At 34.7% G+C, this 66,304-nt stretch overlaps 1 protein-coding gene and 1 long non-coding RNA gene across 6 annotated transcripts; both read right to left on the reverse strand.

The window, feature by feature from the left end:
- Positions 1-442: 442 nt before the first annotated feature.
- On the reverse strand, positions 443-8,129 carry LOC113713500 (uncharacterized). Of its 5 annotated transcripts, XR_003453550.2 has the most exons (5): positions 7,937-8,129; positions 5,347-5,422; positions 4,917-5,018; positions 3,061-3,122; positions 443-907 (listed from the first exon to the last, which is right to left on the reverse strand). It is a non-coding gene; the product is annotated as an uncharacterized lncRNA (long non-coding RNA). The 5 variants fall into 5 exon arrangements; XR_011822681.1 differs by having other exon boundaries at positions 3,061-5,018; XR_003453549.2 differs by having other exon boundaries at positions 524-3,122.
- Positions 8,130-11,005: 2,876 nt separating this feature from the next.
- On the reverse strand, positions 11,006-35,538 carry LOC140015976 (uncharacterized). The gene is made up of 7 exons (XM_072068814.1): positions 35,248-35,538; positions 33,671-35,133; positions 33,019-33,223; positions 32,758-32,880; positions 31,770-32,008; positions 11,319-11,439; positions 11,006-11,224 (listed from the first exon to the last, which is right to left on the reverse strand). Exons 1-7 carry the CDS (start codon positions 35,536-35,538, stop codon positions 11,006-11,008), a joined length of 2,661 nt encoding a protein of 886 aa, XP_071924915.1.
- Positions 35,539-66,304: the final 30,766 nt, after the last annotated feature.

The raw sequence follows: 66,304 nt of genomic DNA on the forward strand, positions 1-66,304 counted from the left end.
GCACATATCACTTTTTCCAAAAGATAGTATGTTCAAATCCCATCGATGTGAGAGCTGTGTTAGTGGACGATCTATAAAAATCTCTATAAGTGATCTATTATCATGGATTACTTAATTTCCTATAAGCACACACGCCGTGCGAAACTAGCATGGCATTCAAGAGTTTTACAAATGCAATACAAGTTTTTCTTAGTCTCCGATACAACTAGCATGACAAGTTGCTCATTATTATACTATAACTAGTCCATCATATGTTACATCACACATTCTTATTCTAGTAAGACTAGGGAATTACTTTCCGTGCGAGGCGTGGGAGTGATAGACTTGTTGAGAAGGCAAATTTGTCTGTTGATTGTGTAGTGAATATTTTCTATTGAATCATATCTTTAGGCTAACATTTTATACCGAATAATAACTATAGCAATGCGATGCGATGCGAAGACACACTAAAAGCCATAAATCAATATATCATGATGTATGCTCCATAGAGAGTCATAGATTACAAATACACAGAACTCGATACTTAACCTAATATAGGATACTTGGTATATTGATGCAGAAAAATGAAAATAAACATCGTCAGTGAGTTGATTAACCAAAGTCCAAGTTAAATGGACTTGCCTACAATAAACCAAATACACAATTTGAACACTTAAAATAAGACATAAATAGGGAATATAACTTGAACTAACTACAGAGGCCGTAAACCTCAAAAGATTGATATTCGAAGTTATATATATACTTTTATATAATAAAAGTCTATTGCTAATTTGTGGTAGCAATTAAGCCGCTGCTAGGATGTCCAAAATAAGAGCGATTAAGCAGTTGCTGTGAGATCGAAGTAAGAGAGTCATGCTGCTTATCTCGACAAAGAAGTTGGAAACTTGGGAAGGCCACTGAGCAAGGTCTTTTATAGGAGCCCCGAAAGTAAGAAATTATTTTATTCTCATTAGTAAACATCTTGAAACAAAAAAAAAAACACATCAACAATAAAGTCCACTAAAGGAATAGTTCCTTCATCAAGTACTAAGTACAATTTTTTTTTTCCTTTTTATGAAGTACCAATTAGAACTTATTGTAGCATAAGAGAACAAATGGCTGGCTTCCATGTTATGTTGTAAAATTTGAAGCTTCAATTCTCTAAACTAAACTACTAAAACTCAAGATATGCAAACAGAAGGACTATCATTAGCATATATTGTTGTCTTCTATATGTGCTTAAAACGAAACCAAAACAGCAAAGGATAGCAATAAAGACCAATTTAGGCTCTGTCTTCTTTAAAAATGTAAATCAGCATAACTAAAGATTTTGCTAATTTTTTACTACATGTTGACATCATCTCTCTTCTGATCTACCATAGTGCAGATTATCCTAACGTGAATGTTGAAGATCCTGCAATTTTTCAAAACTGATATTTGCACGTACTAAAATGCTATCAAAATCCTCCAACCCAGCCAACAAAGCATAGTTGATATTTGAAGTTGACCAGAAGTTGTAGTGTCAAAGCCTAAAGTGCCTCAGAGATGTTCATGCGATACCCATTGAAGCACAACATTATAGAATCAGGTAATTAAAGAGAAGTCCATGTCCATGTGTAGAACTAGAGAAACTAATATAATAAAAACAATTGCAAAATGATTGAAGAGTGAGATATGTTAAAGTTATTATTCCCCCAGTTAGGATCCATCCATTGAATAATTCCCTTCCAAAGAAGCAAGGTATTGAACTTAGTAGTGCTTATCTGTGCCAAAAATTAATCAGTGTATGACCAACACCAACTTTCTAAAACCAAAATTGAATCAGAAACCAAATTATATTAAACAATCCATGATTGACTGCAGATTCTACTTATTGAGCCCAAAACAAGTGGAAAATTATAACCAAAATAGTAGGAGCTAGGAAAATATTCTTTAACTGGTCTTTGGTCGTAACCACGATAGTCACTAATAAGACAAATGCAGTAAAAGTCAAAAATTATGTTTCATAACAGATAATTGCTGCATAAAATTTCTTGGTTCCTTTTGGATTAATGAAATAGATGTTTCTAGGTCTATCAACGTATTGTTTCCAATGGCATTCATCCACCAATAAATCAACATACCACAAGACTGAAACAAAAGCAATCAAGTAATTAAAAAATACAGAGAAGGTACAAGCAATGATCAATCAGGCTCAGGTTTGTAAAAAGAGGAGACAAAATGGAGGGAGGCACCACCGTGGCTGCAAATTCCTAGTTACATATGCAAATGCGTCCCATCTCATCCCACATGCAATCTAGGTTGTCGAGCCAAGAAATGGGCTCCAATTGACCTCTATGCATTTCCCCATCAATAACTCAAGAAAAGATTTTCATTGTCATTGCCTAGAAATATACACAAACCTCAATGCCCAAAAGCAAAAAGGCATCAGTAAATATGATTATACAACAAAGCAGCAGTAGAAAGAAAGAATTAAGTTGGTGATGAAGCAAGTATTGCTATCTCAGCAGATTTTTCAGAAATAATCTCCAATCCAAACGAGCCTTATTTGATAACATTTCCAGTTTTTTTATTTCTACAAAGGGTTGTTAATTTCTTTCTTTTTTAAAAAAATAGTTGAAATCATAGGAATGAAAACAGAGAGCAGCAATACTTTGAAATCAAAGAATGTTTTCTAGCAGTCGGCTTTAGAAGGCAATGTATTTGACTTGTTATTATGAAACCAGTGCTTGAATCCTCTCAAGTATTCATTTACCTATATGAATGTACATCAGAATAACAATAGCAAGTACCAGAATAAGAAAACACACAAAACTATTTGAAAAGGTAAAATTGAACTGAATACCCCTCTCTTAGCTCTATCGCTCTTAGTCAAATGACACAAATGTCTAGTTTAAATGATATCGCAGATTGAGGCTTCTTAGGGGCTGACAAGTATGGCCACTAAAAAAATCAAAATGCCAACCCAAAAACGTGTTTACTAAAATTCAAACTAATATAGAAAACATTAGCATCTAAATGAAATGAGGTGAATACTACAAGCTTAGAACATGAGTTTAGGAGTTGAAGCAGCCTACATACCATATTCATGAGGAGGAGCATCATAATCATAGCTAGTGGCAATAAATGGTCCACCGGCAATCCTGCAAAGTTTGTTCCTCCGTGATATTGCCATAAAAACAAGAAACTAAGAAGACAATCACAACTTCAGTTATTTTGTAGGAATTTGAGCAAGAATAATTTTTAAAGCACTAAACTTTACATGTAATAGCTAATACCAAAAGCCATTTTTACAATAAATTTTGCAATAGAAAATGCCAAGTTTTTAGCCGAAAGGTAAGGTACCACACCTTTGAATTTAGTAAACCTACAAAAGAACAGACCAAAATAGAGTCGCATTCCTATTTAAAACTCCAAGATTTATGTGTAACTCCTTACAAAAAAGCAATAACTCACCAGCTAGTCTAGGCTTCTGTCCACATCTTAGCTTTATAAGCCTTATTTGGGGAGTAGCAATCACAGTAGAAGCCATTGAATGTATTTATTCGGGCAGAAGTACAATAGACATACTATAAGGATATTTATTATTCACTGCTTCTTGAACATACTATAAGGACGTATAAAAGTACAAGCTACACTTGTGCTGACATGATACAACATGAAAAATCTTATTTTATACATATCGTACTATTTAAATAAATAATCCCCATTAATTTTGGATTTCACATCATCTGCATCCTAAATGAAACATAAACTGAACTCAATGCTAAGCATATAAACTCATAGGAAATGTCTAATATGTCCTTGCACAGTTCTACTGCGCACCTTCAACATCCTTAAAATGAAAAGACCATCCTCAAGATGCATAACAAACAAAGAAAAACCAGCACAAAAATAGGAAGTTAGATATAAGAGACTCTTCCAGTTTAGCATAATTTAACGCAGAATTAATCATATGCAATAAAGCTCATTAAGGGAGAAATAAATTAAAACCAGATATTTCTTCTTCTTTTTTTTCCTTAAAAGAGCTAGTATATGGACATAAGTTCGAGAAGGCAAACTTACAGGTTTGTGAATATGCATATCTGATTAATGAGCATCGCTTTTGACAGAATTACCATTGCAGTTTATAAAAAGTTAGAGGATACCTTTTTAACTGCAACAAATTTTCCAAAATAACAATACTAAAAAGAAAAGTAGAACAAGGACAGTTTACTTGAACAATAAATCTTCTTTTTTGTCTTTTACAAAAAAATAAAAAGGAAGGTGGGAAGGAGAGGTAGAGGGGGAAACATACAGAGCACTTGCTTCAATTCGAGGAAGGTGTGGTCAAAGGAAAATTGAATTGGTAGAATTCAAACAGTAGTATGATGTGATAGAATGCATAATTGAAAATCTCAAATACATAAAAATAAAATACTCATAAAAAGTTGTAAAAAAGAATTCAACTTCCTTAGTCTCACATGGTGAGATTTTCTATATACTCTAACATAGTAAAAGAGTGCGAAAAATATAGTGAAAAAAAATTAAAAAAAAAAGAAAAAAGAAATGATGTTCAAATCATTAAACTCCAAAATTTTAAGAAAAACTAAGACTAATATCTACCAAAAGTAGTCCAACTTAATAGCTACAATTTAAGTATTCACGAAGTTGAAATATCCAAACAAAAGAAAGCCAAAGGTTTGCCTCTAAATTTCTTGGTAAAGGTGTTTGATTACTATACCATCAATACTAGAAATTTAGGATTCTAAGCATTAGAAACAAAGAAAACCTGATAGTAGCAAAACCAACAAAATAAATACCTATTCTGCAGGTACAACTTTTCATGGTATGACAATAAAGTAAAAATTTCTTTAGAAACAAGAAACACATATGACCTTGCAAATTTTTCTTGTAGGAGTATATGCTTAAGACGGATATCAAGGTGATGCGTGTACCTTATCAGAAGTAGATGTAAAAGCTTGAAGCAAGCTACTTCCTTCTCCCAAGCTCATTGGGTTCCTGTTTATCTCCTCTTCCATCTCCTGTTTCTTTGCTTCCTTCACGTCCAAAATATCAATAAGGAAAAATATAATTCTTTTTTTTTCCAAAATCAAGAACATAATCACAAAATCAAGCCCTTTTTGAAAAAAACCAATAAAAAATTAAAAGCCTTTTTCTGCAAGAGGAGAACCCATTGAAAAATTGGAACTTTTTTGTTCAAAAAAGAAACCAACAACAAAATAAAAAATTTGAAAAAATGGAGACCCATAGGCATTAGAAACCACAAAGAAATGAGAAACAAAAATTACACATTACAATCACAGGGGTAGACAAAATTTGTAAGCTAAAAAATAATAGGGAGATTAAAAGGGGTGAGTATCGCACCTCCAAAGGTTGAGGGGAGAAAGGAACCAGATTTCTCGGTCTTTTTTTGTATGTCTCCTACCCTTTTCCTATCTTCCTAGATCCATGCAAGTTGAAATCAAAGAAGGGAGGAAGAAGACTATATAAATTTGCAAGTTCAAAAACATGCTGGCATACACCAAAAATTTGCAAAGAAGCAGAGCTATAGATTGCAACATAAAGAGTGTGACAGCCCCACCTCACCCTAAGGTGAACCAAAGGGTTCGGCGGACCGCCTGCCCAACTCTCGCTAGAACTATGGAGTCGATTCACACAAACCCAACATAGTACGCCCGGAAACTACTAAGGTGAGAACATGCCTACCAAACTATAAAATCATAGTCTCAACGGAATACATTTAATAGACAAGGTTAAACACTTATACATATATTTACATTGAATTCTTGAACAAATTAACAAACAGTGCGATCCGAGGTACTCTTATTACACAAAATACAATTAGGGTTTCGTTTTCAAAAGAGTTTAACAACATGACACATATACTAGCTTGGCCCTTTTCTTCCAAAATTGTGATTTTCAAGTTTGTCCCCTGTAAGGAAAATAAAAGCAACAGAAAGGGGTGAGTTTACGCTCAATAAGGTACCAAACATATAGGGGTAAAATCATGGCCTTTCACGTTTAATCAATCAGATACATATACCAGATATAAAGGAAAGCATTTGGACACAGTGATTCAAAGGGAAATGATACAAGTGGCTCTCAGGAGCCAGATTTCCATTTGTAGTACTTGATCCGAACCCGTTGACTCTCCGTCAACGTAAATAGACCCAACATATTCGTAGACCCCACTTTACACCAATTTTCGTTCACCAAACATACCCTTACCGGACCCGAACTCCATTCAGGAACAGTAATGGTAATACTCGAGTATACCGGAATCAAGAGTCTCAATACCCAAAGATCCCAAAACAGACTACCGTGGTTCGTTATCTAATCGACCAAATCCTTGCCGGCCCGACTTGAGTAACTAGCTATAGGTGTTGAGTTCAGAGGTCACAGAAAGGTCGTTGGATACCAGCCTCCAAACGACGTTCGAACAGATTCAAATACAGTTAACAGATTATACACAGTAAATAGGCATATGGACAGACAAGAGAACGAGTGTGATAAAGTACACCCTCATCTCAAACAGAATAAACAGATAGTGCAGTCATTTAAATCGCAGATTGCAGAGGCAGAAACCAGGTTAAACAACAAATGAGGGGAGTGGTACACTCACCGGTTCAAGTACAGATACTTCAAAAGTTTTCACTTCAAACTGGCTTTAATCGCCAAGAAATTCTAAAATCATCAAAGTAAAACAATTGAAGGTTTCACATCCAAAATCGAGTAAACGGAATGTACGAGTAAGGCTCGACTACATGTCGTACGTCTTTCCAGGTTAAGTACTAGCACAAAAGAATAAAATATGACTTTTGAGCAAAAGATAACAGTTGATCTTAGGGTTACAAACAACCCCAAAACCCTTCATTTGTACTAAGATCAACTCAATTGAAGGAATCGAGTAGCCCTAAAATTTTGGGTAGCATGCCCTCTGTATTTATCTATTTTCCCAACCACTTATGGCTTCATTATTTCCCTCAATCAATCCCAAAGTCATACGCAATATAAATTCATCACAACAGCCATTCAATAGGCTCAAAGTCATTCAAGTACAAAATTTAACTAGGAAAATGACCGGAAATGAGCTTTAAGCTAGGAAACCAAAAAGGCAGATTCACCGCTACTTAGCGTATCGGACCTAACCGAAACCACGCTTATTGGATTGAAGTACAAGTTATACCGTTTCGAAACTAAGACAGAGGGCTATAACTTTGATGATGACCACTCAGTCTAGTTCTCATCCTAACTAGGTCAAAGGTACCAAAACAACCCCAGATTTTCCAGTTCGAAACTCACTGTGAAATTCCACTAGCAGTCCTGATTCATTCAAGCATATCTCAGCACACACAACTCCGATTCAGGTAATTCTAAAGCCATTTGAAAGATAAGATACAAGGCTATAATTCTTAGGAAGACATTGACAACCAAATCAGTAGTATTCCCTGTCAAACTAACCAATTACAGAAGCTGATTATCAGTTTTGGACAAAAACAGGGCAGCAAGGATATTTTGGTTTTTTCACAGGCTACGTTACTCCGATTGGGCTGAAATTTTGCAGGCAACTACAAAACATCATTCTCTACAACTTTTATGTTTTGTGATAAGCCTAATTCGGCCTCTAACATCACAAACTGGAACCGGGCAGAACTGAAGTTTGAATTTCCAGAAATCTGAAATTTGGGCTATTAGTGCATACCACTACTTTTCTTGCTTCATCCTTTCATTGTTTTCCTCTTAACCAACATACCAAGTGTAACTCTAACTAAAATCATGAATCAAAACTTTAACAATTAATCACACACATGGTAGGCCACTTAACCAACCCAACTACCACTTCACTAATTCAAGAGATTTAGCCATAGAAAGCATCCATACAACTTCTAGTTTACCCTCAAACCTTTAAATACTTAATATAACACCATAAAAGCAAGGATTAAAGATCACATACCTCTTTTACAAGTTGATTAAGTCACCCAAAACAACCACCAACCAAAAGCTTCAAGGCTTGAAGATCACACACTAGAGTTGGATGGATTTCACTCACTAACTCACTCCTTCACTTTTGATTTTTTTTCCTAAGATTAAACTAAGAGTAAAAAGCAAGAAAATGGAGTTTCTTCTTCTCCTTTGCTGCTCCAAGATGGCCGGCGAGCTTATGAAGGAAATGGAGCAAAAAAAATGGTTTTAATTCATCAAATTCTTTGGTCAAATAAGTTACATGGTTGGTGTCTTGCCACTTGGCACCATCTTGGCCATTCTCTCACTAATCTTTGCCAAATCATGTTCCTATCCTCCAATTCTTTCCCTTATCTTACTAACACCTAGTAAATTAATTCCTGTAAACAAAACTTAAGCTAATTGGCCGAATTTTATCGAACTTACCGCACTAGTGGATCCCACATCCGATATACACTCTTAAAATCTTATAAACTAACTTATACTCGGAAAAAATGATTTCAAAACCATCTTTACTCGTAAAAATTATTTTTGCAATTTTTCGAATAAATAAAATGTGGAAAAGTGTGCAATTAAAAGAAAATAAAACCTAGCAATTAAGAAAATTACGGGTCTCACAAAGAGCCTCCAATCGTTTAGAAAAAGCTTAACAAAACTAAATTTCACAAAAAAAAAAAACCAACCTAGAAATCAAATCAGAAGACCAAATGATGAATACGTAAACACAAAATAGAAGAACAAAGAGCTACTGAGAAGAAAACTAAGGATTAAAAGTGTGAATGGTAAAATTACGTCTTTCAAAAGAGCAAATAGAAAATATCTAGATTGTTGAATTATCGAGGTAATATTTCGTTTGCATCGTAAATACATTTTCTAATTCACCTTTTTATATTTTCATTTACTTTTTTATCTTACATACATCACATCACAAAAAGTACTATAATAATTATTTTAAATAATATTTCAAATAATACTCTATCCAAATACAAATGATAAATAGTCTAGCCAAAGAGCATCTCAAAGGACAAAGGTGTAATTAAAGCTTGAACAACACTATTCCTTGATTGAACTTTTCCATCTTATCTAATTAATACATGTATAAACACAAGGAACAACCTCATATACTTCCCTCGTTCAGATGATGCATATAAAGCCCACAATAATCATTCTAGCCAAGAAACATGCAGCTGCCTCTAGTACGCAACGCCACACAAGTAGCAGCCACCGAACTAAAAAGACCAAAACACCCCCGGCAGGAGCTGATAAAAGCTGATGAAAAAGGTGTGAACAGTACCCAAAAACATCTTCTTATAATACTAGGTGGTCTTTCCCGCGCGAAGCGCAGGGAGTGCCTGGGGGCTGTTCGGTTTTGTTGGACATATTACACAAAAAATTGATCATAAATTGAATGGTATGTAAAAGTGAATATTTGAAAGAATTGGGGGCGAAAATCGAAAAGTTAATATGGTGAAAATTTTTATATGATATTATTATTTTTAATGGTACTATTTAATTTTACATAAGAGTTTTAGAAAATAATGGTTTAAAATTGGTGTGATAGTTATTGTTCAAACTTGGGAGGGAATAAAGTAAGTTTTGAAAATGGACTCATGGATTCAATGAACTAAGCAAAAATTGATAGGTTGGAATGTAAAGTTAATATATATATGTATATATGTATGTATGCATGTTTATTTATTTGTGTTGTTAATTGTAAAATGTAGGAATAAATATGTACTGCACTTCACAACTGTAAAAAAATTAAAGTAGTTATTTCAGTTTAAGAAATTATTATTGATGTGGTGGCCTGGTGAGAATTTGTAAGATAAAAGAAGGAACATGGTAGCTACTATGAAATGAGGAGGAAGCTTAAAATGTTAGCTTAAAATATTGTGTTAGCCAAGAATCGGGAATGAATGGTCAAGGGAATGAATTTGTTTGAAGACGTAGTTATCATTATTGTGTGTTAGAAATTTTTGTATAGATATTTGCGAAGCTACAGCTTTTTCTTGCTATATTGTTTTTTGCTAAAGGTGTATTGTCAATGGTTGTTTGTCTTTTTTTTTTTGTAATCTTGGAATCTTTGTTCACATATGTATAGTAGTCTCTTGTTTTTAATTGAGTAGACTTTTTTACAAATTAGACTAGTCAGATGTAATGTGTTTGTGAGAGTTGAAAGTTTTTTATAAGTTTAACCTTGTAAGCAAAGAGTTAGTTTGCTTCTACTTGTGTGGTAAGTTTTGTGTTTGTTTGGTGTTTTGTGAAAATCGAGCATAATCGTGTTCACTTGCCTATTGTGCGGGATCATTATCCAGATTTGGTGAATCAGATGAATCAAATGGCACTTGATAGGGGATGTGTTTCTAACAATGAAAACCTGGAGAATGTTATTATTGATTGTAGGATTCGTGAAGCTGCTTATGTTGTAGTTAGTGGTAAGGAATGAAATATATGAGCTTTTCAAGCGTTTGTATAGGTTTTCTGAGTGGACACCAATTCTTGAACTTGCATTATGTGTTCATGGGAATCTGCCATTTCTGAGGTTGATTGCTAAATGGATGCAAGATGAAGTGCGAGATGAGGAAGAGGCAATTCGCAGTGCTCTGGAGTTTGAAGCTGAGCAACATGAGCAGGGATTTTAATGGTAAGTAGAACACATTAGATATATATATTACAAAGAGTTGGTCTTTGGTAGATTCCACTCCAACCAATTTTAGTTTAGACTGGTTGGCAGTTTATCTACCCTCAAAAGAGCTAGATAGGTACATAAAGTGGTTTTCTTAGTTGTCTTTCACAAAAGTTATTATACATATGTCTAGCGGTGTAGATGGAGTCGATACTACACATGCATTCCATTGATACCAACAGCAGAAATTCTTGTGAGAAGCTTACTGAGATTACTCTTCATCACTTGATTTTGCAGTGCGTTGTTTCTTTGGTGGACTTTCAGTTAGCTTCAGTGAAGTCAGCAAGCAGTCATCCACTCTTGTTTTTGGTTGCTTGGTGTGATTGAGGTTTTTCCAGTGTCTCGTTCATTTTCAATGTGAATTGCTTCTCACTCTTATTCTGTAGCTGTCCCTTCTTTATCCTTTTGTTGAGTACTGGTCCCTGCTGCTCCTGTTAGTCTGTCGCCTTTGTCGTTCAGGCAAATTTTGTGAGCTACTATAGCTGTGTATTTTTGAGTTGCAGAAGCTTCATATCTATAGGGTGCCTTTTTTATGGAGCTGCTAATGGTGTTCTCGCTGATGCATTCTTCTATAGCTTTATAAGGAATATTGTTCTGCATTTGTGTAATATATGTTATTTGGATGGTTTATTGTGTAATAATAAAATAGACTTTGTTTATAAGGGAAGGCGATAGTTATCATGGTTACCTCTGCCTCTTGTTGTTGGATTTCTGAAATTTTATAAGGGAACAACTGTTGAGCATCTTTTCCATATAGATCAAGTGTGATCTTACGGCTCCAGTCCGCAAAGTCAACAGTTATCCTTAGTCTGATGCACATAAGAATAATTTGACCAAATAAATGATAAATTGTTAACAAAGGCATAATTGTTATGCGTGTTACCTTGCTGTAACATAGACATGACGTTGACAGAAGAGACATGTAATTTTATGCTCAGGAGTGGTGCGAATAGATTTGTGGCAGAAAGGGCAAGCATAATACCAGAGTTTTTGACTTCTGTCAAGAAGTTTGGTTGTCCCTTGTACCCAAAATGCTTTCTTTTGTATCAAAGAAGACAGTAGTATTCTATTTAGCTTTTGCAGAAATTTTATTTGGATATTTTTATTGTTTCACTAGCTGCATGTATAAATATTTATGAGTTGGTCTTTACCTGTGGGACAGTTACAATCATGGTTCGAAGTCTCGGCCGAGACCGAGACGACTCGGCCGAGTCGTCACCGTCTCGGCCCCTACCGATACGATACCGTGACGAAACGATACCGAAATACTTGACTCGCCGAGAAATCGGCCGAGTCGTCACCGCGACGGAGTGACTCGACCGAGTCACACCGAATCACTCCTAGTTATCCCGAGTCAAGACGAAAAATCAGCCGAGTCACACCGCGACGGATTGACTTGGCCGTTTCTTTTGCTATTTTTTAATTATTTTTATTTAGCATACTTTTTTATATTATTAACAATTTTTAGAATATTAAATACTTTAAAATTTGCGTCTCACCGAGACCGCGACCGATATGCCGAGACCGATGTGGAACGTTCGGGGCCGCGACCACGACCGCGACCGTGACTTTGAACCATGGTTACAATGGCACCGATATGGGTTATATCTTCTGCGTCCTGTGGTGGAAGAAGTGTCAGTGGGTTCTGATATGTTCTTTCAGTAATCATCCTTGTGATTGCTTCATTATTTTCAGCTGCCCTGTTGTTGTAGTTTAAGTCTTGCTGTCATTATCGTAATTCGCAACTGAAATGTATTTTCTTAATTTATTTAGTACTTACCATTGCCTCAGAGGTGGACCTTTTTCTACTGGTCGGTTGATTAGGATGCAGGAAGCAAATTTTGTTGAAAGAGTCAATAGATAAGAGCATCAATTTTGTTTGCCTAATGAATGTTGTGATGTGAGCATTAGGTATATGGTAATTGTAGATTGAGTATTGAAACTACAATTCTTAGCCTGATTTACCTTCTTGTCGGTAAGAAGTAGTTTCAGATATCTTCTCCCTTTCTTTGATGTCTGAGTTTTTTGCTTGTCAATCACTTGTATATATAGTTGCTGCCCAATTCTTAATTCCAGGAAGTAGCTCGTCAAACATTATGAAGTTCATTGATGAGAATTATTTGGCAATTCTGGTATCAAAAGAGAAATTAGTGAATATAAGCATGTGATGAGTTAAAATTGGAATTCAATGCGTCATGAGTTAATTGCAGTTAATGATAAGCAAATGCTATTGTCAAAAAATAGAAATAAACAAATATGAGGATGTCATCAGTTCAAACTAAGATTCAGGAGCATGTGATGTGACAGGTATCATGAGTTAAGTGTAGATAATAATAAACAAATGCAGTTGGGAAAGTAATAGTATCAAAGCATTGATTAAATATTAAAGCTGTGCTAGTTCCAAAATCTCACTATAAACTATGTTAGCTGTAATATCATCTGAGGTGAGATCAGAAAGAGATGGCTTGATCAAGATTTTCACAGAATTGCTGTTTCTAGCTCTAGAAAGGGCGACATAGAGTTGGCCATGGGGGTTTACGAAGGTATATGCCAACATAATCTAAGGTCTGACCCTGAGCTTTATTTATTGTCATGGCAAAGCATAAACGAACTGGAAATTGCATTCTTTCAAAAGGCATTGGACAGTTAGGGTCACTGTCTGATTTGAAACTTATTCTATGCAAAAAGACTTCCTTTCCTACAAATTCACCACAGCTGATCACTGCTTCTATTATATTTGGTCGTAAAGACCTGCATATGAGCCTTGTGCCGCTACAGAAGCCTTCTGGAGGGTCTATGTTTCTGAGTAACATAATTGGAGTGTTTGGCTTTAGTAGTAAATTCATTTTATTGTTATATCTTTTATTTAAAAAAAAAAAAAAGAAGAAGAAGAAGAAGTTGTTGTTTAAATAAATTGAATTCATTTTGTTTGTTTGATTGTTTTGTGGGAAAGTGAAGAATTAAAAAGAAAGAAAATGGAAATGAAAATGCAATTTTGTTTAAAAAAAAAAATTTTTTTACCCCAACAACACACGAACTACATTTTCCTCCTCGTACAAGAAGCAAGACACAGTACAAGATGCAGCTGGCCATTTGGAGCTGATTTTGGATTCGTTTTCTTCCTTTTCTTTTTCCCTAAACATTGCCAGTACAAAGCCACCTCACCAATCAAATTCTCATCCAGAAATCTCTGGAAGAAAGGCCATCAAATGGCCAAAAAGAGGCCAGCAAAACAGATTCCTTTTGTACCATTTGAGAGGCAGTTTTAGGGGTTCTTAGCATGATTTAAATAGAAAAGAGGCAACCATTAGGATAAGAACAAGAGGGGAGGTGGTGGAAATAGAGAAAAAGAGAGAGAACAGAGGGAGAAAAAGAAGAAAAAGGAGCAGAAAATTTCCAGGAAAAACTTGAGCCAGCGTTGAGCACCTGGTCTGCTTCATGAGCAAAATCGGATCCCAAAGTTAGTCTTTTAGAGGATTTCTTCATTTATGCACCATATACGGTAATAGAGGGACAACTTTTATTCACAAAACTTTCGGAGAAAACATCTCTAAGACTGTTGAATTCGGGCTTGAAATCACTACTTCTTCAGTCCTTGAAACCCGTTCCAGGAAGCTTCAATCTTCAAATTCTTGAGCTTGGATCCGTTTCTTTGAGGTTCAAAGCGTTGTTTCGTCCTTTTAAAGTGCCAAAGGTGATGTAGTTCATCTTTTCCCGTTTCATCTATACTTAGATTTGCATCAAACTTGTTAAAAATTCTTGCTGAACTTGTTTCCTATTTTCCTTCTTTTTTCTGCAGTTTTTCTACTTGTTTCGTAGCATTAGATCAGATTTCCTTATTAATGTTGCATTGAACTTTGCCTATGGATCTTGGGTCGTATGGGTTTGTGTTTTTTGATCCGAATTCTTGATTTTTCGCTTGGCAAAGTTGCTACGTTTGATGAACTAAAAAGAGAAGAAGTTGCAGAAGATGCTTCGAATGGCTTGCATGAATCTTTAGAACAATTTCAGTTTGGCCCCCTAACTTTTACATAATTACACTAAGACGCAAAAGTTTGTGAAAATGAAGCAAATCTGCCCTTTTCAAGTTTTGATCTTCTTTTATATATTTTATACATGTTTTTGAGCATATTATTTCCGGACTTGAGGGCATAATTAAGGTTTAATAATTTTGGTAGATTTATCTTTCTATATGAACTTGTTTTTTCTTTGTTTGGGTTTAGGAAAATAAGTTTAGATTTATATTTAGGATAATTTGGTTGGGTTTGGCAAATGGGTTGTTAGCATATTTTCTTTGGGTTATGGCATGGGGTGGGAGGCTAAAGCCCAAACATTTTGGTTGTTTTTTTATTGGCCAAAAGAATGGTCTGACCCATTCCTTTTCCTTTGGGTTTTCAGTGGGCCAAGGGAATCCTCAGCCCGAGGAAAAGAAAAATAGCCCAACGGCATTCTGGCCTCAAGAGACCAGATACGAAAATTGCAATCTTGTCCTTGATCTTTGGAGTAATTTCATAGTGATCTTAAAAACTTTTAATTTCTTTCCATTAGGTCCCTAACTTAATTATAATTTGATCCCTGAAGTTTATTTTTATTTGATTTTGACCCCTAATCTTTATAAAAATTATAATTTGATACCAAAAACTTTCTTAAGTTTTGCAACAAGATCCCTAACAACTTTGATTTCTTAAATACAAGTTGTTTATCTTCTTTAATTGTTAATTTAAATGTTTTAATTGATAGATTTCATGGTTGTTTTCACTTCTTTACAATTTATTTGTTAATTAAATAGGTACCTTCTTTTATTATTTTAAATTCTCTTATCTGCTCCTATGTATTTTTTTTATGTGTAATTGCATGTTTTGAGTGCTTTTTCTTTTAATTACTCATTTTATTCATTTTAAATTTCATTTATTCTATTTCATTTTGATGATTATTTGAGAGGCATTTAAATGCCAATTTATAATAGATAGATGCTCAAGACATGTATTTAGTTAGGATATGTAATAGATAAGTTATAGTTTTGTCAAAATATAATTAGTTAGATAAATGTAATAGTTAGATTATTATTTTTTTAAATTCCGCCATTAGATTGTAGTTAGGGTCCCAAATATAATAATTAGATTTTTATGTGCATTTCTTTACTTATGTGCTTGCATGCTTGTGTATTTAAGCGTTTATTCGCTTTCTTTAAGATTTTGCATCTAGATATCATGCATACGTGTTATGTACTTTATGTGCTTTACGTGTTTACTTGTTTTAATTATATTTTATATGATTTATTTAGTTATAATAAATGCATGACGTCACTACCTAGTCCAATGCTAGTTGTGGCTTTTCTCCCCAATTTTTCGCTAGTCCAAAGCTAGTGAGAGTTTATGAAAATGAGTTAGTCTAATGCTAGACCTGTTAGGTCTTTTTCGCGCTAAATTCACATTTTTTGCGTGATATTCATTGCATTTCATACATATTTTCCATTTTTAGGATATTTTCTCATCTTGCATGATATTTTCTCTATAAATATCTCCCTTATCCCTATATGTGCGAAACATGACATTTAAACTTGCATTCCATTTAAAAAAATAGAAATAAGCTAGTTCATTTGCTTAATTATGTTAGAACAATCACCCTTGAAATATGAAAAATGAACGAGTGTGGTTTCTTAACCTTAGTACGCTCTTTTCCTCTTTATAAAAAGAAAAATTTAAGTCACGAATCTTAATCTCTCATACCTGTTGTGTTGCATTCCCCTTTTCTAGGTCATATATGTTTATCTATACATTATAATTTTCCTTTTTCGAATCTCATCATTTGCATTCTTCGTGAAATCTTCAAAGAATCATTTTGGGCTTCACAATTAATGTGACTGACATCAATTAAATTTTGGAGAGATGTTTCGACCCTCTCGACACCCCCTAGGTTTAGAAAATGTATCGACATAGAAACATCCAAATGTGATAAATTTATAGGTTAGATTAAGAAAATTTTTTATTAAATCTCGTGACTAATCTTGGTTAGGTTAAAAGATTGTTTTAGGTTTGAATTTATCAAATCTTTGTCTTCCTTTTTTTCAATCGTGACTCTCGAATAATTTTCTCTTGTTTTCAAAGATTTGGAGTCGTCTAAAAAGGGTTTTATTTATTATTTATTTAAAATATACTTTGGGTGACATGGTACACCTAAACTCAATACCAAGTGGCAGTTTCTATTTTTTCTGAAAAATTCCTTTTTAGACTATTATTTTGAGCTAAAACCGTCGCACTTTACATGTCCCATTTTAGGCTCTTTTTTCTTTATTTATTTTATAAAATCAAAAAGTCATTTTTTCTGTTTCTAAAATCAATAGATACATTTTTTTTAACCTTATCATTTAATTTCAAAAATGGGGCATGACAGTATTTTGTGTGGAGGGAAACCATTTGGTGTAAGGCTGTTGACGAAATCTTCCAAAATAGCTTGCTGAGAAGTGTCCGTTATTTTATCCCTGCTAATGTATCCAAAACTATTCCCTGGAAATTCTTCTATCAATGCATTATTGATGTTGTCTACGAAGTCATTTTTTGTTGTAAGAATAGCTCGATTGGTCCATGAATAATCTTCTTTTGAGTAGTTCTTCAGGTCTGGAAAGACTGCATGGATTAATTTGTTGAGTGATTGCTCTTCAGTAATGTATTAAGTCTGGAGAAATTTGAACATTGTCATTGTGGATGAAAGGTTCTCTTCCATTTCCTATGCGAAGAAGATAATCAGTGAAATATGGATCAACAAGTGCTCTCATATTTTGTTTCAGTTTAAGTTTCTGTAAATGAGGCCAAATATACGAATTTAAGACTTGCTTGTATAAAATCAGGCTTCAATCCTTTTGTTATGACTTGAAGTACTTGATGAAAATCATCCCTAAAAACTATGACTTTACCTCCAAAAATATCATTTGTGTCCATCAAGTCTCTCAGTAGTTTGTCTATACCTTCGATTCCTATTCTGTGCATCATTGGAGCTTCATCCCATATTCTTAGCTTTGCCTATTGAAGTAATATTGCTAATGCACTTTGCTAACACTACACATATTGCTCATGTCCATACTGATCGGTATTTTGAAGCATGAATGGGCAGTTTGTCCTCCAAGAAGTATAGATGCTGCAACTCCACTGGATGCTGTAGCTAGTGCTATGAAACCCTTTGATCTAATATCAACCAGTAAAGCTTTATATAAAAAAGTTTTGCCAGTCCCTCCTGGTCCATCTAAGAAGAAAGATGCTTTCTGATTATTTTATACATAAGCTGTAATAATGTCAAATGCGAGTTTCTGCTCCATATTTAGTTGATTAATGGATGCAACATCTTCATCTGACACTATAATCTTAGTCTCACTTATAGTGTCCTTGGTTTCTCTGTTTGCTTCATTAAATCTCAGAATTCGGGGAACTAAGTCATTGCTATTGATATTCTTGCCCATAGATTGTAAAAACTTACTTATTTCATGAAGAACATTTAGTTGTATCTGATTGGAATGTATATCAAATTGATGATAAAAATCTTCAGATAAGGATACCTCAAATTTTTTCCAAAGCTGTCTAGGATTTGTTGGTGGAAAGTGCACTAATAATGTGGCAAAAAGTCTCCTGAAACTGTGTGGCATATGATACAGGGCTGCTTCTTCGAGGCATTGTTCTTATGCATTGTTTGATTCAAAATATCCTCTGAGTGTTGCTACTTCCTGAAAGCTGCTTGCATATTTACCATTTATCATTTTCAGACCGTCAAATGAAGTTGGTCCCTTAACATTTGGTAACAGCAGGCGTAAAAAATAACGCTCTCCTTTATTTGGATTAGCTGCAACAATTCTCCCAATACAATCTTTTTGTTTCCCTGCTGACCAGTACCTCTTATCTAGATGCCAAACGAAATGTTCAAGAAACTCTTTATATATGCATTTTAAGGCTTTTGCTATGTCACTGGTTGCATGCATATAGAAAAACTGTGTTAACATGGTCCTTTTCTTGAATTGATTTTTCAAAACATCTCTGATATCTTCATCATCCTTGAAAGTCATAGATTGATAATTCAACTATAAATTCATAACTGAACGATGCATTTCACTGAGAGAAAATCTATATATTTGCCACATTGCATCAATACCAGAAACCTACCTTACTGTCTGATATTCTTTAATTTCATCCACGTATTGCTCTGAAGTATCTGAATTGACTCAAAAATGGATTTTGTTGTGCCCTTTGAAAATATACTTGAACATGTATTTGACAACTTTGATGGTAGAACAGATCTCGACATTGATATGACAATTGAACTTTGCTAATAGGTATGGGTTAGATGGTACTACCCATCTATTATCCAGCTCTTTGCCTCAGATGATAACTACTTTTCCATCATTTCTTCGTCGGCATATTGGATAAGGATTTTCTCCATGAGTTGTATTATTTGCCCATTGCTTTGGATACTTGTTCTTACAGAATTTGACTCGTTTACGCTGCATGCACACATTGTTGAGATTTTTACTGCCACAAGGTACATGCATCATATGCCTGCAGACCATTTTGAACAAATGCTTCTGGGTATTTTCATCTGGTAGTTCAGCGCAGACAATTTGATCATAAGAATCAGCAGAGTACAACTCTGAATTTGGTTTCAAAATAATAAGAAAGTGAGCATGTGGTAAGCCATGTTTTTGAAACTCAATGACATAAGTATACGCTGCAACTTCACCAAAAATTTCTTTCTTGAAGAGCTCTTGTTTTAACATTTCCAATTTAGCATGAAACACCTGAGCACATAAGTCAATTCTGTTTTGCGCTTTATTAGTAGGCAGCATGTTTTCTTTAATTTCTGGCCATGAAGGATTACATGTCATTGTAAGAAATAAATCTGGTCTCCCAAATTTTTGGATCAAGGCTATAGCATCCATATACCTCTTTTTCATATCTCAAGGTTCTCCTATAAATGAAGCAGGTAATAATATACACTGACCTACTTTAGAACCCTGAGATTGTCCATAACCAACAGAGTCCATCAAGCCTTGGAGATATTCTCTTCGAATAAGTAATTGTTTGCTTCTGTAAAAGTCAAGTCTCTGAGTTTCAAGCTTGACATACATATCAACAGCAAATTGTTGTAGTAAACGGCTGGTGTTTAGAATATTTGGATTGTATTCCTTTCTCATTTGAAACTTGTATGCATAGTATTCCCTCATTGACACAAATTCTTTTAAATTTTCATATTGCTGAAAAGCTGCAGAGGTCGATTTACAGCATCAATGACAAATCTATATAAAGCATTTGAATAGATTTTTTATGGCAATAGTGAGTTTGTACAAAAAAGTTCAGTAAAATGCACCTTGTTGCTCTGAGTTGAAAAGGTCTTCAGGCGATCTAAAGCTGGTTAATGTGACTGTGCAATTTTTCTTTCTTTCTGCTCTTTTATGTGTCTTTGGATTCACATTTCCTAATCTTTGAATTCCTGGATGCCAGCCTGTTTCACCAAGAGGATACAGAAAAGGATATTGTAGAGGATCGTAACACCTATAATAATACTGTACGCGATGGCTCGGCCCTTGTTTTGGATATACTTGTATATGTCTGGTGTAACCTTCTGTCAAATTTTCTCTTCAATCCATAGAGCTGCAAATTGAGAGATTATAGGCTTGTTATAAGTTTTTTGATCGGCAGTAGAATGTGCTTTGAGGATAATCTGATATGACTTCAAATCTAGAACATTGCATAAACTTCGAAAAAAAACAGGCATAAGGATTTTGCTTTATCACATCCATGAGCTTGGAAACTATATTTGATGTGATTTTCTCTAAAAATGCAAGCTTGTTCTATAATTCATGGTCTGTATCATGAAAATAAAGTTACAAATATTAGACATAAAGAGCAGGATCTTTAGTATGATTTGTAAATTAAAATTAAGAAATAAATTCTAAATTGGCATACCTTGTGACATTGAAGACATTTTGGAGAAAAATTCCACAGCTCTTTATCACCAAGCCTTTCAATTACCAAGGTTGTAAACTATAACTTTATGTTATCTAACCTTCCTTCACTTAACTCTCTATTATGTTTTTTTAGTGATGGATAAAAATAACGTATGTCAGAGTAGTGAGAGGGACCAGGAGCCCAAGAACATTTATAGAGTCACAATCCCTCCCATCATGGGATAATGATGGACTCTAATATTCTTATCGTACTTTATTTGTTAACCATAATGATAAGATACAGTTTAATAATTACTGTAATTATCAGATAAAGTACCACAATAAATATCATATAATACGCCCACATACAACGAATATGGGACTCCCTACTTCCTCCAGTCATTCATCTATTCTCATTAGAATTCTCTAATTAGTTATTTATATTTATTCATATGGTTATTTATCCTTCTAATTAACAAGAGTTATCTTAATAATATTATATGTGGTCATGTAGGCCACATAAATATTCTAACATTCTCCCACTTGGACAAATGACCACATAAATAATAACCATACAGAATCAAAGAAATAAGGTAGAGTGGCCACAACATTTAATTATGTTTATCCAACACCGTCCTTAGAATGAATCATGGGGGTCATATATCAATTTGAATATATTTCCTTCCATGTATCATAATTCTAACAATTTAATGTAGATAAACCTAATGAGAAAGAAATGGACAACAACTTTGATATCCATTTAATGGTCCAACTATTAATCCGGTGTATAATTCTCATGATAATGTGCACAAACAACAGGATTTAATATTTTACACATATACGTCCTGTGAAAACCCTAGAAATTTTTTGCGTAAATTTTGTATGTATTATTTTCATTTTGCTATTAGAAATAATAATTGGACAACTAAATGTCTAAATTTAAATTTTACAACAAAATTGAGAATTATAAATACTTTGGAATGGTGTAAAAATATATATCACAAAAGTTAGGAGTTAATGTGTGAATTAATAAAACCACAGCTCCTTAGTAAACAATTAAGTTGGTATCAAATGACCTAACTAACCCTTCAACCTAGCTAAACTACCATGCGACCAGCTAGCATAAGAACATTAGAAACAAGGACTGAGCGGAGAGGCTCTGGAATTGTCATCCACCGAGTGAGGAAGCTGTGAGTGATCACCGAGAGAAAGAAATGAGACCCGACAGCTAGCTTCACCCTTTCTTCAACCTTTAACCATCCTAAACTGAGAGCTAAGTGAGTGATAGGAGGAGGAACCAGTCTGCACTTCACGTATCAACTAAATCAATGAGGGAAAAGGGTAGAGCTGGTGCAAGAGTTGAAGGAGCTGAAGCAAAGAGAGATAGAGCCGTCTGCTATTATCGAATTTTAAGGAAAAGAGGCAAGAATCTACCATAACTTTCTGCTTGGTTAGTACAAATGAGAATATATGGGCTGCATGTTAGTTTTCAACAAGGAATAATAAGTTTTAACAGAAGGGAAATTTGATAAAGAAGAAAAAAATTGGAACTGGACTGAAGTTGTAGGAACCGAGAGTAAATTACTTGAGTTGCAGCCTGTTATCATTGTAAAATGGAAACTAATGTAAGAAATGCATGCAATATGGTTATCTCAGGTATTATAAGACGTTTAGTTGAAGAAACTTGGGGAAAAGTTGGAATTTTGGGTTGAGACCGTAGGAAGAAAACCTGCTGGAATTTTCCAACTTCATCTGAGAGAGGGAAATGAAGAGGTTTCTAGCTGTCCTCATGAATTTTGGCCTTGAATCTCTATGTTAAGCTGTAATATATATTGCATAATAGCTTGGTCTGAACATGCATGTGAGATTGGGTATAAAATGAAGAGATTATTGGAGAATATTCTTGTTTAAAAGCTGTTGGCTGCTAAAGTCTTTCTAATATGGCCGAGAGAGGGAAACAAAACTTTGTTTCCTATTAACTTCGAATCTTTGGTTGAAAATATTGTCTTGTAGCTTAAAATACTCTGTGATAGGTTAATCATTCGTTGCATGTTGTGTTGGAGTTAAAACTGAAGAAAATGTGAAGAAAGAACCGAATCTTTAAACTGTCTTATGGCTGAAAGTTTAGTTAGCAGATGACAGAATTGTTTTGAGGTTCATGGTGGAATTACTTGCTGAAATGGTGGGTTATCTGCTATAGTTTAGGCTGGTTAGATAATATGTTGACTGTTTAGTGTTTAAACAAGTAGACCATGAAACTTTGTTAAACATCTTGAATTGATATTGCTGGAAATCTTGCTTGATGGCCTAAACAGTGAAGAGTTGGGTTTTCTATGAAGTTTTCGAAAATTCTAGGATAGTTTGTTGTAATTATATATATATACATATATATATATATATATATATATAATAGTTTATAACATCTTGACCTTGTTTTGAATACTTTAAAGAACTTGAAACATGAAGGGCTAGTGAAGTGGAACAAATAGGAATAGTATAACTAGAGTCTAGTTTAGTCTTAAAAGGGAAGAAATAAAAGTTCCACCAACTTTAATTATTAAGATTAGAATGAAATGATTTAATTTTAGCTCAAATGTTTTATAAGATCTTAAAATTTGATATATGTGTGCATTAACCGTGTTTTAGAGCTACCAAACTTAATGGATTTTGAAGTAATATTGCTGAAATTATGTTGAATGGTTGAAATGGTAATGGGTTAAGACTTATATGATGTTTTAGAAACTCTAAGGTAATTTGTTATGGCTATATACATGAAATGGCTCCTAATCACTTAAATTGGTTTTCATAATATTTTAGAGACTATAAAACTTGAGAGGTTAGAGTTGTGGAACAAAATTTAATTCTCAATCAACCTAGAGTTTAGTTAGTTTTAAAAGGAAAAATGAAGTATCTATAAGACATAATTAATACTAGATTGAGAAAGTATATTGGTTTGAACGATATACAAGTTTATCAACTTGAAGATAGGCATGTTTCATGGTTTAAAAATAATAAAGTCAATAAGTTTCGAAACTAAAATGATGAATAAATATTGAGAATGCTATATTTGTATTTTAAGGTCAAACTTGATTTTAATAAGTTTAAATAAAAGAATAATAAATGATTATCTACAAATTATATATTTACTTTGAAATTATTAACTTGTACCAAGAAGAAGTCGTGAACCAGGAAACCAACTTGAGACTCGAGAGTAGTCATTTGAATCCTTGGTGAGTGTTGTCGAATGTATATGTTTAACTGGTTATGTTTCTTTAAATGAATTTATGTGAGAAATGTGCTTGTTTTGAATATTGCTAGTGATTTATTGTGATGTGTATATCAATGGTCTCTCGCCTTCTAAGTCGAGAGTGTACTTTATCGCACTCGATTTAGTTGAGCTCAAAGGTTGATTATTAATTGAATGATACTGTAAATATGCATGAATGTAAGCTTTTGACTGAACTGGGCCCCAAAACCCTCTGTTCAACGGACTATTCGAGCCATCAAGGGGCTTGGTCGGATAGGACGGTAACTTTGGATAAATATTTTGGTATACTTGAGTACTACCTGGAAGTTGGGAGATTACTGAACTGATTGTTGAATGTAGGGGATTGTGTTATTATTTCGAAGGACATAAGGGGGTGAATTGACGGAGTGAATGCAATGATATTGAAATGATTGTCTCGTGACTATGAAATGACAGCTCAATGACATTTAAATGACTCCCAGGTGGAGTGCGTATCCTTTTGAATGTGATTGTCCAATGAAATATGCACTATTTGTGTAATTGTAATGATTTAAGTGTTATTAACTGTTATTTACTCGGCAAACCTCACTGAGGTTTAGCTCAACCTTTTAACTTTGTTTTCCTTACAGGAGTTGGTGGACAGGGATCGAACGAAGGATCTTAGGAAGTTAGCTTGGAGAATTTTGAGTTGTGAATCTTTTAATGTCTTATTAAGGTTGGAACTTTGTATTGTACTAGGTATTGTAAAAGAGTTGTATGATTGGTTTTGGTTATGTATCTGTTATGTATGAAGTTAATATAAGGTTAATGGAAGTATTTATCTGTTATCTCTGAAGTTAATGTATTATTAGGGGGTCCTAGCGAGAATCAGGCAGGCGATCCGCTAATTTCTAGGGTACGCCCTAGAAGGAGATGGGAACGTCACAGGTCCAAACATCAATAATAGCAAAATCCCATTGAACTTATATGTTCTCAAAATCTTTTGGTACCAATATTCATTAATGGGTATGCTTAAATGGACATCTCAAATTTGACATATTTTATAGAACAGTGTAATACATAATTCACTTTAATGTGCTTAAATCCATTAAAACACTTATTGTTCTATAAGGATACAATAATGGAAAGTCTCAACAAAACATAATGGATTTAATTATCCACAAATAGTTATAAATATAATATCAACTACACAATAAGCTAAGGAATTCTTTATGAGTCATATGTTCATAACAACAACTTAGCCGGCATCCTTAAGTTGTAATATTAATGATCATAACTCAATCTAACGAACTCAAATAGTTGCAGCTATTTTATCATTAATATTCTAACTATATGTCAATTTACTCGATTCAACTACCATTTTTCCTTATATACTTTAATAAAAGTGTCAAAGTTGAATGGCCAATAGTACAAAAAAAATTACAAAATATAGGCTGCACAACAAGTACCTAATTACAGTGTTATAGCATCCATATAACTTGTAGTTATTTCAAAATCTAATAAACAATATTACAATTTTAGATTCTTAAAAAACTCTTTAGTGAAGGCTAGATGAAATAGTTCAAAACATTCATTTTCTATCTCTATTAATACCAGATACATGAAAGGTATTACATATGTCTTTCCCTTAATAGTTTTAGATAAGAATTGCTTATTATCCAAAATATGGAAGAGATTATTATCTATATACAGACCAAATACACGTTATTCCCACTAATTTTAATGTATAACAATTTACTAATATCATTCTTCTTAAAACAATATGAAGGATATATTAGTAAAAATAAATCATTAATGGGATATCAATTTGGTTTGGATAAAGATTCTCTATCACTTGTAATCAATAGGCCATACTCTCTTTTACACGAACATAAGGTAGACATTTGTTATCAAGATATATAAATCACATCTACTTTAACGTAGCACCAAACATAATGAACTACAAGTGCCATAACCAATATCAGCAAACACTCTTATTAACATTATAAAAGATTTACTATACTTGTACTCTTTAAGTTGAATAAGTCACCAACAAGTATATCATTATATCATTTAACATTACCAATATATCTTAATGATCCTGATAGACCATGCATTACTGGCAGTGTTAAACAACATCTTTTATTGTAGCACCAAACTTAAATGTTGTTGTGAAAATAACTTTATAACAATTAAACCTAAAAATGCACGTGAACTCTTGAATTTATAAACATAGATATTAGCAAGTTTACTTGAATTGAGAATTTCTTGACTCCCACTATTTCCTTAATTATTTGACTAGTGGGTTTATAATAGAATATTCATTATATGATCTCTCAACTGGAGTCATGTTGAGACAATTGTTGAAACTTTAAATTTCTCTTGAAAGGCAATTAATCTCTATAACATAATGGTAACGTGCATAATTCATCTTACCTTTCAACTCCATTAATTGGGTCAAATCACTTATTCTATTTTCTCAAAATCAAGTATTTCTAATATAAAACACTTTTGCAACATAAGACAGTATAGTTGTAATGATCCCACTTCTCCCTAAGGTGAACCAGAGGGTTGGCGGGTCGCCTGCCTAGCTCTCGCCAGAACTCACGCAAGAAAACCGACTAAACCCTTTCCTCGTATAACTTAAACCTAAACAGAACTCGTCACCCGAACAATCCAAACCTTTGAACGACCAAAATACTAGGAACACATTAACTTCAGAGATAACATTGCCATTGGACATCTGGACGTTCACTCTTAAACACATCTCCAACCAGTTCAACACATAACTACAAATATACATTACAAACCACAAAGTGAAATCAGAAAAATACAAATTCGTTCATACAAGCCAAAGTTTAGGGTTTGCACTTTTCCAGCTTCAAGTGGCAACCCAAAACAAAAGATACATAGTCCGATTCAAAACAACATTTACAAAAGCTAAAGGTAGACTTCAAGTCTCTCGGATGCCAAAACCTGTTCAGGAAAACAAATAACGTGGGGTGAGTTAAAGCTCAGTGGTGCCCCAAGCATGCAATCATATAAACAAGTAGCAAACAGTAATTTCAAACTAAATTCAACAAGTAGGAAAGCGAATAACAGCACATAGTTGGATACAGGGGCTCTCAGGAGCCATTTTCCACACACTTGATCAAAATTAACCGCAGTTGACCCTCCGTAAACTTTCACTATCTAAAGTCCATGTAGGTTCTTTTTTTTTTTTCCTTAACACGCTCCAACCAACTTACTCCCACCGGGCCCGTTCTTCTCACGAGAGAGTTTGGTAGTACTCGAGTATACCTTTTTATAGACTAGTCGAGGGATTCACCCCACGACATCACAACACGTGTTTACCAAGTCAGGATAAGAGGCCCTCCCACCCTAAGGTGTGGTACATTCCCCTGCTTGATGGTTTAGTTGACGAGTCCACGCTCCAGTCAACGATTGCAAAAGTTTGGTACTTGAGTTAGGATAAGAGACCTTCCCACCCTCAGGTGTGGTACATTCCCCCACTCAATACTTAACTAGTGCGAGCAAGATATTCGAGAAAACATTTCAAATAATTCACCACTCGAAAGGGCTAGTGCGATAAAGTACACACTGCCCACTTCGATGGATCAGGAAATCCACTTTCCAATTATCACATAACAAGTCAAGAAAGCACTTTAACACATTAGTCATAGAACAAGCATGGACACTCACCAAAGGTGAAGCTCAAAAGTCAAGCTGGGAATCGAAGTCCACGCCCTCGCTAAACCCTAGAAAACCAAGTTTTAAAAACTATAAGTTTACTATACAAACTCTTGGTTTATATATAAAAGATTATCTGGTACATAACTAATTTATTTCCTCGGAATAACTTAATAATTCTCTTAGCATTAAAGCTAGTAAAAGTGATAAAATATTTCAAATGGTTTCCTTAAGAGTATTTCCATTCTAGAGGCGCAAACTAGAACCAAATTAATACAAACAAGTTTTCTTGCCAAACAAGTTTTCTAAGCCTTTCTTTTTAAAATTATTAAAATCTCATGTTTTTAACAATTTTCCTCAAAACAACTAGCCAGGAATAATTTTTACGAAAAACTTAAAGTTTGGAAGTTAATGCAATTATTTCCTAAAAGTAATAAAACTAGTTTAAGCAAAGAAAAGAATTAACTAGTTAGCAAGGTTTTAAAAAAAATCTCGACATTCGAATTTGAGCATTATCGTACTATACTCAATTTCTATAGCTCGATACTAGGACAAAATACTTCAATAAGGCTTGATAAAAAATACTTGAATTCAAAGGACCAAAACGGACTCCACGATTCCAACTTACTTATACATTATATTCCAAGTTGCCAATATAGAAAAATCACAATTCAAACAACAATTTCACTAGGGTTTCATCAATCATTAACCCTAGATCTCAACAGGTTCAGTTCTAATCAAAATTAAACAAAGAAAATCCAAGATATCAAACGATTCCAAACCACAATTCATGGACCTTCCAAGTACATTTCGGCCAAACCCCTTAAACAATTCCACCAAGAATTTAACTCTTGCAAAAATTACTCAAATGGCCAAGAGATTCATCAATCATTAGCTCTTGGCATCAAACAATCATTTCTTACTTTATTATTTAAACTATTAAAATCAAGTTTGACCTTAATACATAAATTTAACATGAATTAGAATAAGAAACATTTAATTGTAACCAATGTTTTGTGCGAACTATGCACACAAACCAGTCTTAACTATCACAACTTTTAAGCAATCCCTTAGCTATGTATATATCGGTCCAATGTTTGCCGTTTCACTCAAGTTCCACCTTCCAAGTTTTTTATATCCCAACTAGATGTGTTAACCACGTTCATTAAACTACAAATGAGCCTTGTACAGAACACAAAAGATTGTGCAGCTCACTTAGAGGAAAAGAAAAACTGATCAGTCCATTTTTCTCTCTCTCTCGGCTGTAAAATAATGAACTACATAGTTCAAAGCTTTTCCCCCTAACCCATCCAGTTTACTCCCAAGTCATGAGCTAAAACAACAACTAAACTACAGAGCACCTTCAATATCAGGTAATGAAGTTCACCGAATTGAAATTGGAAAGGAAAAAAAAATCTGTTCTTACGCATTTTCTCTTCCTCTCGGCTATCCTTCTCTCTCGTAACAGATTTCTTCACTTTTGTTCGTTAAAAACCACATGCAAGAGTTGGTTACTAAACTACGGAGTATCCTCAGCAAACACACAAGATGGCAGCCAAGGAAAAATCAGAACAACACTGGTCCTGCTCTCAACTCCCTCTCTCGGCATTTTTTTTCCAGAATTATAGCAGCAATTTTAACACAATTTTTCTCTCTAATAATCTCTTCAGTTCATGCTCAAATTTTTCATGCATGATCAGACCAAGCTCTTATATATCATCTATTACAGTTTAACATAGATAATCAAGACCAAAAATTATGAAAACAGCTAGGAATCTGTCCATTTTCTCTCTCGGATAGCCTGGAAAATTTTGCAGCAGAAAACTTCCATCGGTTTCAATCCAAAATCCAACCTTTCTCCAAGTTTTCTTCAACTAAACCTCCCAAACATCAAAGACCCACGTATCACATGCAAAATCTACCATTAGTTTCCATTTTTTTTCAACAATAACAAGCGGCAACTCAGCCTGCAAGCTCTCGGCCACATTTTCAGTTTTCTTTTCTTTCTTCTTTTTTTTTTCTTTTTCCACGACCCAATTCAGCTACATGCATGATCAAAATAATCAACTATCTATCAGTTTTGATCCAAACCAAGTTCGGACAACATCAAAAGTTATCATCCAACCAGAAATTCATTCGATCCTTCTCGGTTAGCTTGCATGCAAGCAGATTTTGTATTCCTTCAAAAAAAAAAAAAAAAAAAAAAACCTCATGCAAAGCTTAATCATCCAATTTTTGGTTAGCTAAATACACATTTAAACTCAGATCACCACAAATTGGCCAATTAAAGCTGTAATTTCCAGCTCAAGCTCTCGGCAACTCCAAATTCTTTCAAAACCAGTTTTCTTGTGACTTAATTCTTCTTCCAACAGCACAACCCTCACATGCATGCCCCTAAACAGCTTCATCAACCAATAATCAACTAGTCTAAGTCCAGAAATTACCTCAGCTTAAGGCTCAAATCACGCGATCAGCAGCGGAAATATTTCTCTCCTCTCGGCAGTCCAGAAATGCAGCCCGCTAGCTCTCTCTCTCCCTTGCTCAAGCTTGCGACTAGAATGGAGGAAGTTTGGCTCTCGGTCTCTTCACCAGCTCACGGATGGAAGGAATGAAAACAACAAGTCTCTCTTTTCTCTTCCTAGCTTACGGATAGAAAGGAAAAGAATGAAAAGCTCGGCTCTCTCTCTTTCTCACTTCACTCTCGGCTTGCGGCAGAAAAAGGAAATGGAAGGCTGATGTTGTGGTGGATTGGAAATGATATAGAAGAGTGTGGTAGTGGAGTGTGAGCCGACATTATGAATGGTGGAATGGTGGAGTAGGAAAATGGAACCGGCAGGCTGGACATGTTTGGATTTAAAGCTTGTTCTAGGAGGTTCCATGGCTGCATGGTTAATTTGAAATGGAGAAAGGCTAATGTGGTCTTTTAACAACTTGTTCGACCTTTCACTTAAGTTTTCATTCGTAAACTAATTCCAAAATTTTACCTCAAATGAAATTCAATAGCCTACTAGTGTACTAATCTCGCGAAAAAATTCAATTATCGAGATTTAACGTCCTAAGTGCAGTTATAAGGAATTTCACCCAAATCGTTTTCGTCTTAATTCTAGGTTCCCGTTAACACTTAACGTTATTAACACTTAAAATTAGCTATCGGAATTCAAAGAATTAATATTAAAGCAATAAAACACTCTACGTCAAGAAATATTAACCTAACCTAGTAAAAATTCAAATAGTTTAGTATTTTGCACAATTAAATGATTTGTATCAGAAGAATTATTTTTACATACCTAACTAAAAACAAATAATAATAAAATTTATTCAAAGTCTAAAATGCACAAGCAACAAGTATATATATATATATATGTATATATGTATATATATATATTTTCAAGGTTCTCACATCCTCCCCCCCTTAAATGAATTTTGTCCTCAAAATTCTCATCTTCTAATGAAATAATTCGGGGTATTTCCTCTGCATATATTCTTCCAATTCCCAAGTTGCTTCTTCTATTTCATGATTTTTCCATAGAATCTTCACCAAAGGAATTTTCTTACTTCTCAATTCTTTTACTTCTCTTTCCAAAATCCTAACTGGTCCTTCCTCATAAGTTAATGACTCATCCACTTCAATTCCTTCCAATTGCAACACATGGCTTGGGTCGGGGTGATATTTCTTGAGCTTAGAAACATGAAATACATTGTGAATCCTGGCCATGCTCGGAGGCAACTGTAGTTGATACGCCACCTTACCTATTCGTTTCAAAATTTCAAAAGATCCAATATACCTCGGCCTTAGCTTTTTACCCTTTTTGAACACTATTCCGCCCTTCATGGGTTTAACTCTTAGGAAAACTTGGTCTCCTATTTCGAACTCCAAATCTTTTCTTCTTGTGTCGGCGTAGCTCTTTTGTCGACTCTGGGCAGTTTGAAGCCTTTCCCTAATTAGTTTTACTTTCTCAAGAGCTTCTTCCATCCAAGGTATAATCGTTGGATCCAAAATTTTCTTCTCTCCTACTTCATTCCAATGAATCGGAGATCGACACCTTCTCCCATACAATGTCTCATAAGGTGCCATTTGAATTGAAACGTGATAGCTATTATTATAGGCAAATTTTACTAAAACCATATACTGATTTCATTTACCTCCAAAATCCAATATACATGATCTCAGCATATCCTCCAAAGTTTGAATTGTTCTTTCTGACTGCCCGTCTGTTTGAGGATGATAAGCGGTACTAAACTTCAACTTGGTCCCCAATGTCTCTTGAAATTTCTGCCAGAAACGTGAAACAAACCTTGGATCTCGGTCAGGCACAATGCTTATAGGAATACCATGCAATCTCATGATCTCTTCTGTGTACAATTTGGCCAATTTTTCCAAAGAAAAGCTCGTACTCACAGGTAGAAAATGTGCGGACTTGGTAAGCTTGTCAACTATCACCCAAACCGCATCAAATCCTTTCTGATTTCGAGGCAATCCCGTTACAAAATCCATGGTTATGTGTTCCCACTTCCACTCAGGGATTTCTAGTGGCTGCAATAGACCAGAGGGTTTCTGATGTTCAGCTTTTACTTGTTTACAGATCAGACTTTTTGTACAAACTTTGCCACATCCTTTTTCAAACCGTCCCACCAATATAACTCTTTCACATCGTGATACATTTTGTTCACTCCTGGGTGTATAGTTTACCTCGATCGATGTGATTTTTCTAGAATTTCTTTCCTTAATCCTTCATCAACTGGAACTACAATTCGATCTCGAAATCTTAACACTCCTTCAGACCCTAATTTAAAGTCTAGGGTTTCTCCTTTTTGTGACTTTTCCAACTTGTTCTGGATTATAGGGTCCGTTTTCTGTGCCTCCTTAATACGCTCCAATAATGGGGATTTCAACGATAGGTTTCCAAATAAAATCTTAAATCTCTCCAAGCGAGGGTTCCAAATGCTAATCTCTTCTAACATGTCCCATTCTTTTACCATTAATCCCGCTATTTGGGCCTTTCTATTTAAAGCGTCTGCCACCACGTTGGCTTTTCCTGAGTGGTAGTTTATTGAACAATCATAATCCTCCAAAAATTCTACCCATCGCCTTTGTCTCAAATTCAATTTCTTTTGGAAAAACAAGTACTTAAGGCTCTTGTGGTCCGTATAAACTTCAAAGGTCACACCGTACAAGTAATGTCTCCATTTCTTTAAGGCAAAGACCACTACAGCCAGTTCTAGGTCATGCGTTGGGTAATTTTATTTGTGAGGTTTCAATTTCCTAGAGGCATAAGCAACCACCTTACCCTTTTGCATTAGTACGCATCCTAGACCTTCCCTAGAAGCATCGGAATATACGACATAACCTTCTACTCCGTCAGGCAACGCCAAAACAGGAGCTGATGTTAAGCGCTTCTTTAACTCCTGAAAGCTCGATTCGCACTTCGGAGTTCAAATGAACTTATTATTTTTCTTTGTCAGCTCTGTCATAGGTCCAGCAATTTTTGAAAAGTCCTTGATGAATCGCCTGTAATAACCTACTAGATCCAAGAAATTTCTAACCTTTGTTGGAGTTTCTGGCTGTTTCCACATTGTGACTGCCTCAACTTTTGCCGGATCTACGGCAATTCCATCTTTAGAAACTTTGTGCCCCAGAAAAGAAATTTCATCCAGCCAAAACTCACACTTACTAAATTCAGCATACAATTTATGCTCTCTTAAGATCTGCAAAACTACCTCCAAGTGTTTAATATGTTCTTCTCGTGTCCTAGAATATACTAGGATATCATCAATAAAGACCACTACGAACTGATCCAAGTACTTTTTAAAGACTCTCTGCATTAAGTCCATGAAGGTAGCTGGTGCATTGGTTAACCCAAATGGCATGACTGCGAACTCAAAATGTCCATATTTTATATTGAAAGCAGTTTTAGGTATGTCTTCCTTCTTAATTTTCCACTAATAATACCCTTGCCTCAAGTCCAGCTTGGAGAAAACTACTGATCCTTGTAGCTGATCAAATAAGCTGTCAATCAATGGTAGAGGGTATTTATTTTTAATTGTACCCTCATTTAATCCTCAATAATCAATACACAACCTCAAACTTCCATCCTTTTTCTTAACAAATAGAACAGGTGCCCCCCATGGCGAATCACTTTCTCTAACAAAACCTCTCTCCAATAGATCCTGTAATTATATTTTCAATTTTTTTAACTCTGCAGGAGCCATTCGGTACAGAGTCTTAGAAATCGGGGCCATTCCCGGCACTAGTTCAATCTTGAACTCCATTTCTCTCTCCGGAGGTAATATTTTTAATTCTTCGGAAAACACATCTGGAAATTCCCTTACCACTGGTACATCCTCCAACATTACTTGGTCACTGGGAGCGTTAATCAGGAAAGCTAAAACATCTTGCGCTCCTCTATACAACATTTTCCTTGCCCGAACTCCCGAAATCATATCAGACGATGCTAACCTACCTTTCACATCCAATTTCAGGGTTGCTATCCCGAGAATCCAAAATTCTACCACTTTTGCTCTACAATCAAGCTTAGCATGGTAATGAGTTAGGAAATCCATTCCTATAATAACATCATACCCTTTTATGTCCAAACTGACTAGATCTACTAGCATCTTACGCTCTCCAACCCAGAACTCGCAGTTTTTATAGGCCAAGCTAGTGATTATACTTTTATTACCCATGGGTGTCCTAACTTCAAGATCAAAGGGTAACTTAACAAGTTGTACATCGATTCCGGACATAAAAATTGGATTCACAAATGAATGAGTTGCGCCAAGATCAATTAGTACTTTAGCTAATCGGTGAAAGATTGGAAGAGTACCTTCCACAACCTCCGAGAAATCAGGTACGGGTTGATCATCTATAGAGTACACCCTGGCAGGAACTTTCGGCCTATTTCCTCCAGAAGTGGCTTGCCTAGCACTCGGGGTACCACTTTCTTGTATTTTTGGACAACCGGCAATCTGGTGCTCACTACTTCCGCACTTCAAACACTTTCCTTCTTTTCTCCAGCATCCGTCCTCAGTATGGCCAGCCTTCCTGCAATATCCACAAGTTACTAGAGGGGTGGTCACACGACCTCCTTGCGGGGCGTTCCTAGGTTGACTCCTTCCACTTAATCCTCCTCTAGCTCTGATATCTCTTTCCCCGGCACCTCTTGCCCCAACTCCTCTCGCTAGAGCGCCTCGTGGTACTCCAGGACTGTTTTTTCCACCCAATCCTAGACCCACTTTGGCCGTTGAAACATTTGCATAAGCCGGCTCCCGGCTGCTGTTGGGTGCAAATCTTTTCTTAGCTTGGAAGGATTTTACTTGAGTTCTAGCAACTTCAACCCTCTGAGGTCTCTCTACGGCATTAGCAAAAGTGTCTATCCGAACAGCAGCTAATCCCTCCTGGATTTCCACGTTTAGTCCCTGCACAAACCTCCTTATATGCCTTTGCTCCGTGGCTACCAATTCAGGAGCAAAACGGGACAATTTCGTGAATTGAATCTCGTATTCAGCGACACTCACCGCCCCCTGCCTACACCTGATGAAGTCATCATCTCTTTTCTCTTGGATGAGAGGGGGTAGAAACTTGGCGTTGAACTCCCTTGTGAAATTCGCCCAGGTCCTAGGAATATGGTTCCTGTCCCAATTGATCCTAATTAGGTTCCACTAGAAACGAGCAACTCCCTCAAACTGGAATGCTGCGAAAGTTACTTGTCTCTCCTCCGTATAATTTAGAGCTACGAAAATATCAGAGATCCTCTCCCACCAACCTTCTGCTACCTCAGGTTCTGGGCCTCCATAGAACTTAGGAGGTCCAAATTTCAAGAATCTCTCTAATGCCCGATCCTCAGTATTGATTGGGCCTCCTTGGTGATGCACCACTCCATGGGTTTGATGCTCAGTCATGCGCTTTAAGACATCAGTTATTCTATTGATCACGGTGGCCACTGGATCTCCGACCACGGTCCTTTGACCATGGTCTTGATTGACCTCAGGTCTCCTATCACCACCTACTTCGGGGTGTTGCCTAGTTGGTCTCCCACATTCTCGACCTCTAACTCGTCGATCCATAGCCTAGTTATGCCTATTGATATGAATAAAGCAATTAAGCGAAGATATTGTTATTTATTTACTTATTATTATTATTCTTATATATATATTTTTTAAAACAAAATCAACATGAACATTAAGAAAAAGGAAAATAAAACACTTAACACATATATTCACATACCAAAGTTCATACAAGTAGCAGGTTAGGGTACCTTCCAAAAGCATGGCACACAAGTTTAACAAATATATACAAACAATCATTTAAATCAAAAATAGGGATATAGTGCCTCAAAAGTAGGCCATCTAGCTAGACAAAATGCTACGACCTAAACTAGTGTCACCCTAACTAACCCTGGATACCTATTTACAGGCAAAGCAAACCTAGTCTAACCCTCAGCAGGGCTGCCAGGAGCGACGTCCTCCTCAGGGTCCTCCTCCGGGTCCTCCTCAACACCCGCTTGAGCAGTACCCTGAATGATACCCATGACCTCGTCTATCATCATAGTGGCGTCAGCCCTAATACCCACACTCCTATCTCGTACTTCCTCAGCTACTCGAGTCAATCGAGACCTTTGTCTCCCTAACTCCTCACGAGCAGCCTCTGACTTAGTTCTCTCGGCTGCTAACCTCTGCTCGAACTCAGCTATGCGGTCAAGCTGAGTATCAACCATGATACTCAACTCCTCGACGTCCTGGGTCAGAGTGTGATTAGCGTCCCTTAGCTGGCGACGCTCGTCGTCTAAAGACAGCACTAACTCATTAGAGTAAGCATATGTAACCCTACACTGGCATCGGGGGTACCTATCAGTTGGTGTATAACGTATACGAGATCCTCCGTCTCGTGGCCTATAGGAGATGGACCTAAGAGGCTCTACATGTCCATTAGCCATTCCGTTACCATTAGCATGTCCGTTTCCGTTTTTCATACCTGTAAAATAACCAAAAATCCAAAAGTTAATGCTTAAATAGCTAACTTGCTCAAGTACAACTTAGAATGTATCTAATTATCTCGCTTCTTAACTCTAAAAAGGTTCAGGGTTTCTAACACCTTTAATAAATCTTTCAAATAATTTTCTAACATAGGCTCTGATACCACCTGTGACGACCCCACATCTCCCTAAGGCGAACCAGAGGGTTGGTGGGTCGCCTGCCTAGCTCTCGCCAGGACTCACGCAAGAAAACCGACTAAACCCTTTTCTCGTATAACTTAAACCTAAACAGAACTCGTCACCCAAACAATCCAAACCTTTGAACGACCAAAATACTAGGAACATATTAACTTCAGAGATAACATTGCCATTGGATATCTGGACGTTCACTCTTCAACACATCTCCAATCAGTTCAACACATAACTACAAATATACATTACAAATGTGACGCCCCGAAAAGAATGAGAGTGAGAACCCGAAAATTTTCTAATTTTCTAAGGTTTATTTTATTTAATCGCCCGCCTTTTCTACAGTTTCTTTATTAGAAAAATTTTCCAAATAAAGTTTATGAGTAAAGATAGTTTTAAAATGATTTTTCTAGTATCGGTTAGTTTTTGAGAAATTAAAAGCGTATTTTGGACGTGGGACCCGCAAGTGCGGTAAATGCATTATATTTTTGACAACTTGTTGGAATTTTGTATTAAGTGATATTATTTTACAAAGTGTTAAGATATTTGTATTGGAGAGACAAAAAGATAAGTTTTAAACCAAAAAGGTGACATGTGTCACCTTCTTATTCAAAGTTGGACTTTGACTAATTTGCATCACCTTTACTAAACCTCAAAAATTGACCAATTTCTCTCCATTTTATGCTTGTCTTGGCCGAACCTCTTGGAGTAAAAATACAAGAAGAAAGCCTTCAACTCCAACTCCATTTCTTGCTCAATCTTGTGAATCAACCGTTAAACTTTCAAATTCCTCCACAAAAGTCACTTGTTTACGAAGATTGAAGGTAGTGGTGGAGTGATTAGAGAAGGCAAAGGACTAAACCATCAACTTTCTTGATATTTCAAGGTTCATGTCTAGCAATCCTTTCTTTGTTCTTGATTATGCTAAATTAGTGACTTGTGATGGTTAAAAAGATGGTTTGATGGATTATATCTTGAGTTGTGGTTGACTTGATGAAGTTTTATAATTTTTGGGGATTTTTCTGTTTTAATATGAACATGATTGTGTGGTTATATATGATGATTGGAAATGATGTTTAAGGACTCTATGAGGTGGAAAAAGTGGTCAATTGCAATCAATTTCTGTTTTGGAAGAAATTTCGGAAAATTAGGTTTTGTGAAGGAACATTCTGCCCGAATTTTTAGCTCCTAGTTAGAGGCCGAATTGGTCCTGGCTTAAAACATGAAAGTTGTAGGGAATGATATTTTAGAGAAGCCTACAAAATTTCAGGTTAATCAGAGTAGTGTAGAATGAGAAAAGTCGAAATTACTATTTCTGTTCTGGTTTTACCCGAATGTAAGAATTGCGCCTGTAATTGGTTGTTTTGGCTCGTATTGATTCCGAATTGGTTGTTGAGGCCTTCTGATGAAATTTAGCCATGTTTCTTAGCTTTCAGCTGGTTCTGGAATTTCTGGATTTGGACTTGGAGAGCCTGAGTTATGATGTTTCCGCTAGAATGCGTTCTGTGAATCTGTTTTTCCGGTTCTGGTGTAGTTTCTTGCATTTTTGACCTGGTTACACTCGAAACTGGGTTGAGTGACCTTCTGCAATATTGTAGCCCTGTCTCTTAGATTCGAAACGGTGGATCTTGCACATTCATCCGACAATCGTAGCACCTTTGGTACCATTACCGCAAAATGACGTCAAAACTATTTTTCTGGTTTTGAGCTTAACTTTCATTTTCGGACTTTTCCCTAGCTTGACTTGTACTAGTACTACTTGGAGCTTGATGAATGGCTATTGAATGAATTTATTGTTGTGTGTGTACCTTTGGGTTTGAATGAGAAAAATAATGAAGCCTTGACGGCTGGAAAAGTAAGCAAATTTAGTGGAAGTGCTATCCAAACTTTGAAAGGACTTGATTGCATTGAGTTTGTGATCTAAGACTTGGATTTGAGCAAGACAATGATATATGATGGTTGGTTCCTGAGCCGTGGAGGTGAGTGACCCCAAACTATTGTTAAAGTTTCTTATGAAATGTTTCTTGCATTATTTACTCGACTGCATCTCATGCGTGCTTGCATGTAAATTCATGATATGATTTTGGCTTCAATGAGTTCTTGGGGAGTCTTGTGCTGGACACCAACGTCCCCACCTCTGTTTACTTGGAGCAAATGGCTCCGGAGCTCAAAAAGGGGCTCCCTCTTAATGTTAATGTTAATGTTAAATGATCTATTTGAGCGTTGGGTGTTCAAGTACTATGATTTCACTGGCTCACGAGAGCAATAAACGGACATTTGTTCTTTGAATTATCACATCATCGAAAGGATCGAAATGCAATATTGTGAAATATATTTGATTACTGATTTTTCTGGTTACTCGCTGAGCTTTTAGCTCACCCCAAAACTATTTTATTCCCCTCCACAGGGCTCGTGGCGAAGGAAGGCTTGTTGTGATTTTATTGTTGTGGAATTCCTCTTGTATAAGAATTGGGATCATGGATCAGAGTGGCGCAGTGGAAGCGTGGACGCTTCGCTTTTGGTATGTAAATGTTGGAACATTTGAGTTATATTTGAGATTTATCTTGTATTTATTTGAGGACTGTAGTGAACGACTGAGTCCCGGCGAGAGTTGGGCAGGCGACCCGCCGAACCCTCTGGTTCGCCTTAGGGGGAGGTGGGGCCGTCACAACAAACCACAAAGTGAAATCAGAAAAATGCAAATTCGTTCATACAAGCCAAAGTTTAGGATTTGCACTTTTCCAGTTTCAAGTGGCAACCCAAAACAAAAGATACATAGTCCGATTCAAAACAACATTTACAAAAGCTAAAGGTAGACTTCAAGTCTCTCAGATGCCAAAACCTGTTCAGAAAAACAAATAACGTGGGGTGAGCTAAAGCGCAGTGGTGCCCCAAGCATGCAATCATATAAACAAGTAGCAAACAGTAATTTCAAACTAAATTCAACAAGTAGGAAAGCGAATAACAGCACATAGTTAGATATAGGGGCTCTCAGGGGCCATTTTCCACGCACTTGATCAAAATTAACCGCAGTTGACCCTCCATCAACTTTCACTATCTAAAGTCCATGTAGATTCTTTTTTTTTCCTTAACATGCTCCAACCAACTTACTCCCACCGGACCCGTTCTTCTCACGAGAGAATTTGGTAGTACTCGAGTATACCTTTTTATAGACCAGTCGAGAGATTCACCCCACGACGTCACAACACGTGTTTACCAAGTCACGATAAGAGACCCTCCCACCCTAAGGTGTGACACATTCCCCTGCTTGATGGTTTAGTTGACGAGTCCATGCTCCAGTCAACGATTGCAAAATTTTGGTATTTGAGTTAGGATAAGAGGCCCTCCCACCCTCAGGTGTGGTACATTCCCCCACTCAGTACTTAACTAATGCGAGCAAGATATTCGAGAAAACATTTCAAATAATTCACCACTCGAAAGGGCTAGTGCGATAAAGTACACACTGCTCACTTCGATGGATCAGGAAATTCACTTTCCAATTATCACATAACAAGTCAAGAAAGCACTTTAACACATTAGTCATAGAACAAGCACGGACACTCACCAAAGGTGAAGCTCAAAAGTCAAGCTAGGAATCGAAATCCATGCCCTCGATAAACCCTAGAAAACCAAGTTTTAAAAACTATAAGTTTACTATACAAACTCTTGGTTTATATATAAAAGATTATCTGGTAGATAACTAATTTATTTCCTCGGAATAACTTAATAATTCTCTTAGCATTAAAACTAGTAAAAGTAATAACATATTTCGAATGGTTTTCTTAAGAGTATTTCCTTTCTAGAGGCGCAAATTAGAACCAAATTAATACAAACAAGTTTTCTTGCCGAACAAGTTTTCTAAGCCTTTCTTTTTAAAATTATTAAAATCTCATGTTTTTAACAATTTTCCTCAAAACAACTAGCCAGGGATAATTTTTACGAAAACTTAAAATTTGGAAGTTAATGCAATTATTTACTAAAAGTAATAAAACTAGTTTAAGCAAAGAAAAGAATTAACTAGTTAGCAAGGTTTTAAAAAAAATCTCGACACTCGAATTTGAGCATTATCGTACTATACTCAATTTCTATAGCTCGATACTAGGACAAAATACTTCAATAAGGCTTGATAAAAAATACTTGAATTCAAAGGACCAAAACGGACTCCACGATTCCAACTTACTTATACATTATATTCCAAGTTGCCAATATAGAAAAATCACAATTCAAACATCAATTTCACTAGGGTTTCATCAATCATTAGCCCTAGATCTCAACAGGCTCAGTTCTAATCAAAATTAAACAAAGAAAATCCAAGATATCAAACGATTCCAAACCACAATTCATGGACCTTCCAAGTACATTTTGGCTAAACCCCTTAAACAATTCCACCAAGAATTTAACTCTTGCAAAAATTACTCAAATGACCAAGAGCTTCATCAATCATTAGCTCTTGGCATCAAACAATCATTTTTTACTTTATTATTTAAACTATTAAAATCAAATTTGACCTTAATATATAAATTTAACATGAATTAGAATAAGAAACATTTAATTGTAACCAATGTTTGGTGCAAACTATGCACACAAACCAGTCTTAACTATCACAACTTTTAAGCAATCCCTTAGCAATGTATATATCGGTCCAATGTTTGCCGTTTCACTCAAGTTCCACCTTCCAAGTTTTTTTATATCCCAACTAGATGTGTTAACCACGTTCATTAAACTACAAATGAGCCTTGTACAGAACACAAAAGATTGTGCAGCTCACTTAGAGGAAAAGAAAAATTGATCAGTCCATTTTTCTCTCTCTCTCTCGGCTGTAAAATAATGAACTACATAGTTCAAAGCTTTTCCCCCTAACCCATCCAGTTTACTCCCAAGTCATGAGCTAAAACAACAACTAAACTACAGAGCACCTTCAATATCAGGTAATGAAGTTCACCGAATTGAAATTGGAAAGGAAAACAAAAATCTGTTCTTACGCATTTTCTCTTCCTCTCGGCTATCCCTCTCTCTCACAACAGATTTCTTCACTTTTGTTCGTTAAAAACCACATGCAAGAGTTGGTTACTAAACTATGGAGTATCCTCACCAAACACACAAGATGGCAGCCAAGGAAAAATCAGAACAACACTGGTCCTGCTCTCAACTCCCTCTCTCGACATTTTTTTTCCAGAATTATTGCAGCAATTTTAACACAAATTTTCTCTCTAATAATCTCTTCAGTTCATGCTCAAATTTTTCGTGCATGATCAGACCAAGCTCTTATATATCATCTATCACAGTTTAACATAGATAATCAAGACCAAAAATCATGAAAACAGCTAGGAATCTGTCCATTTTCTCTCTCGGATAGCCTGGAAAATTTTGCAACAGAAAACTTCCCTCAGTTTCAATCCAAAATCCAACCTTTCCCCAAGTTTTCTTCAACTAAACCTCCCAAACATCAAAGACCCACATATCACATGCAAAATCTACCATTAGTTTCCATTTTTTTTCAATAATAACAAGCGTCAACTCAGCCTGCAAGCTCTCGGCCACATTTTCAGTTTTCTTTTATTTCTTCTTTTTTTTTTCTTTTTTCACGACTCAATTCAGCTACATGCATGATCAAAATAATCAGCTATCTATCAGTTTTGATCCAAACCAAGTTCGGATAACATCAAAAGTTATCATCCAACCAGAAATTCATTCGATCCTTCTCGGTTAGCTTGCATGCAAGCAGATTTTGTATTCCTTCAATTTTCTTGCTTAATCAAGGCTGATTAACCTCATGCAAAGCTTAATCATCCAGTTTTTGGTTAGCTAAATACACATTTAAACTCAGATCACCATAAATTGGCTAATTAAAGCTGTAATTTCCAGCTCAAGCTCTCGGCAACTCCAAATTCTTTCAAAACCAGTTTTCTTGTGACATAATTCTTCTTCCAACCGCACAACCCTCACATGCATGCCCCTAAACAGCTTCATCAACCAATAATCAACTAGTCTAAGTCCAGAAATTACCTCAGCTTAAGGCTCAAATCACGCGATCAGCAGCGGAAATATTTCTCCTCTCGGCAGTCCAGAAATGCAGCCCGCTAGCTCTCCCTCTCCTTTGCTCAAGCTTACGACTAGAATAGAGGAAGTTTGGCTCTCGGTCTCTTCACCAGCTCACGGATGGAAAGAATGCAAACAGCAAGTCTCTCTTTTCTCTTCCTAGCTTACGGACAGAAAGGAAAAGAACGAAAAGCTCGGCTCTCTCTCTTTCTCACTTCACTCTCGGCTTGCGGCAGAAAAAGAAAATGGAAGGCTGATGTTGTGGTGGATTGGAAATGATATAGGAGAGTGTGGTAATGGAGTGTGAGCCGACATTGTTTGTCATCAAGAGCTAATGATTGATGAAACTCTTGGCCATTTGAGTAATTTTTGCAAGAGTTTAATTTTTGGTGAATTTGTTCAAGTGGTTGGCTGAAATGTATTTGGAAGGTCCATGAATTGTGGTTTGGAATCGTTTAATATCTTAGACTTCCTTTGTTTAATTTTGATTGGAATTGACTCTGTTGAGACCTAGGGCTAATGATTGATGAAGCCCTAGTGAAATTGATGTTTGGTTTGTGACTTTACCATATTGGTGATTTGGAATTCAAAGTGCAAATGAGTTGGAATCGTGAAGTCCGTTTTGGTCTTTTGAATTCGAGTAGTTTTGATCAAGCTTTATTGAAATATTTTATTTTAATATCAAATTATAGAAATTGAGTATAGTACGATAAAACTAAAATTTAAATGTCGGGATTTTTAAAACCTTGCTAACTAGTTAATTCTTTTCTTTGCTTAAATTAGTTCTAGTATTTTTAAGAAATAATTGTATTAACTTTCAAACTTTAAGTTTTTCATAAAATTATCCTTGGCTAGTTGTTTTAGAGGAAAATTGTTAAAAACACTAGATTTGAATAATTTCAAATAAAAGGCGTGGAAAACTTGTTCGGCAAGAAAACTTGTTTGAATTAAATTGGTTTTAGTTGTACCTCTAGAAAGAAAGGTAGCTTTAAAGGAATCATACGAAATATTTTATTACTTTACCAGCTTTAATTCTAAGAGATTTATTGATTTATTTCGAGAAAATAAATTAGTTTTATACCAGATAATCTTCTGTATTTAAATCAAGAGTTTGTGTAGTAAAACTTATAGTTTTTAAAACTTGGTTTTCGAAGGTTTAGCAAGGACGTGGACTTCGATTCCCAGCTTGACTTTTGAGCTTCACTTTTGGTGAGTGTCCGTGCTTGTTCTATGACTAAAGTGTTAAAGTGCTTTCTTGACTTGTTATGTGATAATTGGAAAGTGGTTTTGCTGAACCATCGAAGTGGCAGTGTGTACTTTATCGCACTAGCCTTTCGAGTGGTGACTTGCTTGAAATGTTTTCTCGAATATCTTGCAATTGTTGACTAGAGCGTGGACTCGTCAACTAATCTACCAGGCAAGGGAATGTACCACACCTTAGGGTGGGAGGGCCTCTTATCCTGACTTGGTAAAAGCGTGTTGTGACGTCGTTGAGTGAATCCCTCGACTAGTTTATAATTGTGACGTCGTTGGGTGAATCTCTCGACTAGTTTACAAAAAAAGGTATACTCGAGTAATACCAAATTCTCTCGTGAGAAGAACGGGTCCGGTGGGAGTAAGTTGGTTGGAGCGTGTTAAGGAAAAAAATAATGAATCTACATGGACCTTAGATAGTGAAAGTTGACGGAGGGTCAGCTGCGGCTAATTTTGATCAAGTTCGAGGAAAATGGCTCCTGAGAGCCCCTGTATCCTATCCTGTGCTGTTAAACATTTTCCTACTTGTTGAATTTCAGTTTGGAGTTATTATTTGCTAGTTGTTTTATGTGATTGCATGTTTCGGGCACCACTGAGCATTAGCTCACCCCACGCAATTTGTTTTCCTTAACAGGTTTTGGCATTTGAGGAACTTGAAGCCTAATTTTAGCTTTTGTAAATATTGTTTCGAATCGGATTATGTATCTTTTGTTTTGGGTTGTCACTTGAAACTGGAAAAGTGCAAACCCTAAGTTTTGGCTTGTATAAATGTATTTGAACTTTATGAGTTCACTTTGTGGTATGTAATGTATAAACATAGTTATGTGTTAAACTGGTTGGAGATGTACTTAAGAGTAAATGTTCAGACGTCCAATGGCAATGTTATCTCTGAAGTTAATGTGTTCCTAGTATTCTGGTCATTTAAAGGTTTGGCTTGTTCGGGTGACGAGTTTTGTTTTGGTTTAAGTTATACGTGGAAACGGTTAGTCAGTTTCCTTGCGTCAGTCCTGGCGAGAGCCAGGCAGGCGACCCGCTAACCCTCTGGTTCGCCTTAGGGAGAAGTGGGGCCGCCACAGGTGGTATCAGAGCTCTAGGTTTCAGATCTCTGTAGTGTATCCTAAACTCTAAAAGTTGAGGACGCCGGACAGTGGGATTCGGGTTCGTTTGAATATTAAGTGAAAAAGTGAAGAAGTGAGCAATTGTGGTTTCGATGGTTATTAAGATTCAATAATTGAGGATTATTGTGCTAGACTAGCAAGAGAGAAGAAGATTGTAAGAGATTAAACACTGTTTAAAAGATAGTAAGTAAATTTCTTGAATAATGGCATTTGCTAGGAGGCGTTCTTGATTTAAGGACTTATGGAAAAATAAATGATTAATTTGTTTGGGATAACCTTTAGTGCTTGATCGTTGTCACTAGATATACTTTAGAGTTGATATACCTTGTTCTTGCCTTGGGAACATGACTGCAATTATGTTTTGGAATTTGGAAGGCCTACCTTTTGTACTACCTAGTTAAGTATGTGGTGACTCGTGCTTGTTAAAGGATAGATATTACGATGGAATGTGGAACTTTAATTGAAAAGATAGTTGATGTAGCTCTAATGTTCAAAATGAGGTTGGCCTTACCTAAGGGAATTAAGCTCTCTCGCTCAGTTGCAAGCTAGACTATGGAGCACGACCTTTTATACCTTTTGTTTATGATAGTTGGGGTGATGCTTGTGCTTTGGCCTGTATATTTTGTTAAGCATGATATTTGTTCCCTTTTGAAGTATTTGAATGCTATAAATTCTGTACCTGATCATGTTGGCTTGTTAACTTGTTTGGTAGTACACATGCAAAGTTTTATTTTCATTATCGACTCATGCAATGACATGCTCTCACTTTGGTTGATTGTTCTCCCTCTTGTATGACCTTGTTCATTAAAAAAAAAATTTTTTGATTTGTGTGTCATCTGATCTATTGACTGTTCCTGTGAAAATATGAAGTGTGCGTGATTGCTTTTCAAGTTTTAAATTTTATTTGTCCTTCATTGGACATATTTAGATTTATATATTTATTTATTTATTCATTTACTAGAGTTATCCATCTACTAGTTATTTATTTATTTATTATTTTTTGTCCTCCGTAAGAATTAGAAATAAAGGGTAGAAGGGATCGAGACTATGGGCCAAGGGGGCCAGGCAAACCCCAAAGCGTGGAAGATAATTGGGAAATAAAGTTGAGGGTTAGTGAATGATGGCAAAGAGATAACTAGTGGAGTATATATTGAATTATGAGAATTAAAAAAAAAACGAGTAGCTGCACGGAGGTAAACTAGTGGATAAGATAAGATGTTATTAAGAAATTTCAATTAGTGCGAGTGTGACAAAATTTATGGTAAACTTTGGAGATCTAAGACTTGTTATAATTAGGGTTGGAGTTTTAGATGAGATAGGTGTTTGAACTCGTTAGATGTACAAGTTTATGGTTAAATTCAATGATTCCCGGTTGATTGAGCTTGGGTTATGGAAGAGATTCCTTGGACTTTGATTACTAGGCTAGATGCCTCGGGAATTCTCTATGCTTCATAGTATAAAATTTTGGTGAATCTTGGCGGATAAGATAAGAGAGCTTGATATATGTTGATTATTGGATATTGTGGTTAATTCATGAGATTGATGAATTATAATAGGGAAGTGATGATAGGATCGGTGAAAATTTTTGGTAGTATCTCTGCTGGCCGAACATGTTTAGTTACCTTTAGCCATGTTTTCTTACAAATCATTGGCAAAATTTTGCTTAATATTTTAAACGTTGATTCTTGAAAATGAAATTTGAAGCTGAAAGGAAATAATTTTTAAACCTGGTTTTACTAAAATTTTTTCCAAAAAGGAACACCGTACAGTTTTAAAATTTGTGATGCATTGGTGTAATATATATATATATATATATACACACACATATATACTTATACATATATCATAAAAAAATCCAAAATTTAGTTTCGTTTATTAGATTTAAAAGTTGACAATGGCTCTTTTCACCGTGTAAAAATTTTCAAATTTTCTTAAATTCTATGAGCATCGGAAATTTTCCTAAGATAAATGAAATGTCAAATCCATTCTTGCTTTTCCTATTTGTTAAAGCTGTAATTTAAGGTCAAGATCCATTTATTTACAAATTTCATCTTGAAAGGATGCCTTTTGGGACAAATGTAGAACTTTTGATTGGTATAGGACTGGTGATTTTTGGATTTATGGAACTTAAAAATACAGACAATTTTAGTCTGAAATAAAAGTGTCCTTTTAAACCTTACGGCCTTAAATTTGAAAATATTGATCCGATTTGAACTTGAAAAGAGACACGAGAAAAAGTTAAGATTAACTCGTCAAAGGATATTAATGGTTCGAAACCGTTAGAAGAGTTATACAGATAATAGAAGGAAAGATTGATAGATAGTCTTGTATAATCCAATGGGATTCTAGTACTTGATCCAAGTCGAAACTGAACGAGAAGATAAGATCTACTGGTATTATGATGGATGGACCTAGTTGAGTAACTAGTAAGGTTCTCCCTTGTGAACTTAATGATTACTTTACATCTATCTTGTGATTGGCCCTATAGGCATGTTTTAAACTTTTACGAATATTTGAACTCCCAAGTTTTGTATTCATTATTTGTGGTGTGACCTGGATGGAATGAAAGTCCTTTCAATTTTTGCTTAACCATTACTGTGTATATATCCAATTACTTGTTGTTCCTTTTTACAAAAAAATATATATATATATTTATATATATATGTATATACTTTGAACTCGCATAAAAATTGAAAATCAGGCAGAGTTTGGGTTTGGACCTTTTCTTAGAAATAAGAATGAATATTGGTCGTGAATTGGAGAGTAAATAGTTAAGTTTTATGTGGCATAAAAACTAATTCTCAGATTAGGTGTGAAGAGTAGAGGCGTTGGACCGAAATTTAAGTAAATACGAACCTGCATGTCTGCTTATTTTCTTAAAAGCATTTTATTCTCAAAAGTGATTTGTGGGGTTAAATGATTTTTTTTGATCAAACGTCCAAATAACAAATGTTAAACTTCTTACCAAAAGTCGAATGCATTTAGAAATTTTGACTATCAAGATCAGAACCAATTTCTTTTCTTCTTGTCTTCCATTCGAATAGCCATTTTATTTATATGTATATAGACCACAATTTTTCCAAATGTGTATTTGATATCCTGTTATTAGTTTGGTTACGAAAGGTATGTGAAAAAGTTTTCCTCAAACGAATAAGATTTTCGGTTGGCCGTTTTGGGACAAAAGAAACTGGATCATTTTTAAAATTGTTAATTTTGAAAATCGAATACTAGTAAATAATTTTGGACAATTTGAGTACGACAATTTGGTGAGTGAAATCTTTTATAGAAAATATATCTTTGTACTCGAGTTTTAAACTACATGATTGAGTCATTTGATTTAGTCGAGAAAAAATAAATAAATTTCGAGGACGAAATTTTTTTTAAGGAGGGAAGGATGTGAAGGCCTCAAAATTTATTATTTTAATAATATTATTATTATTACTATTACATTTATTTATTTTATTGTTTTACTTAATTTATATTTTTTTTTTTTGAAAAGTTAAATAGTAAATGTAAAAATAATTTTTATGTCACAAATAACTTAATTGTGCAAAATATTAAATTATTTGATTATTGCCAAGTTAAATTAATATTTCTTGATGTAGATTATGTTAATGCTTTAATATTAAATCTTTGAGTTCCGATAGCTAATTTTAAGTGTTAATAATGCTAAGTGTCAACGGAAACCTAGGATTAAAACGAAATCGATTTTAGGTCGAAATTTCTTATAACTACACTTAGGACGTTGAAATCTCGATAACTGAATTTTTGCGAGAATAGTATACTAGTAAGCTACCAAATTGTTTTTGGGGTAAAATTTTGGAAGTAGTCTACGAGTGAGGACTTAAGTGGAAGGTCGGACAAGATGTTAAAAGACCAAATTAGCCCTCCTCCATTCCAAATCAACCATGCAGCCATGGAACCTCCTAGAACAATCTTCAATTTCAAACAATTCCAGCATGCCGGCTCCATGATTCATTTCAGCATTTCCACCATTTATAATACCGACTCAGCTCCACTACAACAACTACTACTCACCACAATATCTTCATTTCATTTGCTTTTCTGTCATGAGCCGTGAGTGACCAGCTTCTTTGGAGTTAACGACCGAGAGAGAAAAGTGAGGACTTAGTTTAATTCCTAGCCTCACTTCAAGACCAACCGAGAGAGTGTGAGAAAGAGAGAGAGAGCCGAGCTTCTCATTCTGTTCCTTTCTGTCCGCAAGCTATAAAAAAAAAAGTGAGACTGGCTGTTCATTCTTCCTTCCATCCGTGAGCTGGTGAAGAGTCTGAGGCCAAACATCCTCCATTCTAGTTGCAAGCTTGAGCAAGGGAGAGGTGTGGTACATTCCCCTGCTTGATGGTTTAGTTGACGAGTCCACGCTCCAGTCAACGATTGCAAAATTTTGGTACTTGAGTTAGGATAAGAGACCCTCCCACCCTCAGGTGTGGTACATTCCCCTACTCAGTATTTAACTAGTGCGAGCAAGATATTCGAGAAAACATTTCAAATAATTCACCACTCGAAAGGGCTATTGCGATAAAGTACACACTGCCCACTTCGATGGATCAGGAAATCCACTTTCCAATTATCACATAACAAGTCAAGAAAGCACTTTAACACATTAGTCATAGAACAAGCACGGACACTCACCAAAGGTGAAGCTCAAAAGTCAAGCTGGGAATCGAAATCCACGCCCTCGCTAAACCCTAGAAAACCTAGTTTTAAAAACTATAAGTTTACTATACAAACTCTTGGTTTATATATAAAAGATTATCTGGTACATAACTAATTTATTTTCTCGGAATAACTTAATAATTCTCTTAGCATTAAAGCAACTAAAAGTGATAAAATATTTCGTATGGTTTCCTTAAGAGTATTTCCTTTCTAGAGGCGCAAACTAGAACCAAATTAATACAAACAAGTTTTCTTGCCGAACAAGTTTTCTAAGCCTTTCTTTTTAAAATTATTAAAATCTCATGTTTTTAACAATTTTCCTCAAAACAACTAGCCAGGGATAATTTTTACGAAAAACTTAAAGTTTGGAAGCTAATGCAATTATTTCCTAAAAGTAATAAAACTAGTTTAAGCAAAGAAAAGAATTAACTAGTTAGCAAGGTTTTAAAAAAAATCTGGACACTTGAATTTGAGTATTATCGTACTATACTCAATTTCTATAGCTCGATACTAGGACAAAATACTTCAATAAGGCTTGATAAAAAATACTTGAATTCAAAAGACCAAAATGGACTCCACGATTCCAACTTATTTATACATTATATTCCAGGTTGCCAATATAGAAAAATCACAATTCAAACATCAATTTCACTAGGGTTTCATCAATCATTAGCCCTAGATCTCAACAGGTTCAGTTCTAATCAAAATTAAACAAAGAAAATCCAAGATATCAAACGATTCCAAACCACAACTCATGGACCTTCCAAGTACATTTCAGCCAAACCCCTTAAACAATTCCACCAAGAATTTAACTCTTGCAAAAATTACTCTAATGGCCAAGAGCTTCATCAATCATTAGCTCTTGGCATCAAACAATCATTTCTTACTTTATTATTTAAACTATTAAAATCAAGTTTGACCTTAATATATAAATTTAACATGAATTAGAATAAGAAACATTTAATTGTAACCAATGTTTTGTGAAAACTATGCACACAAACTAGTTTTAACTATCACAACTTTTAAGCAATCCCTTAGCTATGTATATATCGGTCCAATGTTTGCCGTTTCACTCAAGTTCCACCTTCCAAGTTTTTTTATATCCCAACTAGATGTGTTAACCACGTTCATTAAACTACAAATGAGCCTTGTACAGAACACAAAAGATTGTGCAGCTCACTTAGAGGAAAAGAAAAACTGATCAGTCCATTTTTCTCTCTCTCGGCTGTAAAATAATGAACTACATAGTTCAAAGCTTTTCCCCCTAACCCATCCAATTTACTCCCAAGTCATGAGCTAAAACAACAACTAAACTACAGAGCACCTTCAATATCAGGTAATGAAGTTCACTGAATTGAAATTGGAAAGGAAAAAAAAAATCTGTTCTTACGCATTTTCTCTTCCTCTCGGCTATCCCTCTCTCTCACAACAGATTTCTTCACTTTTGTTCGTTAAAAACCACATGCAAGAGTTGGTTACTAAACTACGGAGTATCCCCAGCAAACACACAAGATGGCAGCCAAGGAAAAATCAGAACAACACTGGTCCTGCTCTCAACTCCCTCTCTCGGCATTTTTTTTCCAGAATTATAGCAGCAATTTTAACACAATTTTTCTCTCTAATAATCTCTTCAGTTCATGCTCAAAATTTTCATGCATGATCAGACCAAGCTCTTATATATCATCTATTATAGTTTAACATAGATAATCAAGACCAAAAATCATGAAAACAGCTAGGAATCTGTCCATTTTCTCTCTCGGATAGCCTGGAAAATTTTGCAGCAGAAAACTTCCCTCGGTTTCAATCCAAAATCCAACCTTTCCCCAAGTTTTCTTCAACTAAACAGCCTGCAAGCTCTCGGCCACATTTTCAGTTTTCTTTTCTTTCTTCTTTTTTTTTTCTTTTTCCACGACTCAATTCAGCTACATGCATGATCAAAATAATCAGCTATCTATCAGTTTTGATCCAAACCAAGTTCGGACAACATCAAAAGTTATCATCCAACCAGAAATTCATTCGATCCTTCTCGGTTAGCTTGCATACAAGCAGATTTTGTATTCCTTCAATTTTCTTGCTTAATCAAGACTGATTAACCTCATGTAAAGCTTAATCATCCAGTTTTTGGTTAGCTAAATACACATTTAAACTCAGATCACCACAAATTGGCCAATTAAAGCTGTAATTTCCCGCTCAAGCTCTCGGCAACTCCAAATTCTTTCAAAACCAGTTTTCTTGTGACTTAATTCTTCTTCCAACCGCACAACCCTCACATGCATGCCCCTAAACAGCTTCATCAACCAATAATCAACTAGTCTAAGTCCAGAAATTACCTTAGCTTAAGGCTCAAATCACGCGATCAGCAGCGGAAATATTTCTCTCCTCTCGGCAGTCCAGAAATGCAGCCCGCTAGCTCTCCCTCTCCCTTGCTCAAGCTTGCGACTAGAATGGAGGAAGTTTGGCTCTCGGTCTCTTCACCAGCTCACGGATGGAAGGAATGAAAACAGCAAGTCTCCCTTTTCTCTTCCTAGCTTACGGACAAAAAGGAAAAGAATGAAAAGCTCGGCTCTCTCTCTTTCTCACTTCACTCTCGGCTTGCGGCAGAAAAAGGAAATGGAAGGCTGATGTTGTGATGGATTGGAAATGATATAGGAGAGTGTGGTAGTGGAGTGTGAGCCGACATTATGAATGGTGGAATGGTGGAGTAGGAAAATGGAACCGGCAGGCTGGACATTTTTGGATTTAAAGCTTGTTCTAGGAGGTTCCATGGCTGCATGGTTAATTTGAAATAGAGAAAGGCTAATCTGGTCTTTTAACAACTTGTTCGACCTTCCACTTAAATTCTCATTCGTAAACTAATTCCAAAATTTTACCCCAAATGAAATTCGATAGCCTACTAGTGTACTAATCTCGCGAAAAAAATTCAATTATCGAGATTTAACGTCCTAAGTGCAGTTATAAGGAATTTGACCCAAATCGTTTTCATCTTAATTCTAGGTTCCCGTTAACACTTAACGTTATTAACACTTAAAATTAGCTATCGGAATTCAAAGAATTAATATTAAAGCAATAAAACACTCTACGTCAAGAAATATTAACCTAACCTAGCAAAAATTCAAATAGTTTAGTATTTTGCACAATTAAATGATTTGTATCATAAGAATTATTTTTACATACCTAACTAAAAACAAATAATAATAAAATTTATTCAAAGTCTAAAATGCACAAGCAACAAGTATATATATGTATATATGTATATATATATTTTTTTTTTCAAGGTTCTCACAATAGTCCATGAAAATAATCTTTTTTTAGTGCATTTAGCTTCTTTAGGAATTGATTACACATTCCCACATAAGCTAAAACATCTATATGTTATTACTTTTGCTTCCTTAAGTGTTGGTAATATATCCCCACGTAAGTTAAAATATCTATCCAACCCATGATATAAATGAAATTTTTGACAATAATGGATGGACACACTAAAAACATATACAATGATGTTTTCAAGATTTCACTGTACAAGAGTAAAGAAAAATTTAAACTGCTATTTATTATGTCCAAAAATGTTCATTTCTTGATACAAACACATAACTCAAAATTTGTCAATTAAACATTGTACATTCTTTATCAATGCTATCTATCAAGAATTATGCACACAGGACATTATAATTTTATTTTCTACCTTTTATATGTTTATATCTTCATCTCTTATACAACATTTAAAATACACGAACAAAGACATAAAGTTTGAATGGTTATCAAAAATAAGATAAATAAATATCTTTAACCACTTCAACTAGGCAAAAAATAATTCATAAATATCGTATTATGACTACTAAGAGAGTAAACTCTTTTCGCCGTCCACAACAATCTAACCAGTCAACTTTCTGTAATGTAGTCTAAACATATGCCATGATAAAATTTAAAATCATTTAGTCTTTTATTTTATCTAAATATATTTATGGAGACAAAATTCAATCTCCTATGGCAAACTTAATAAGTTTACATGAATAACACACTTAATGTCAACATTGTTACATAAGACAAATAGAGTTTGTTCGATTTCATACGTCATTTGAAAATCTAGAAATATAAATTTATTATTTTAAAAATCCTATTGAATAATCAATATTAAAATTGTATTCAATAGTTATTAATTTAAAATAAGTGAATTCTAGATTGTGACAAAATATATTTTGAAAAGAACTTTCTATTATGGGTAAAAATACTCGACTTGTATATTCGTAAAGGCATCGTTTTCTATAATAGATGCTATACCTCAATCAAATATGTTCCATTTCTCTTTTGAAACTAAACATATGTTGACAATGTGAATTGTGTGACGTAAGACAATTCATGTAGTGTAATTCATAATAATAAAATGAGGGATTCCAATAAATTCTTTCAAAATAATTTTCAATTATAAAGACAAATCTTTCAATGTTTTCCTGACTAGATAAGGACAACATATATTTATTTTAATATATATTTGGATCTTTTATGAATACATTATTGTCTCTATTTGCATTTATGCTTTTATGAGATACAATATTAATCTTAAGTGTCTTGTGTCTCAAATTTAAACAACTCTTCTTCTTTCACATACACATGGTTAAGTGTAAGTAATAACATATTCTTTAATGTGTATTATAAAAGATTTTTGAGTAGTTCAAAACTTCAAAAAGAGAATTTAAAATGAAATGCTCAAGAAATTATCAAATATTCAATCACGGGTTTTACCATAAATAAATTAGCAGCTTGCACCTTAAATTCAAGAATTAATTTACACTATTTCAGAGTCAAAACAAAAGGAGTTTTAAGGGTGTTTAGTCAAAATTATACTATAATTCCACAACCACCTTTATGAAAAATTTGACTTTAATCACTTTAAGGGTAATAACCATACATCTCAATGTGAATACAACATTTAATGAGCATATTAGTAATATTAATTGCTCTAACTACTTGTATCCAACCATTATATTAGCACATACACATTAAAGTGAGATTCACACTCAATGTGCTAACTTAATTTTGCACCCAAAATCAAGAGAACAGAATAATATGGCCAGCATAAGAGAATAATTACAAATTATTGGAATATAATGCAAGTTAAAAACAAGAATACTAGCATAAGGTGTAAGGATTCTATTTTGTCTTACTGTAAAATAGTAAATATAAACTCATATGCTAAAACAATAACTTAAAGAAATAGTCCTAGCCTTTGGGCATACAAAAATTTCCTAATTTAGTGTCTAGCAAACCAACTTGTTTAATAGATTTACTAAATAATTGAACATTAGGTGAGTAATCCATTGCATCATCGTATCCTACCTTTGGGTTGAATAACTACATGCCAGCGATTCACTCCATAAGTGAGAACAATTATTCACTTATAAAATCATAATAGAAATATTATATTCAATTGGGCAATTTCACAAATGAGTAACAATTGTTCACTTGTATACATTTAACAAAAGGGTTATATACCTTTGGGTAATATAACAACTATTTCCTGAATATAGAAATACAATACCTTTGGGCAAATTATAATTCTATGATCATGATTTCATATAAATAACCATTTAATAAACTTCATTATAATTAGGTCACTTTGGTGACAACTAATTAATCATCACTATCATGTTTATCTAGGTTATTTAACCTCAGGCTGCCCAAGAAAATAACTATATTAGTTTATTATATGGTAACTTGAATATCCATGAACCATTATTAAGAATACTTTTATCTTACATTGGCCAAATATGCATTTATATATGCTCTCTTAAAATTTGAGCTTTTTCATGACATAATTGTAATTCTTAATATCAATACAAAACTTTCTTCCCAAAATGTCAATTGTCATTGATGGATACAATGAAGACAAGAAGTAATAGTATATATGCACTAAATAATTTGGGTTTCAAAAATGGTTCACCATGGCATAAACTACTGCAACTATTAAAGTAGTATACAATTAATTATGCAATCAACCATCATAATTCAAGCATGAATTCTAAGGTTATTGCAATAAGAACATATTTATTAGCCATATATAATTGCTCATAAATGGTGTTTCAATTCAAGTACAATTTACGAGTTGTATTTCAACACACAAAACCTTTTATGCCATAGAAGTAATCAAGACGCACATAATATGGTTACATTAAGAATCATCAGTAGAAGTTTTGGACACTGTAATCGAGCATACATCTAGCTCTCCTTAATTTCTTGCGGTTACATACTGCTTAGATGTTATTAAGATAACAATTAATCTTCTAATAATAATATTGAATACTTTCCTAAGGATCAGACGCGGTAAACTAAACAAAGTTAATTGATTCTCATACCCAAGGAAGCAAAAACTTCTATTCAGTCATTGTCAATTCCGCCATCCAAAACCAACTAACAATACAAGTTGGTACATGTTCCAAACTGACTAGAATAGTCAATTAATTGGTCCGAAAATGATTGTTCATTCCGTTTTTGTGTTCTTACATATGTCCATTCCCAAAGTCCGATAATATGATTAATCAAGCCTTTGGTCCATGCAACTGGCCACTTGGAGTCATATGCATATGAGCAATTTCATAGTTGACATCCAGACAATCAATCATAGAATTCATGACAAGCATATACATATGATTAAAAAGATCTAACTATCATCCAACCATAACAATTAGTGAAAAACATAGTCAATAGCATGATACGTCATGCAAATTTTATCGAAAATTGAGTTCCTCCACTGCTTGAAATTTTAACAGTTATTGTTAAAGGAAGCAAAATCAAGGCCGTCATATGCATATGTGGTATGGAAATAATGAATCGGATTCTTGAACTCTAAGAATTTTGTCTTAAACTTTATCAACAAAAATAAATCAAAATTAAGTGTGACCTAATTAATTTACAAGTCATAAACTTCAACCTAAAGCTCTGATACCACATGTTAGACATAAAGAGCAAGATCTTTAGTACGATTGGTAAATTAAAATTAAGAAATAAATTCTAAATTGGCATATCTTGTGACATTGAAGACATTTGGAGAAAAATGTTAGGGTGGTAATTTATATCAACCTTTGGTGAAAGCCATCACCTATTAAACCCAAAATCGATATGGCGACTATTAAGAAATAATTAACTGTGAAATAGCGGAAGCGTACCTGAATCCATATTGATAAATTTGATACTTGAATCCCTAGAGATTTTGGGGTGGCCTTCCAGGTCAACAAGTATTCACCGATCCTTTGAGAAAGGTATTTAGTTTCTTTCTGATATCTTTCCTAACGATGGGATATCAGGGAAGAGTTATTTTGTGGTATTAGGAAATACGACAACTAAAACGATACCTGTGACTTGGGAACCATAACCCTATTTATAGGTAACATTCCTGTTACCTTTTGGAGCCCTATTTCAGCCCATCATTGAAATAGGAGCCCTTAAGTTTCTACACATTAAAGGACCCACATCCTATTAGATACATTAAATCCAAACTATATTTGATCACTTTAATTGGATTTAACCTTAATTGACAATTTGTAATATATAATTATTCACATATAAGTCCAATGTTGAATTAAGGATCCAATAATCTCCCACTTGGACTATATGTGTAACCTTATAATTATGTTTTGCAATTAACCGTATGAGCTCAATTTTACTGTCATTATCATAATGTATCTGTAACCAATTCGATTAATCAATTACACCAATATAGGATCAAAGCGGCCTTTGTTACAATTTCGTAACTCGACCCATCAATGGTCACATATATCAATGCAATTGAATAACATGAATTATGATGTGGATGTGTAGCATGGAAGTTTCATGTAATGTAATCAAAACATGCTTATTTCCAACAGGTCTACCTTAAATTTTATGAGATCAAACCATACCAAAAATAGAGTGCAAATAAATCAAAACTTTATTTATGCATAAATTATTTTTAAATCCTTAATAACCAAAAACATCATAAGAGCATTCAAAATAACAAACTTCCACTAAAACTGTACATCATTTAATAATATGACACCCATACGAGCAGTATGCTCATGAAATATTTTGGGTGACAATCCTTTAGTAAGCGGATCCGCAATCATGGAGTTTGTCCCGATATGCTCTATCGATAACTGTCCATTCTTCACTCTTTTTTTAACAGTCAAGAACTTGATATCTATATGTTTAGATTTCGTCGAGCTCCTGTTATTGTTGAAATATAGGACTGCTGACTTATTGTCACAAAATAATTTGAATGGTCTTTCAATACTATTACCACAAGTAATCCTGTGACGAAATTTCGCAGCCAAATTCCTTGATTGGATGCCTCATAACAAGTTATAAATTCTGCAGCCATAGTAGAAGATGCTATGAGGGACTGTTTAGTACTCTTCTAGGATATGGCACCTCCAACCAACAAGTACACATAGCCTAACGTTGATTTCATAGTATCTTGACATCCAGCATAATCGGAATCAGTATATCTAACGATCTCTAACTCATCTGACTTCCGATACGTGAGCATGTAGTCTTTTGTTTTCTGTAGATACCATAAGACCCGTTTGGTTGCTTTTCAATGATCTAATCCAGCATTACTCAAATATCTATCTAACATCATAGTAATGTACGAAATATCCGGACGCGTATATACTTGAGCATACATTAGACTCCCTATTGCTGATGCATAAGGAATCTTTTGCATCTCTTTTTCCTCAAAAGCATTCTTGGGACACTGCTCAAGACTAAATTTGTCTCCTTTAGCCACAGGGGTGTCACCTGATTTACAATTTTGCATGCCATACTTTTTAAGGACCTTTTCAATATAACTCTTTTGTGATAGTTCTAAAATATCCCGAAAGCGATCACGGTATATTTGTATGCCTAACACAAAAGATGCATCACCAAGATCTTTCATTTCAAAATTCTTAGTTAGAAATTTTTTGGTTTCATGCAATAGACCAATATCGTTGCTGGCAAGCAAAATGTCATCAACATACAATACCAAAAAAATATGTTTGCTCCCACAGAACTTATGGTATATGCAATCATCTACTAGATTCATCTCAAAATCAAATGAGATGATCACTTGATGAAATTTGAAATACCATTGTCGAGACACTTGTTTGAGCCCATAGAAGGAGTTTTTAAGTTTGCAAATCATATTTTTTGGATCTCCTGATATAAAGTTTTCTGGTTGCACCATATAAATCGTCTCATCAATGTTATCATTGAGAAACGCTGTCTTTACATCCATCTGATGTAACTCAAGATCAAAATGTGCCACTAATGCCATGATAATTCTAAAAGAGTCCTTTGAAAAGACTAGAGAGAAAGTTTCTTTATAATCGATACATTCTTTTTGTGTAAATCCGTTAGCGACAAGACGAGGTTTATATCTTTTCACATTACCTTTCGAATCCCTCTTGATTTTAAATATTCATTTACAACCAATGGGTTTCGCACCTTCTGGCAATAGGACAAGATCTCAGACATCATTGTCCTTCATGGATTTAATTTTCTCTTCCATGGCATCAATCCATTTTTGAGAATTTGAACTTTTCATGGCTTGACGGAAGTTGATTGAATCATCTTCCCTCAATCCAGAATCATCCTCATGTTCTTGGAGAAAAACAATGTAATCATCTGGCACTGCACTTTTCCTTTCTTTAGTGGATCTTTTTAATGGCACTGGTTCTTGAGGAGGAAGAGTTTGTTCTTCTATAACAGTTTGCTCTTCGACATTGTCTTGATTTGTCATGTCATGATCAAGTTCAGGAATAGGGTCCTGAGCAAGAGCAATGACACCTATGGGAATATTAATTATTTTTCTTTAAAGACAATGTCCCTTACTGTATTTTCTCCCCCAAATTCGACATCCTCAAAGAACCGGGCATTTTCTGTCTCAAAAATTGACTTAGTTGTGGAATCATAAAACTTGTAACCTCTGGATCTTTCAGAGTATCCAATAAAATAACAACTAATCGTTCTTGAATCCAGTTTCTTTTCATTTGGCCTGTAAGGCCTTGCCTCAACTGGACACCCCCAAACATGCAGATGCTTTAAACTGGCTTTTTCCCTGTCCAAAGCTCATAAGAGGTTTTGATAGTTGCTTTAGTTGGAACCCTATTAAGAATATATGCTGCAGTCTTAAGTGCTTCACCCCAGAGTGACTCTGGTAAGGTGGAATAACATATCATACTCCTTACTATATCTTTAAGTGTTCTATTTCGTCTTTCAGCTACACCATTCATAGTGGGTGAATCCGACATAGTGTACTGTGGGACGACACCGCATTTCTCTAGATATTTAGCAAATGGTCTTGGACGTTGTTCACCCGAACCGTCATATCTGCCATAGTACTCACCACCACGGTCAGATCTGACGCTTTTAATTCTTTTGTTGAGTTGATTCTCAACTTCAGCCTTAAAACTTTCGAACACGTCCAGTGACTGTGATTTTTCAGAAATGAGATATATGTAGTCATATCTTGAAAAATCGTTTATGAACGTTATAAAATATTGTTGACCATTCCAATCAGATGTAGGAAATGATCCACAAATATCTGTATGTATAAGTTCTAAGACGTCTAAGGACCTATTGGCTTCAAATCTCCTTTTATTGGTTTGTTTTCCCTTTATACAGTTAATACAATCATTAAAATCTGTAAAATTCAAGGGATCGAGAATTTCATTTGACACAAGCCTTTCCATTCTCCGTTTGGAGATATGTGTCAATCTCTTGTGCCATAATGCAGCTGAATTCTCATTGGCCAATTTTTTTTTAACTCCTCTAGTACTCAAATGCAGAGATTCATTAAATGAGGCAATCGTATCAATTAAATATAGATTATCGTAATGCATTAAAGAACCAGAACTAACCAATTTTGAATCATGAAACAATTCAAATTTTCTATTTCCAAATGAACAAAAATAACTAAATTTGTCCAAAGCAGAAATAGAAATTAAATTCTGTCAAAAAGACAGTACAACAAATGTGTCATTGAGATCCAAATAAAATCCGATCTTTAACAATAATCTAAAAACTCCAATTGCCTCAACTTGAACTGTTTTGTCATCGCCCACGTAGATATATCTTTCATTATCATTAGGCTTTCGGCAATTCAGGCAACCCTGCATAGACACACTGATGTGAGTTGTTGCACCAGAATCTAACCACCATGTGTGTCTAGATACCAAAGTTAAATTAACCTCAGAACAAATCAAATTAAGAAGCATACCTTTCTTAGCACGCCAAGCGTGATAGTTGGTGCAATACTTCTTTTGATACCCTTCAACTCCATAGAAGAAACAACTACTCTTTTCCTGATCATTTGATTTCTTTTGTTGTTTCTTTTGTGGCGCTGTACTTTCTCTTAAGTCCCTTGCTTTTATTATTAGTGGTTGACACCAGATGAGTACTTTCTGTCTGTTATTGCTTCAACCTTTTCTCTTCCTCTACACAGTGTGAGATGAGTTCATTTAGAAATCAAGTCTCCTTTTGATAGTTGTAACTCACCTTAAACTAGCTAAACTGTGTAGGAAGATATATTAGAATCAAATGCACTAGTAACTCTTCAGAGAGTTTCAACTTAAGTGCATTTAATTTCGAAACAAGATGAGACATTTTCATGATGTACTCTCTAATATTGCCTTTACCACTATATTTCATTGAAATAAGGCATGTCAAGAGTGAACTAACTTCAGTCTTTTCGTTCTTGACAAACCTTTTTTCAATGTCTTGAAGGAACTCTTTAGCGGTTACAGTCGTTTCTGACATTGTTCCCCTGAATGCTTCTGGAACAGCCTTTTTAATGATCATCAGACACAAGCGATTTGATCTCTCCCACCTCTCATTATTTCTCTTTTCATCAGAGGTACTCTGATCTGTAAGAGGTGGGGGAGAATCAATCCTTAACGCAAGGTCGAGATCCATTACTCCAAGTACTATCAAGAGATTTTCTTTCCAGGACTTGAAGTTTGTGCCATTCAGCATAGGAATATTATTGATGTTGAAAGTAATATTTGTAAGATCATTCACAACTGAACAGAAAATATAAATAATTAAAACAAACTCACATAAACCAAAATAATAATAAATTTAAATAAAGGTAACCCCATCTCAAGATATCGATATTCCATTAATATTTTGTTTTTGGACAAAAATATTAATTTCTAAGTGATATCTTGATGCAGTAATAAATACTGATAATAATAACATGTCGAAAAATAAATTTTCCTTTGGGCCAATTTATAAATCACATGTAAAATCCAAATAATTATCACGTATTTATTACCACAAGTGCACATATAATTTTATTAAATATGGACCTTCCTTTGGGCCGATCAATATTCATAAAATTACTAGTACCCAACTAATTGTATTTTAAAATAAATTAATTTCCATAATAGAGGTCACTTTGGTGGCATATTATTTCAATTAATTTATTCCAAAATATATATAATTATACCAATATTCAAATTTAAAATTATACAAATTAACTAAAATTTTGATCAAAGTCAACTTTAGTTAACTCTAATCAAACCAATTAATTGGATCAAAACTTATTGGACCAAAGATCCATATCTATAATTTAACCCAAAATTATCATTCAAGCCAAAAAAAAAAAAATTCTTGAAATCTATAAGTACTTTATAAAACTACATATTTAATGGGCCACACATATGGATTTTATAGGGCTTAAATGTCATATTTAAATTTATTAGGATTCACTTAAATTAAAGAAACCCTAATTTCTTTAACATAAATATATACATATTGGCTCTTAAACAGAAGATGCAGTCCAAAGACAATAGTAACAATTGACGGTCACATATAAAAATTAGCCAACTAAGTATTTTAGTAAAATATAGTGGCTAAAGTTTGATTACTGTAGGGTCCATTAGAATGTCACAGCGAAGCAATAGATTCGTGTGTTAATTGAAGACAATGGATTGGGTAGTACATGTGAAAGACACTGGGACCACGGAAACAATGACTTGCTATCATAACCTTCAAAACTCAAAAGTCAAAGTACGGGACAACAACAGTGAACTAAAAATTGTTAACATGAAATAAAATTAACTTGTCCATAATGGTGGAGGAAAAGACAAAGGACTTCCCGTGATCAGAAGACAAATTAGCTTACGTCATCACAATCATGCGAACTCGACAAACATTATGCTATGCGACGGGGAGTTTCACAGAATTGATTCATGCATTCTCTATTATCAATTTTGATCCTTAAAAATAGAGAAATTAAAAGGAAACCCCATGTCTGCTATGTGAGAAACCGAAATAGAAGCCAAAACATGAAAGACCCAAAGGATGACTATAGAAAACATGTACCGTGTGGCCTATCATGACTTTTGCAACTAGTCAGAGAACAAATTTACAAAACCACGTCATGACTTATGCATCATATAGCGGGTCCACAGATTCATAATCAAAACTGAATACAATTGGCCATTAACCAAGAATTTTCTTGCTCAGCCGACAGCCATATAACCGAAACCCAATTCGTGAGTCATATAAATTATATATGTATATACGCATATATATATATATATATATATATGCATATATATATATATATACAAATTACTGAATCCAAATTATTCCTCAATAATCAACCATATTTTGCTCTGATATCACTTGTTAGGATGGTAATTTATATCAACCTTTGGTGAAAGCCATCACCTATTAAACCCAAAATCGATATGGCGACTATTAAGAAATAATTAACTGTGAAATAGCGGAAGCGTACCTGAATCCATATTGATAAATTTGATATTTGAATCCCTAGAGATTTTGGGATGGCCTTCCAGGTCAACAGGTATTCACCGATCCTTTGAGAGAGGTCTTTAGTTTCTTTCTGGTATCTTTCCTAACGATGGGATATCAGGGAAGAGCTATTTTGTGGTATTAGAAAATACGACAACTAAAACGATACCTGTGACTTGGGGACCATAACCCTATTTATAGGTAACATTCCTGTTATCTTTTGGAACCCTATTTCAGCCCATCATTGAAATAGGAGCCCATAAGTTTCTACACATTAAAGGGTCCACATCCTATTAGATACATTAAACCAAAACTATATTTGATCACTTTAATTGGGTTTAACCTTAATTGACAGTTTGCAATACATAATTATTTACATATAAGTCCAATGTTGGATTAAGGATCCAACAAAAAATTTCACAGCTCTTTATCACCAAACCTTTCAATCACCAAGGTTGTAAACTAAAATTTTATGATATCTAACCTTCCCTCACCTAACTCTCTATTATATTATTTTAGTGATGGATAAAAATAATGTATGTCAGAATGGTGAGAGGGACCAGGAGCCCTAGAACATTTACAAAGTCACAATCCCTCCCATCATGGGATAATGATGGACTCTAATATTCTTATCGTACTTTATTTGTTAACCATAATGATAAGACACAGTTTAATAATTACTGTAATTATCAGATAAAGTACCACAATAAATATCATATAATACGTCCACATACAACGAATATGGGATTCCTTACTTCCTCCAGTCATCTATTCTCATTAGAATTCTGTAATTAGTTATTCATATTTATTCATATGATTATTTATCTTTCTAATTAACGGGAGTTATCTTAATAATATTATATGCGGTCATGTAGGCCACATAAATATTCTAACAACAGAAACATGCCAGATCCTCCGTGCGGAATAAGTTCATTGATAAAGTGATACGTCTGTCCTTGGATTTTGAGTGTATGTATAGATGCCATTAGTTCTCTTACACAAAGCTTTGTCATAGTGAACTCCAGAGGATGTAAAAGCGAACATATTATTATATGTCCGAATATATGTGCGAAAAGATGTTGCATCCTCTATGTTTCCGATATAAAGCTCAATCAAAATATCTGGTAATTTGTTTTCATGCAGGACTACTTCGCCATCAGAACAGCAGAAGTTTGGTGTTTTAGAATGAAATCTTTTAGCACCACAATACTGGTAGTCAGGAACCTGAGGTAATTTATATGGTTTATTAGTGATTAATCTGAGAGCCTCCGTCCCATTAGTTGTTTGAGCTGGTATACAATAACGAATCAAAATGGTTGAGGCAAATAATGGTATATGTTTAGTTGAACAACAAGCTATATACAGTGTAAAAGTTGTCGAATTGATAGACTCGTAATATGTTAAGCACCTTTTTTGGTCATCATCTTTCTTTTTTGAAATCTTGTAGACCGTTGTTGATCAGTACATGTAACTGTAACAAGAATCGTATCAGATAAAGAGAAGTTACTGATACAGAAATACAATTACCTATAAGAAAAGTGAGGTTAGTTAAAAGGAATTTATTAATATAGAAGAGCCAAAGTAATAGAAACTTGTATTAACACCATGATAATCCTTTAATGGAAACATTAGTGTCATTGATATTTGGTTCGATCACATCATTCAGAGAAGGCACCACAGTAATGCCTACAAAAATACAAATGAATGCATCTGAGACATTTTGTTAAAATGATTAAGGAGTAACATGAGCTAACAATACGAAGAATGAAAGTGTTCATGGCAAACCTGGTGTATTTTGTACAACATCAGAAATATAGTTATAATAGTTGGTGCAAATTGGAGATTGACCTACTATGGAAGAGTAATTAGTAAGTAATAACGATCATAAAAGAGAAAAAGTGATGTGTACCTATGCAAATCAACCTGGATTTTGCTGTGTATTGGACTGCAAGGATTGGTGGACACATTGCAGTTTAGGCTGCTGAGCAGTGGTTGCAGTAACTACAAATTGATAAGTCTATAATCAATGATGAGATTATTATAGAATGGCTAAGTACAGCTGTAAAGTGACCATAGAAGGTATAAAATGCAGGATGAAATGAGTAAATAACTGAATAAATTAACCTTCATCTGCTGTAAACTGGAGTGCAGTTGTGTGTAAGACTTTATCAGACTGCAATTGGTGCTGCATAGTTTCTTGGGAAGATTGGTTATGAGCAAGTTGTTGTGTATCTAAAGAGAGAGAAAATTCTGAGACAATAGCAAAAATGAAGTACCAATGCAATAGCATTAAAATCTACTTTTATTACACTTAATAATACACTTGCGAGTACATAAAGGCATCACACCCTGCAATTGGTCATCAACATTGGTGCTAGCTGATATATTCTGAGCATTAATGGATTCTTCAGAGCATTTGCTAGGTTCGTTATCCACTATTTCTAAGGGAAAAACAATCACATTGAATAATCATCATTCATACAAATGAAATTGAGATTAATACTAAATTCGAATAAGTGAGTACAACAAATAGCATCTGCACCTCTATCAGGAGTAACTTGCATGTCGTGGTAGAGCTGAATCACACCTTTGGTATTGGTTTATTTTTCATGACATGAATTAGCGACATTCTTTTTGGCTTTTCTCTTTCGATAGGCCTCTCTCTGCTTGAGACGGTGCAATTCTTTCTCCTCAGGCGATAACATAGCATATTTCTCCCTTAACTCCTGATTACGGATAGCTTTTTGCGCAGCTAACTTATGATTATCACTATAACTACTCATCCTATGGTATAGCTAAATATGCTTG

The sequence above is a fragment of the Coffea arabica genome, chromosome 10c (assembly GCF_036785885.1).
Source record: "Coffea arabica cultivar ET-39 chromosome 10c, Coffea Arabica ET-39 HiFi, whole genome shotgun sequence".
In the NCBI taxonomy this organism is placed as follows: Eukaryota; Viridiplantae; Streptophyta; class Magnoliopsida; order Gentianales; family Rubiaceae; genus Coffea; species Coffea arabica.

What these genes read in the sequence shown, in the direction of transcription:
- LOC140015976 (XM_072068814.1), bottom strand. Translation starts at nt 35,538, where the DNA reads ATGGATCGACGAGTTAGAGGTCGAGAATGTGGGAGACCAACTAGGCAA. An exon ending in AGCCAGAAACTCCAACAAAG is followed by an intron (nt 32,881 to 33,018) that starts GTTAGAAATTTC and finishes TCGAGCTTTCAG; the next exon opens with GAGTTAAAGAAGCGCTTAAC. An exon ending in TACTAATGCAAAAGGGTAAG is followed by an intron (nt 32,009 to 32,757) that starts GTGGTTGCTTAT and finishes GGTCTATTGCAG; the next exon opens with CCACTAGAAATCCCTGAGTG.